Below are 60948 nucleotides of genomic sequence, written 5' to 3' on the forward strand. Positions count from 1 at the left end.
AATTACTGTGGAAAAGAGGCAGGTGATGCCAAGCAGCCCATTGCACTCAATGGCCCTTGTGCAAACAAGGACAGGCTAGCCTACCAACAGGTAAACCAGATGAACAATGGATCAGTGGATCATTAACAGTATTCAATAAAAAGTACAACATTGATGCTTGTGAGAAGAAAGAAGTACTTAAGCACACTGAGTTGCATATCTAAAAATCATTGAGGTGGCACACACTTTCTTTTGTTATCTTACCACCATAAGAAAGAGCATAGTGATAGAGCTTAAAAGAGCCCCTCGTCCCTCTCTTTTCCCTACACATAACTACTGTTAACAATCCAAGGCCAGGCAGTGGTGGTGCATGCCTTTAATCCCAGCACTCGGGAGGCAGAGGCAGGAGGATTTCTGAGTTCAAGGCCAGCCTGGTCTACAGAGCAAGTTCCAGGACTACACAGAGAAACCCTGTCTCAAATTAAAAAAAAAAATCTATAATGTTCCTTTGCTTAAAAGTCAACTTACCACTGAATTACTGTCCAAATATGTTTGGTATACTCACTACATCTACATTTATTAGAGTTTGTGGCCTCAGCTTGAGAAAGATTATGTGCTGAGAAAGATTATGTGCTGAGAGCATTATGCTCGGTTAGTGCTATTTTGAGTCACTCCCAAATCTCTGCACCCTCCAGGATTGCAGTGGCTACACCGAGTGACGGGAGACGTGAACTGTTGCTGCTCTTGCTGCCAGAAGTTACTGTGACCCCCCCCCCCCAACTCAGATTCTGTGAGAGTTCTTGATGACAACACTGAGCCAAACCAGCATGACCCCCTCCTTCATGGACCAGGAACCTTCAGCACACAGAAGTATCTAGCAAAGGACCCCAAAAGTGCAAATGCTAAGGGGAAAGTCTGAGCCACAGTGGGACACTGGACACGGTGCTACCAAGAGGACCTTGGACTGGGCTGAGATATCAGTGTGTGTGTGTGTGTGTGTGTGTGTGTGTGAGAGAGAGAGAGAGAGAGAGAGAGAGAGGGAGAGGGAGAGGGAGAGGGAGAGGGAGAGGGAGAGGGAGAGGGAGAGACCTGAAGGATTAGGGTTAGCAGGCTGAAATGCAGATATCATGTGGAGAGAAACACTCAGAGAGGGGACTCAGCTTTGGAAAGGGCCATGTGGCTGGAGCACGGTGGGCTGAGATGGGGTCAATAGAGCATGGTACATCCCACATGCTCACACCAAGCTCTTTGCTCTCCACAAGGATGTGGAGCATAGGTTTCTGACATCCATAGTATATCTAGCAAGAGACTGCTTTTCCCCCGAGCTCCCAGACATTACAGCTTAAAAGAGCTTGGAACCCTGAGAAAATTCTACTATTGCACTAACCTTGTAACATCAAGCCAGCAGATACTAAGGACAAAGAGTAGGCAAGCCATTATAGCACTGCAAAGTCCCCAGTCTGGAAGTTCCAGCTGTACACTTGAGCCAGACGGAATAAGCTAGCGCGTGGGTAAGCAGCACACTGATGCTTGCTGTACCAGCCTGGCAGCCTGGCTAAAAAGTGACCACTCCTAATGAAGCAGAGAGGAGTAGTGGGGAGGTGAGCGGCGTGGGGGAGCCGGCTTTTCTCACTCCACCCACATTAAATTCATATCCTCTGAAAAAAATCTGGTACTCGGACCTATTCAAGTTTGGAGCTAGAAGAACGTGGCTGAAGGAGATGTAGGTCATGGAACTGCTAGTGCCTTCCCCAGGCGGAGTCCCTGTCATTACTATAGTTATTGCTTCTCCACCCATCCTGAGCTTTTAGAGAGACTTGGCAGGTAAGAGAGGGCACTCGCTAGACAGGTCATAAAAATGTCTGTCTAAATAAATCAGCAGGCATTCCTGAATGCCCACAGACACCACCCCTCCCCCCCCCCCAGGCAAATGCTGCCCTCTTTCCTGGGACATGTGGAAGAACTAGCCTAAGAAGTGACCTTGGCATTTGTTTTGCCCAGATATTAACAACACGTATATGTAACAATATGTACATTATATAACTAAGGTTATATACATATTTGTGTGAGAAAGGAAAAAGAAGTTATCTGCCAAGAATGTTTTGCTCAGCACCCAAAGTGCCCCTGGTATGACCTAGAGAGGTTTCCACAGTGTGACTTTCAATTGGGCAAATATCTAGCTCCTGGAAAATCAACCTACAGCAATCAAAGGCTCGTTCAGAGAGTCTATTGGCACTTCAGTAAAATGGAAAACAAAAAGCTATGAGCATGCGTCCTCTTACCCTTCAGCCATGCAGAGAATCATTAACTTCCGATCTGCAATTTATCTAAAGAAATGTTAGTGTGTATAGTTAAGGGGAAACATAAAGGGGCGAAGAAGAGGTGGAAGAGGAAGAGGAAAAGACAGGAGGAGGAGAAAGACGGGAGGAAGTGACAGCCACCACTTATCATTTGGAAAGCACTAAACCAGCTCGCAGGGCCAACACTCTCGAGCTCGAGGCTCTTGAGCCCGATCCCTGTAGCTTTCCATTCTTGTCTCTGAGGTGCCGGTAGGTGCCAGCATCTGCTGTGCACTCCACTGCCCAACAGCAGCTTTGTTTCCACCAGGATCCGTTCTCTCAGCTAGCATGTCCATACAGTATCAGTAAAATTCCCGCTTCCAGCTAGAGGATCCAGCTCTCCAGACACTTTAGCTCTAAGTCTTCCTCTGGGTCCTGCCACAGCCAAGGTCCAGGCGTGTGACTTAACCTTAGCAACCAGCCCTGACTTCCCAAGACTTTGACTTCTGAACCTAGGAAAACACTGACAGAGAGGCGAAGGTCACGTACTCCAGCCAAGCGTGTTGAAATAGACCTGCCTCTTCCCAGGCTGCTTGCCTCTTCCCAGGCTACCTGCCTCTCCTTGCCAGCAGGCTCTGTTCGGCAGGCTTCTTTAACACCTCAAGACTGAACACAATGGCTTTTTCTGCTTTAGTGCCAGAATTTACATTTTCTTTTCTTGCAGCCAATGTGTAGTTAGTAGATATTCAGTACCTTCAGGGAACACGTCAAATATTTGCAGTTGGTTATCTTGCTATAAATAGAGCAAAATACAGCAACGGTCTATCAATATCCTGGAGAGAGAACCTAGTAGCCTAGAGGGTCTACTAAAGAAGCCAGGATTTGGCTGTCCCTGGCCAAGGCCACTTCACTGTAAGTAACCAAGCTTGACCCATCCTTTACCTGGAGCTGACCTGCTGTATAAGATGTATTCTTTATCATTTTTCCCATGGAGTTTTCATTTTGAAATGAAATGTTTCTATAATGGTCATAGTGAAGATTTGGGAACTGGAGAGATGGCTCAGCAGTTAACAGTCTTGGCTGCTCTTTCAGTGGACCAAGGTTTGAGTCTCAGAATCCACACAGTGGTTCACAACCATCTGGAACTCTAAACCCAGGACATCCAACACCCTCTTCTGGACTTCCAAGGGTATTGCATACAAGTGTTATATAACATAAATATAGCGAGACCAAGCTTGGGAAGGTTTGCTGGACCTGAGTGTGCTTTCCAACTTACCCAGCAGTATGAGCCACATGTACGGAGTTGGCACAGATGACTGAAAACAACCAAGAATGACTGCACTCTGTATGCCCACCCTTCTGAGAACCAAGGAACACACCATATACTTCCAAGAACAGCACGAAGGCCACACATAGTGTCCCATCCCGACAGTCCCAGCACTCCAGGGGTGACCTCAGCTATATAGCAAGCCTAAGCTACAGAAAACCTTGTCTCCAAAATTCCAAAACAGCTGGAGAGATAGCTCAGCAGTTAAGAGCTGTGGCTGCTCTCACAAAGGACCTAAGTTAAGGCTCAGCTCCAATATCAGGTGATTCAGTGTCCTGCAAGTACAGCTCCAGTGGTTCCAGAGCCTTCTTGTGGCCTCTGCTGGCACGCCACGCACACACATACACACACACACATACACACACACACCACACACACACCATAAATAAAAACAAATGTTTCTAAAACAAAGACTGTGAAAGAGACGTCCCTGAGGAGCAGGAGCCAATGAGGAGCTTGGAAAACTAGAAGAAGAATGGAATTTCTTTCTTTATTTTGTGGACATGGAGTTCCAGATTGGGACAGTGGAAAGTTCTAGAACTGGAAATGGTGGTGACTGCCCAACATGATGATTCTATTTACTGCCTTCAAGAGTTCTGTACTGGAATGTATTTCAAATGACAAATGGTGTGTTCCATCTACTTTATCACTTTTTTTTTAAGCTTCCGATGAAATATAGTAGCAGTCAGAGCAGGGGAAAATAGTCATACGTTGCGAAAACATACTGGAAATACTTGGGTGATGTTGACATGAAGACTTGCATTCTCTGGCTCATTCATCTGAGAAATTTTCTAATTAAAAAAATATATATGTATATATCCTGGCAATGATGACACACACCTTTAATCCCGACACTCAGGAGGCAGAGGCTGGTGGATTTTTGTGATTTTTTTGATGCCAGCTTGGTCTACACAGTGAGTTCCAGGACAGTCAGGGCCACACAGAGAAACCCCATCTTGAAAAATAAAAGCAAGCAAAAAAAATTGTAAAAATGATCATAATTACAGTGAGACTCCGACACTTGGCAGCTGCTCTTGGTTTTGAGACAGCTGTCACGCTGGAGCAGATGCCGGCCTGCAGCTTGAAATCCCCCTGCGGCGGTAGCCTCAGGAGTGTGCAGGTCAGGTGTGTCTTGCCGTGCCTGAGTCTCAGAATGATTTTTTTAAAGCCAAAGCTTTAAAGACTGAACTTGACCGCAATGGACCAGTCACGTGACTTAGTATATAGTCATGTAACTGAGTGCTATGGAGATATTTTAAATTACAATGTAGGAAAATATTTAATGATATGGAAGTATCCCTGTATAATGCTAGTGAAAGAGACGTCCCTGAGGAGCAGACCTAAAGTTGACTGAGTGCCGACTTCTTAAGTGTTGAATTTGTTAAGTTTTTATAACCTATATTTATGTAAGGTTACTTTGACAGCAGTAATTCTTGATAAATTGAGACAGACATTTTGTCCAAAAAATGTTTCCTGAACTTATGGATGTTATTACATGACTGCAACCCAAGTTGTTTAAGTACTTTAGGATGCCATTTGTCCAGGTCCAGAACCAAACTCAAAATAGCAAAGTTGTTTTGTGTCTTTATTTTTGTTTTTAGCACAGATCTTCTGTTTCTTTCATTTCTTGAGTTTAAGCTTCCTTCTGACCATTCCTCTTGACTCTCTTCCACTTAAAGGAGGTTAATGAGAAGAGAACAGCTAAGAAGAGGCCATTCATGGTGGTCCCCACACCTTTAATCCCAGCACTTGGGAGGCAGAACAAAAGAATCTCTCTGAGTTCTGAGACAGCCTGGTCTACATAGAGATCCTGTCCCCCCAGAAGTGTTTCTGTTAGTTATGGCCCTGGCACTCCTTTCTGGTTTGGTTGTTTGGTTGGTTTTGTTTAGCATTATAGCATCTTTCCCCTAATCTCCTCACTCTTTTTCATGCTGTGACCTTAACCGGCATCTGCTGTGCACTCCACTTCCTTCCCACTTCCCAACAGCAGCCTCATTTCCACCAGGATCCGTTTTCTCAGCTAGTGTGTCCGTACAGTATGAGTAAAATTTGTTTTGTGGATATGGTGGTGGCATATACCTTTATTCTCAGCACTCAGGAGGCAGAGGCAGGTGATTTCTGTGACTTAGAGGCCAGCCTGGTCTACAAAGCTAGCTCTAAAATAGCCAAGGCTACACAGAGAAACACTGTTTCAAAATAAAACAAGCAAACAAACAAAAATGACCTTGGCGGCATACTTTCTGGTCACTGTTGGGATTTTTGTTTTGTTTGTTTGTTTGCTTGTTTTGTTGTCTTGTTTTTTCATTTTCCATACCTGTAAACTCATTCTGGATTCTCGTTCCTGATACTGTCACTTGAGGGCCATGCTGCTCTCTGGTCCTTCGGTAACACTCACACCTGCAATCAGCTCCTGGGTGCGGTAGAGGAATACTTCTGTAGTCATTGCAGTTTATGTTGATGTCTGTTTTCCTTCCATGACCAACCTGAGCTACCAGAACTCCTGTGTTGCTGAAAGACTCTGTAAGGAGCACTGTTGGTAAGGGTGATATCATTTCCATGTCCTTGCTTCAGAACTTAATCTGCCTAAAAAAGCATTTTGGAAATTCTTCCTTCCTACCTCCCCTTTCATATCATCTTTTCCCCAAGGTAGAGGGGAAAGTTGAAGGCACACTGGAAACCTACTCATCTGTGTCTTTCCCATGTTTGTTTGTTTTTTAAAATGCCCTTGGTACCAGAGGGACAATTTTTTTAAAGATTTATTTATTTATTATATGTAAGTACACTGTAGCTGTCTTCAGACACTCCAGAAAAGGGTGTCAGATCTCCTTACGGATGGTTTTGAGCCACCATGTGGTTGCTGGGATTTGAACTAATGACCTTCAGAAGAGCAGTCAGGTGCTCTTTTTACCCACTGAGCCATCTCCCCAGCCCAGAGGGACAATTTGAATTAATTTTCTGTGATAGTTTAGTACAGTACTTTCTACCCTTCCTATGTCATACACATGTCTGTTGAAAGGTGATACATAGCCCTAGAAACTACCCCATTGAATTCTGCAGATATTATAGAATGAGCTAGTAAGAGTGGTAGCAATCTCCTTTTTTTAAAAAAAAATTGTTTACATTTCATATATTGCCTATGCACACACACATGCATGTGATATGGCACACACGTGGAGGTCAGAGTCATTAGTTTATTCTTTACTTGAAGTCACTGGAATCAAACTCAGGATATCAGTCAGGCTTGCACATCTTGCTGGCCCATGATGCCTGTTGTTGAGGAAAACCCACCGGAAAGCAAATAATGATGTCTTAAGGAAATATAGGGCCTTATGGGCATCTCAGCGCCAGGGTGCTTGCTTAGCTTGTGCGAGGCAGGGAGTACAGAACTGCCAAGAGAAAAAGGAGGAAGAGGAGGAGGGAGAAGAGGAGGAAGAGGAGGAGCAGAAAGGGAAGGAGAGGATATAGAACTAGAAATAAGCTCCCCTGTTCTCTTATTTTGAACATAAACATTTTTCAGTCTCCTTAATATTTTTTCCTAGAATATGTTGTTAGAGATGTAACTTTGAAACACTTAAAATTTTGTTGGTTTGGTTTGGTTTTTGTTGTTGTTTTGAGACATTTTCTCTGTGTAGCTCTATTCTGAAAAAAACACCACTTAAGAAAATTATTTTTATGTAAGTTACATACGTTTAAAAAAATTAGCAGGACAGTGGTAGCAGACACCTTTAATCCCAGTACTCAGGGGGCAGAGACAGGTGGATATGTGAGTTTGAGGCCAGCCTGGTCTACAGAGAGAGATCCAGGACAGCCAGGGCTACACAGAGAAACCCTGTCTCTAAAATAAAATAAAATAAAATAAAATAAAATAAAATGTTAGAAATTCTGGGGAACGTTCCATTTATATTTTTAAAGATCATCAAAAAGGCCAGAGAGGTGTTACAGTGGTTGAGAGCACTTTCTGCTTCTATAGGGGACCTGATTTCAGGTCCTATCAACTACATGAGGTGACTCACAGCAATCGTAACTCCAGCTTCAGGGGGTTGACACTCTTGGCCTCCATGTGCACACATGTGGCACACACACAATTTAAATAGAAAGAATAAATAAATAGAAATAAAGGTATACACTACCAGGTATGGTAGTATATGATATAACTTTAGTCCCAGCACTTGAGAGGCAGAGGTAGGTGGATCTCATGAAGTCAAGGTCAACCTGGACCATGTAAACAATCTCAAACTGGGTGTGAAGGTTCATGAGTTTAGTTCCAGCACAGGAGGCAGAGGCAGGAGTTCCAGGCTAGCTTGGTCTACAGAGTTCCAAGACAGCCAAGGCTACATAAAGGAACCCTATCTGGGGGGTGGTGGGGGCGGAAGATTTGCACTTCCTCATAAAAGATTAAATGGATGAATCTAAAAGCAAAGGAAGCCAGGCGTGGTGGCACACACCTTTAATCCCAGCACTTGGGAGGCAGAGGCAGGTGGATCTCTGAGTTCAAGGTCTACAAAATGAGTTCCAGGACAGCCAGGGCTACACAGGGAAACCCTGTCTCAAAAAACAAACCAACAAAAAAGCAACAGGAGAAAGCACACGGAACGTGCCTGGCACGTAGTCTCTGTTCACCTTGTTAAAATGTCCCCCAGTTCTCAGCCTTCCTTTGCTTATACTGGGTCTCTTTGGAATGTAACTCAGTCTCCTGGACTTAACGGGGATTTATATGTTAATAACCCCAAATACATATCTGCAACACTGCAGACTCCTAGACTCACATCACTGGATATCTCTATCTGTATTCTTAACAGTATTTACCTTCCACAAACATAATTTCTACTCGCTGCTTCTAAGCCTGTCCCATGTTCAGCCTTTTCCTGTTACCTGATGTCAACATCATTTTTCCAACTGTTAAGGTCTCAAAAACGTTGGAATTAATCTGCCATCATCTTTCTCTCACAGTGTTTGACATAGCTGTTCCAGGCCAATCATGGCTATATAGTGAGCTATATAGTGAGCCTCCGCCTCGATGATGATGATGATGGTGGTGGTGGTGGTGGTGGTGGTGGTGGTGATGATGACGATGATAATGGTGGTGGTGGTGCTGATTCATTAAAAATCAAAACAAACAAAAAATTAGAAAAAGTCTAAGTGTGTAATAAGAGGAAACTAAGAAATTATGTTATTCCTAGATTGAATATAATCTTACAAAGTTAAATATAGTTTTTAAGAATTAAACACACCGTTAATGAAAATATTATAAAATAGCAAGAACACTATGAGATCAATTTTGAAAATTTAGAATAGACATGTGAACAGAAGAAGTTGTTGAGAATACTAGCAGCAGTTGGCACATAGGAATCACACACAAGTGACATAATTACAGGCTCAAGAGTCATAGAAGAGACAGGCTACCCGCTTGCTAACCTGCTGAGAGCAGGTAACAAAGGTCACTAGCACAGGATGCAAATAGACTCTCGGAGCTTTCATCTGATGAAAAGGGTCTTACTGGATTCATTGTTAATGAAAATCACTCTCGCACAGCATACTTAGTAAATAGGAAAAAGTCTTCCTGGTGCGTTCAGGAGTGCAGGCCCTTTAGTCTGCAGGATGCGGCGATGAGCTGACTGAGCAAGTCTTCAGGAGTGAATGAAAATGTGTTTCCCAAGAGCCTCTCAGCAGTTCTAACTTGCTTATAAGAGGATTTATCACGGGCGGTAGTGGCGCATGCCTTTAGTATGCCTTTAATTCCAGCACTTGGGAGGCAGAGGCAGGTGGATTTCTGAGTTCGAGGTCAGTCTGGTCCACAAAGTGAGTTCCAGGACAGCCAGGGCTATATAGAGAAACCCTGTCTCGAAAAACCAAAAAAAAAAAAAAAAAAGAGGATTTACAAGAGCAAGCTATAAATGACTCCTCATAGCTGGGTGCTGGTATCCTACATCTTTAATCCCAGCACTTGGGTGGCAGAGGCAGATGGATTTCTGAGTTCAAAGCCAGCCTGGTTGACAGAGCAAGTTCCTGGACAACCAGGGATACCCTGTCTTAATGAATGAATGAATGAATGAATGAATGAATGAATAGTTCATTAGGTTTAGTGCTACATCAATTTTTTTTGTTTGTTTGTTTTTGTTTTTTTAAGACAGGGTTTCTCTGTGTAGCCCTGGCTGTCCTGGAACTCACTTTGTAGACCAGGCTGGCCTCGAACTCAGAAATCAGCCTGCCTCTGCCTCCCAAGTGCTGGGATTAAAGGCGTGTGCCACCACGCCTGGTGCTACATCAATTTTTAATCTCACATTTTTCTCAGACTTTAAGTGTTGAGTTTTAAAAAGTTATTTCTTGGGATTTTATAATTTATCTCTTCTTAGTTACCAAGTAAGACACTCAGATGATGAAAATAAAGTTGTTCACAGCGTTTTAATCCTTCCCAGTTGAGTCTTACGCAAAGAACACACTAGTATGATTAAGAAGTCTGAGGAGGGGGCTGGTGAGATGGCTCAGTGGGTAAGAGCACCCGACTGCTCTTCCGAAGGTCAGAAGTTCAAATCCCAGCAACCACATGGTGGCTCACAACCGTCCGTAATGAGATCTGACTCCCTCTTCTGGTGTGTCTGAAGACAGCTACAGTGTACTTACATATAATAAATAAATAAATCTTAAAAAAAAAAAAAAAAAAAAAAAAGAAGTCTGAGGAGGAGCCAGAATGGGGGCATATGGTTGTAATCCCAGCTACTGTGGATGCTGAGACAAGAGGATGGCACCTGAGAAACATTGGGAGACCCCTACCCCCCAACACCCAAAACAGCGAAGGCAAAGAAATCCCTGTTTCTGTTTTGTTTTAATTTTATCTATTTTTGTTTGTTTGTTTTAGAGTCAGGGTTTTGAGGTTTGCAACAGGGTTTCTCTGTGTAGCCCTGGCTGTCCTAGAACTCACTCTGTAGACCAGGCTGGCCCGGAACTCACAGAGATCAACCTGACTCTGCTTCTCAAATGCTGGAATCAAAAGAGTGCACCACCACCTCTGGCTGACTTTTGCACTTGAAAGCACAAGCATTTTCTGCGGTACCAGCTTATGTTTTCTGAAAAATTACATAAGCAGCAGAATACAAAGTTCCCAAGGAGTGGAATAAACTGCAAAGCTGCTCAGAATCACTTGGGAAACAGCTTGCAGGTCTTGTTTGGGGGTGTTGTTTTGTTTTCATGAATCAGGTGACAAATGTGAACGGTGGAAGGTTCCAGGTGCGAGACCAGACAGCTAGGTTGTGAAGCCTTTGTTCCTGCCATTTAGTTTTGACACGGGCAAGGAGATTAAATGACCGCACACTTGATAACAAGAGCCTGACATTTGCGGGACTTTGGCTGCAAAACTAGAAGTGCACTAGAACACAGCCATGTTGCCTGTTTGTAACATTAAACAGAATTTACTGAAAAGTCTTTAGAACAGATGGACGATCTGCAGGCGTGCCTCTGACAGCTTCAGACTCTCCCGTGTGTACGTGTTTCTGATGCTCTTGTTTTGTCTTTTACGGACTGCTTTGGTGTTGAGTACAAAATAGGGTGGGAGGCAACGGCTTTATTTCTTTCTAAGAACAGAAGAGCAAAGTAAAAATTACCAACCTATGTTTCAGGATTTTCCCAATCCAATTACCTTAGTGCGGAAGAGGCCCCGAGAGTGGACCGTGGGGGGGGGGGGGGGGAGGGGAAGGGAGGTGGAGCTAAGCATTGCAGAGACAGAGAGCATCTCAGAGTAGGAGGAGAACTAAGATGGCTGCAGATGTGTACCGGGGGGGGGGGGGGGGGGGGGTCTTTTCCAGGCTCAAGTAGCTATGATTTCACAAGGTTAGAAATATTGCGATAAAGCTTCTATCATTATCAATTGCCTCTGAAATTATTGTATTGGCATCTCATAAATTGTGATATTATTGATACATAAATCTGATTGGTTAACTAAGCATTAAGAGTCTTGCTTGATTCTACCGGGGTACTGGGTATTATGATATGTGGGCTGACTGCGGGGTGTGAGGTAGTGAGAGGAACTCAGGGGCCCCAGCCAGAGAGATGGCCTGTTGGGTGCCCTGTGGTCCAGCGCAGAGAGTTGGTGGGTTCATTTTTTTTTTTTTTTTTTGAGACAGGGTTTCCCTGTGTAGCCCTGGCTGTCCTGGAACTCACTCTGTAGACCAGGCTGGCCTCGAACTCAGAAATCCGTCTGCCTCTGCCTCCCGAGTGCTGGGATTAAAGGTGTGCGCCACCACACCCGGCTTGGGTTCATTTTTTAATATCTCCCACAACAAACCTAAAAAACAAATATCTAAGATTTAGGAGGGTCAGGCCACCTGGACTACATAGCCATACCTCCTCCCCCAACCTCATCATCTTTAAAAAAAAAAAATCTCACCAGAATTAAATTAGTTCATCTCCAAAGATATGTATATGTGTATCACATTTAAACGTGACTATCAATGACAAACACGTTAAAACAAACACAAATCTGTAATATGTGTATTAAGAGTATGAATAAAAAGAAAACCATTCTATTCTCTCTCTCTCTCTCTCAGACTCAAGCACAGGTACATATGTGCACATGCGCACATACAAGCGTAGATCGTATCTTAAAGTACCTTGACCATCTCTAAGGGCAGTCTTCATTCAGTCTCTGTCTTATTAGGGGCTACTTTAGAGTATTTCTAATTGCACGATATTAAAATGGACACTTGAAACTGGGCATGGTGGTGCACACCTTAATTCTATCACACAGGCAGAGAGGCAGAGGCAGATCTCTTTGAGTTCAAGGCCATCCTGGTCTACATAGGAGTTCAGGATAGCCAGAGCTACAAAGAGACAAAACAAAGAAAAAAACCAAACCAAAACAATGTACCCTGGTTTGTCAACATGTGCACATTCAAACTACACACATTAATTAACTCCATACATGCTGAACAGTCTACAGATAGCAGCTGTGCACTTCCTGAAAATGTAACGGACTCAGCTAAGGAGGAGAGGCCACTAGCTATTGTCACTACCGGAGATGGACTAAAGAGCGGGCCGGTCCCTTTAGCTTTTGGTGGTCAGCCCCTTTCCTCACTCCCCAAGGTCTGCATCTAGTCTGCTGGTCTCTTCCTGGCTGTAGGCCACTCCCATCTGCCACCTGTCTCTCCATTACTTTGTGTCAGATAAATGACACTTGGGAATGGAATGTCCCGCAGGGTGGAGGTTGTCCCAGGCACTTGCCTCAGTTGTTGGGTAGTCTTTTCAGTCCCCAGTGGAGCTGACTAAGGTTTCAGCTGACTCGGGAGCATAGGCAGGGGTGCTACCCTTTCGTGCGCGACTAAGTTCTAGTCACGTGACCTTGGATTCTCTTTCTTACTGCAGCAAGTTGAGCCTTTATCTCCTTTTGCTGACAACCACAAAAACCTCTAACTGCAAGCCTTAGGTTTGTGTTGTAACTGTTGCCAACAAAACAAAATAAGAACCTCTCCATTATCTCTCTCAACACAAAAACAAATGTGGTCCTAATTATAAAAAGCCCTCAGCTGCACCTTTGAGCTTAACATTATCTTTTCACAACTTATTTGTCTACTCACTTATTTGTTTGTGGGGGTGAAGTGTAGTGATGCATGCATTTGGGGGTCAGAGACAACACACGCATGGAGAAGTCAGAGACAAAGTACCAGAGATAATGCACTCCACCGTGAGGCCCAAGTATTGAAATCAAGTCCCCAGGGCTGGCAGCAAGGTCCTTTGTCTACTGAGTCATTTTGCCAGCCCCAAGTGTAGCATTTCACTGAGAAATATAATTGTCGGGTCTTTGCTTATCACCCGCTATCCAGAAGTAATGAATGCTATTGATCCAATGCTACTGATCCGATCTATGATAAGGGTGTCTAACCATAAACTCTAAAATCCTGATCTCCATGGTGAATCCTACTGCTTATCAGGTGTGAGACAGGGCAGTACAGGCCCTCTGGTGGGCACTGAGAAATGTGCAGGGCATTTTCTGTTGTCACAAGGGCAGGATTTGGCATTGGATGGGTAAAGTACAGGGATGACACATACCCTACTGTTTGCGGAACACTTCCATACAAGATGCCAATGGCTTGGGCTGGAGCCCGCCAGGAGGCCAGGAGTGCCAGAAGCAGTCTTGCCTGCTGGGGCATCCCTAGTCTCTTGTCTCAGCTTCATTATTATACAGTGCTGTACCAGGCCTTATCCACTTACTTCTAAAAGCAGGGACCCATAGTTTCATGGGCTTAGACTGAGTCCTGGTGCATCCTTGAATCTGCTCAACAGAGCCTGTCTGTGAGAAAAGCAACAGTAGTGTTGGGACAAAGCAAGTTAGCAGTTCTCAAAATGTGGTCCTTAGATCTCTGAAAGTCCCTAGAAAGTATCTCAGAGGCTCTGATAGGTTAACTGTTGCGATCATAAAAAGAGAAAGAGCTATAAGAACATGCTCTAGCAGGGGTGCCTCAGCAGACCCATGCCAAGGCATCCCTTCCCCATGAGGGACCAGACACACACCGGTATAGTATAGAAGAGAGCTTATTCAGGGCCTGGGGAGGGGAGTTAAGAGAATAGCAGAAGCAGAGAAAGGCAGAAAGGAGAGAGTAGAGAAGTGGGGGGCCCCCCGGCCATGACCACGTAGAGTAAGGAGGAAGGGAATGGAGAGTGGGGGGGGGGGGAGCAAGGGTGCAAGAGGCAAGGGAGAGAAGCAGGAGTAGGAGAGAGAGGAGGCAGCAAGCAGCCCCTTTTATAGGGCTATGCCTACCTGGCTATTGCCAGGTAACGGTGGGGAGGAGCATGCGTGGCTGCTGCCTGGAACTGTGGGGGTGGAGTCCAGACAGAATACTAACATTAACACCATCTTAACTACAAGCCTGGGCATTACTTATTTTCATTGATTCACATCCGCACGGGTGGACAGATGGACAGAGTGATGAGGGGTTAAACGGGCGCATTAGCATGAATCCTGGCTGCAGTGCTCTGTACTCCTCACCAGCACAAGGAGATACTGCTAACCACGCGCTAAAGTTGCTAATTCCGTTCTGTTCACCCCTGAGTGCTCCTTGTTTTAAAATTCTATGTGACAACAAACTACTTCTCCTATATGCAGAATATGAGGCTGATCCTGAGCAAAGGTTTCCAAATCAGTTACTCCTCACACTTGATCGTATTTACTACTTTTAGAGAAGTAGATATGATGTACTGTTAGGACTGGGACCCGGAAATGGGGCGGAAGCGGAGCCGGAACCCAGAGATTTCAGAATCCAGAAACCGCATCAGGCTGCAGATCTAACTTTATTGTTCAATACAAAAGACTTATATGCAACCTCTCAGCCAATATGAGAGCAGTTCTGTGCCGGCTGGTGGTGGCCCACGCCTTTAATCCCAGCATTTGGGAGGCAGAGGCAGAGGTAGGCAGATTTCTGAGTTCGAGGCCAGCTGGTCAACAAAGTGAGTTCCAGGACAGCCAGAGCTATACAGAGAAACCCTGTCTCGAAAAAACAAAACAAAACAAAACAAAACAAACAAACAAACAAAAACCAGAGAGAGAGAGAGAGAGAGAGAGAGAGAGAGAGAGAGAGAGAGAGAGAGAGAGAGCGCACGCGCGCAGAGGGCCAAACCGGGGGATTAACACTTGCTGTGCTGTCGGATTGAATCTAATTTGCTTGAGGTAACTAGGTAGGTAGGTAGGTAGGTAGGTAGGTAGGTAGGTAGGTAGGGAGTGGGGGAGGGGTTGATTGCCTAGGGGGAATTTCCTTGAAGACAGAGGAAGCAGCGATTGCCCTGAGCTCGGGTCCATTGTTCTGTCTCACCAGTTTGTCAGGGCCACTTTAGATCTCCGCTTGTATAGTTGGATCAGGATTCCCAGAGCAGGCGCAGGCCCAGAACAGGCACAGGCCCGGCCATGGCATTGCACTCTCCATTCCACGTTTCCCTCCATAGGTTCACTACCACACCCCCCACAATGTGTTATCAAAGCATCACTGTGTCTTTCCTGTTTACATTTTAGATAATACAGGTCTACTTGTACATTCATACCATTTTAATATCTTACTCAATCAGTATCTGAATACCCATGCAATCACTTGAAGTTAATTTGACTATATATCTGAACACAACATACAAATTTCAGATACCATATATGGTTATTACATACCACAAAGAAGGACAAAGCTTTGCTATTAAATAACATCTCTTATTACCTTTCCGTGAGCTACAAAGAGTCATCTGGAAATTCTTTTAATTAGTTGTTGACAGTTTCATAACGCAGATAATGTGTTTTAATCATACTCATCCGCCACCACTACTTCCCATCCCGCTCCCATGTCCACAGAACCTTTCCTTCTCATCCCGCTCCCATGTCCACGGAACCTTTCTTCCCATCCCACTCCCATGTCCACGGAACCTTTTCTTCCCATCCCGCTCCCATGTCCACGGAATCTTTTCTTCCCATCCCGCTCCCATGTCCACGGAACCTTTCTTCCCATCCCGCTCCCATGTCCACGGAACCTTTTCTTTCCAACTACTTCTACTTGGATGTCTTTTTTTTTTTTTTAATTTTTATATGTAAGTACCTTGTAGCTGTCTTCTTCAGACACTTTTTCTTCCCTCTCCAGCCCCGCTCCCTCCGGGGCCCAAAGATTTATTTATTATATGTAAGTACACTGTAGCTATCTTCAGACACCCCAGAAGAGGGCATCAGATCTCATTACAGATGGTTGTGAGGCACCATGTGGGTGTTGGGATTTGAATTCAGTATCTTCAGAAGAGCAGTCAGTACTTTTTATTGATGAGCCATCTCTCCAGCCTGCCTTTTTTTTTTTTTTTTAATGATACACTGAGTTTGATTAAGATTGCTTTCTGGGGCTGGAGAGATGGCTCAGTGGTTAAGAGCACCGACTGCTCTTCCAAAGGTCCTGAGTTCAAATCCCAGCAACCACATGGTGGCTCACAAACATCCGTAATGAGATGCCCTCTCCTGGTGCGTCTGAAGACAGCTACAGTGTACTTAGATATAATAATAAATAAATATTTAAAAAAAGATTACTCTCTGTAAGCATGGCTGGGGGGCATTTATTAGGACATTAGCAACTTACAAGTGGCTATGCTGAAAAGGTCAGCTCAGGGACTTTGGGAAGGTCATGAAACACTCACCCCTCTGGTAGGGAGAGGCTAATTAGCATTTCTCAGACCACAGGGCTGGGACACATTCCAGAACTGCTCACCTTCAGATAAGGGAAGTCCTTGTCACCTCATTCCCTAAAGACCAATCAGTTTAAAGGGTGCACTGTTCTGCCAATCATGTTGTGCCTAGTTGCTGATGCTCTGTTCTGCCCCTGGAAACTATATAAAAACTCCCCAAACTGGTGCTGAGGGTCATTGCTTCTCCTTCAGGTCTGAGGCGACCCCAGTGCACTGGAACAATAAATTCCTCTTGCTTTTTGCATCTATCCCAGCTCCACGTGGTTCACTCAGGGGGTCCCTGGTAAGCTAAGATGAAAAATAATGTCTTTCCCTCTTCCATCTGGGCTTTTTTTTTTTTTTTGGTTTTCGAGACAGGGTTTCTCTGTATAGCTCTGGCTGTCCTGGAACTCACTTTGTAGACCAGGCTGGCCTCGAATTCAGAAATCCGCCTGCCTCTGCCTCCCGAGTGCTGGGATTAAAGGCGTGCGCCACCACCGCCTGGCCCATCTGGGCTTTCTATCTCTTCCCAATGTCCTTAAACACATTACTTGATTCTGAACTTCATGGGGCCAAGAAAGAGAGTTCTAAAATAGCAATTAAGCATAACAAATTCCTTTTGTTCCTCCTATTTCCTTTAGCAGAGTAGTTGATGAGGTGACTTCTGAAGCTATGTCAAAATCACATATTCCTTAGCCATTGTTTTAGCCGGTGTTCTAGCACTATGAAGAAACACCTTGACCAAGGCAGCTCTTATAAAAGAAAAGCATTAGTTGGGGCTTCTTACAATTTCAGAGGTTCGATCCATTATCCTCATGGAAGGAGCATGGCAAGCAGGCAGGCAGACAAAATGCTGAAGAAGAAGCTGAGAATTCCCTATCTGGATCTGCAGGTAGCAGAAAGAGAGGGAGACGGGGGGGGGGGGGGGGGGGGGGGGGGGGGCCTGGCTTGGGCTTTCTAGGCTTCAAAGGCCTTCCCAAGAGACACACTTCCTCCAAAAAGGCCACACTCCTATTACTGTCAAATAGTGCCATCTCTGTTGACCAAGCATTCAAATATATGAGTCTATGAGGGCCATTCTCATTCAACCAGCACAGTCCTGTTGCTTGAGATGGCACTGAATTGTCTACACATTATTTACCGAGATGAAACCAGTTTCAAATAATCTTTTCTAAATGAAAGAAATATACCATGCCCTTGAACCTTCAAAACTGTGAGCTAAATAAACCTCTCTTCTGTTAGCTACCTCCAGTATTCTGTTATAATAACAAAGGACTGGCTAGTGAACACTTTTATAATTTACCAATAAAAGACAACCAATTAAGAAAAGGCAAAGGGGCTTGGGATGCAGAGAATCTGTTTAGTCTATTAGTATATATTGAGAGTGGGAGAATCTGTTCAGTATATTACTATACATTGAGAGTGGGACTTTTGTGACCAGTTCCTCAGTAACAAAAGGCCATGCAAAGTGATGCAGCCTACAGTCCCATGTGCTCAGCTCCCTGAAGCAGGGGAATAACATGTTCAAGGTCAACCTGACCAACATAGCAACTCTTTGTCTCTTTCTCGCCCTCTTAAACTCGCTAATGTCTGAACAAACCTTTGTCCAATGAAGAAGGTATTCAAGTAACCAGTAAGCCCAGCAGTGATTCTAAGTACCACTGGTCATTAGAGAATTACAAATGAAAAGCACAGTGCAGTGGGGGGGGGGGGGCATGGTGACTCAGCAGATAAAAGGACACCTGTGACCAGAGTTTGATGGTTGGAACCCACCTAGTAGAAAGAGAGACCTGACTCCCGCAAGTTGTCCTCTCTTTTGCTCTGCAAAAGAAAACAAACAAACAAAAACCTTAAGTCGGCCGGGCGTGGTGGCGCACGCCTTTAATCCCAGCACTCCGGAGGCAGAGGCAGGCGGATTTCTGAGTTCGAGGCCAGCCTGGTCTACAAAGTGAGGTCCAGGACAGCCAGGGCTATACAGAGAAACCCTGTCTCGAAAAACCAAAAAAAAAAAAAAAAAAAAAAAAACCTTAAGTCTACAATAAAATAGGACTTTATTCCACAAAAATAGCTATACACAAAATGATAGCCTAATTAAAAGTGTTGGCTGAATGTGCAGAAATCAGAGCCCTTACAATATTGGTGGTTGGAATATAAATTGTATAGCCTTCTTCTTCTTCTTCTTCTTTTTTTTTTTTTTTTTTTTGGTTTTTCAAGACAGGGTTTCTCTGTGGAGCTCTTGGCTGACCTGGAACTCACTCTGTAGACCAGGCTGACCTCGAACTCAGAAATTCACCTTCCTCTGCCTCCCGAGTGCTGGGATTAAAGGCGTGCGCCACCAACGCCCGGCGGTATAGCCTTCTTGAAACCATGTATGAGTACTTCAAAACTTTAAATACAGAATCAACCATGTGACCTAGCACTTGGTCCCTAGGTAAACATCTAAGAGAATTGAAAATGTATGTTCACACAAAACCTCCCATGTGAAAACTCACAACAGCATTATGCACTGCGGTGGCTTGGATGAGCCTGCCCCATAGGCGCAGATATTTGGATGCTTGGTGCCTAGTTGATTAACATTTGGCTAGGATTATGAGGTGTGACTTTCTTGGAGGAGGTTTGGGAGTAGGCTTTAAGATTTCAAAGCACACCAACCAAGTGTTCTCTCTGTGTCTCTCTGTCTCTCCTTGTTGTCTGTTCATCAGGATGGAAAGCTTTTCAGCTGCTGCTATATCACTGGGTCTGTCTGCTTCGTACCTTGTCTATGATCTCACTCTCTGAAACAGTAAGCAAGCTGCCAATAAATACCTTCTCTCATCAGTTGCCTTGGTCATGTTGTCTCTTCATAGGAATACAAGAGTAACTAAGACATTCATCAGTACTCCCAAATTGAAGTGAACCAAATGTCTATCAGTGGATGGATGAATAAGCTCAGTGCAGGACACCTACTCTGTGCAGGGATGACTTTGTGATGAACCATGAAAATAGACTCTGTGTTAAAAAGAAAGTGGTTTTGTTTTGGTTTGGTTTGGTTTGGTTTGGTTTGGTTTTTTTGGCAAGTTGACTGTGGTGGTGCACACCTTTAATCACGACACTCAGGAGGAACTGGCAGGTGAACTTCTGAGTTCCAGGCCAGCCTTGTCCACAAAACTAGATCCAAGACAGCCAGGATTACACAGAGAACCCTCCTCCCTTAACCCCCCCCCCCCAAAGAAAGCAGATTTTCAAAGACAGCAAGTACACAAGAAGTTTGTTTACTTTGGGGACAATGAAAAATTCTGGAATTAAACAATGGCAATAGTTATACAATATAGGGAATATCCTATACAAATATTATTGCAGTTGGAGAGATGGCTCAGTAGTTAAGAACACTGTCTGCTCTTCTGGAGGTCCTGAGGTCAATTCCCAGCAACCACACATGGTGGCTCACAACCATCTGTAATGGAATCCAATGCCCTCTTCTGGTGTATCTGAAGACAGCTAATATGTAATCACATGTATAAAAGTGAATAAATAAAAATTTAAAAAAATATTGAGGCCAGCAAAATGACTTGGTGACAACGTGAGTTCAATCCGTGGCACCCATAGGGTAAAAGGAGAGAAATGACTCCGAAGTTGTTCTCTGATGTCCACATGTGCAACAAGGTATACATGTGCTCTCCAAGGCAAATGTTACAAGTAATAATAAAAAAAATGCTTTAAACCATTGAGATGTATACTTTAAAACTATGGGTTTCCAGACATTGTGGAACACACCTTTAATCCCGGCACTCGGGAGGCAGAGGCAAGTGAACCTCTTGAGTTTGATGCCAGCCTGGTCTATAAAGCTCCAGGACAGAGGAATCCTGTCTTGAAAGACCAAAAAACAAAAACAATCAAACAAACAAACAAATAAAACCTATATCAATACTGAATTTTAAATTTTATGGTTTTTATTAACCTCAAGGTTTTAAGTTTTATAAAGAGGAAAAATGAGGGTATAGATAGGAAATACAATTTCTAGGGAAGAAGATAACATGAAAGCCTATAGAAAATGCAAATCTGGGCTGGCGAGATGGCTCAGTGGTTAAGAGCGCCGACTGCTCTTCCGAAGGTCCCCAGTTCAAATCCCAGCAACCACATGGTGGCTCACAACATTCCGTAATGAAATCTGATGCCCTCTTCTGGAGTGTCTGAGGACAGCTACAGTGTACTTACATATAATAGATAAATAAATCTTAAAAAAAAAGAAAATGCAAATCTATTAATTGGCTGTTTTAAAGATCAAGGGTGTGGATTGTTAGATTAGGTGGTATGACAGTGTATTCCCTGTCAGACTGGCATATCCTAGAACCCCCTGGAAGAAGGCCATGCTGTAGAGGTCACCTTGAAGCCCTTCCGTCAGTGAATGGCACCGTTGCCTGGCTATGATTTTGGATTGTAGAAGAGATAACTGAGCATAGCATGCCATCTTAGCTGGGCTTCTGTTGCTGTGATAAACACCAGGACCAAAAGCAAGATGGGGAGGGAAGGGCTGATTTGTCTTCCAGGTCCACATCCATAGTCTATCAATGAAGCAAAACAGGACAGGAGCCTGGTGGCAGGAACTGAGGCAGAGACCACGCTGTGCTGCTTACTGGCTTGCTCCCTCTGGCTCACTCAGCCTGCTTTCTTATAGGACTCAGGACTACCAGCCCAGGATGGTACCACCCACGATGGGCTGGGTCCTAATTGGCTTTCTATTCCTGCGGTAAAGACCATGATCTAAAGCAACCTGGCAAGGAAAGAATTTGTTTTACTTACATGTCTGGGTTACAGTCCGCCATTGCGGAACCCCAAGGCAGGAACTCAAAGTGGGAACCTGGAGGGAGCAACTGTGGAGGAGGATGCTTAGTGCCTTACTCCCCTTGGCTTGCTCAGCCTGCTTTCTTATATAGGAATGGCACCTCCCACAGTGGGCTGGGCCCTCCCACATCAATCATGATTCAAGAAAATGCCTCAAAGGCATGCCTACAAGCCAATCTGATGGAGGTAGCTTCTCAGCTGAAGTTCCCTCTTGTTACTGCTTAGTTGGCAGCACGATCCTGCCAGAATGGAGCCCCCAAATGAGCCAGACTGAAATCTCATGTAATAGCCAACTTCATTCGAAGCACCATTTCCTGTTTTGACGGTATTCAGGGGGTTAAGCAAGGTCATATGAGATAAGGTTGTATACAGTCACAAGGACAACCCGTGCTTGGAAACATCATCTTCTTCATAATAGTAGGTGATGGGTAGGTAAGCTGAAGTAAGCCCACTCCTAGTCACTACACTTGATGTTGGCACCAAAGGTCCCTCCAAGAACAACCCTTATTATGGAGGAACAGAGGTCACAAGACTTTTGTCTTATTTGCCTGGATTTTTCTCACTAGCTTTCAGAATTTTCTTTGTATAGCTTTATTCATGGATAGTGTTCTGACACCTCTTCCCAGAAAACTAACTAGCACAATATACATTTAGCATCTGCTCAGAGTTGTTCTTTTGTAGCCTCTGAAGCAGAAAATACAGCACTTTCATTAGCAACCACATTCATAGGTAACTTGCAATAAAGATAACCAAGCATCTTGAGTAACTCTCAGTCACATTAAAAATTGCACCTGGCCTGGAGGCCAGCACTCAGGACAACTTTGGTCCCAGCACTCAGGAGGCAGAGGCAGGAGGATCTCTGTGTGTTTGAGGCCAGTCTACTTTATGGAAGTTCTAGGACAGCAAGGGCTACACAGAGAAACTCTGTCTCCAAAAGACAAAACAAAACAAAACAAAACAAAACTGCAGAGCATGTAATAAGGAATTAGAACAAGCCTGAGGGCAGGGCGTGTGGTGGCACACGCCTTTGATCCCAACACTAGAGAGGCAGAGGCAGCCTAATTTCTGAGTTCAAGGCCAGCCTGGTCTACAGAGTGAGCTCTAGGATAGCCAGGGCTACACAGAGAAACTCTGTCTCGGAAAAAACAAACAAACAAACCAAAAACAAAACAACAACAACAAAAAAGAACAAGACTGGGCTGAGTGTTACAGCAAGGAGCAGCTAGCTCATGTCAACTGTCTGCCGTACATAAGAGTTGGAGGAGCAGCCTGCTCACACCAGCTCTTCAGCTCACGTCAGCTGTGTGTAACAGATAATCCAATGATGTAATGCTACAGAGTGACCACCCCTCGTAGGTAATAAAAGCAGAGGCTCACAACAGGCAGGCAGAGACCCCAATGCTGTGACAATGTAGACCATGGTGCTATCTGGCACTCCACCCTGGCTGCATTGAGATAAGAGGATCCAGAGGAAGGTCCCAGCAAGCCACTAACAGATTGCAGGCCTTATGTGAGCCTCTCTGCCACTTGCTTCTGAGTTAAGCACACCATGTATCATTTTCTATTTTGCTTTCTTTTTCTTCTCTCTCTCTCTTTTACTTTCCTTTTTCTTTTTCCTTTCCTTTCCTTTCCTTTCCTTTCCTTTCCTTTCCTTTCCTTTCCTTTCCTTTTCTTTCCTTTTCTTTTCTTCTCTTTTTTTGACATAGGATTTTTCTGTGTAGCCCTGGCTGGCTCTGCAGACCAGGCTGGCCTCAAACTCAGAGACACCCCCCCCCCCAGCTTTTGTCTCCTGAGTGCACCCCATGCTCAGTTCCATTGTGTTTCTTAAGATGACCAGGTATTTGTTCTATTTTGCCAGTTATACTTTTGCAAAAGACCTCATATAGTATCTACAAACTATATTATATATAAAGAAGCACAAATGACCTGTAGCAGACCTATTTTTCTTACCTCTTATCTTAGATCTGGCAGTCCATGGTTATCTGAGTATTTTAGGAGCTACAGGAAGGAAGGTTGTCATTTATCTTTTTACAGTAGTCACTGTCCACAGGTAGATCTTAGAGGTGATAAGAAGATAATCAGACCTGGCTTCTTTAATTTTTTTCTGTCCTTTCTATACTTCCTGCCTAGTCTCTGCTCCATCTCTCTCTTTTAAAAGATGTATTTTTTATTATTTTAATTATGCATATGTCTGTTCACGATGTTAGATCCCCCGATCCCCTGTCTTAGGGTTTTATTGCTATGAAGACACACCATGACTACAGCAACTCTTGCAGAGGAAAACATTTAATTGGGGCTGCATTACAGTTTCGGAGGTTTGTTTCATTATCATCGTTGCAGGATGCATGGCAGATTGCAGACAGACATGGTACTAGAAAAGGAGCTGAGAGTTCTACATCTTGACCCATGAGCCTATGTGCCACATGGGAGACCACAGAAGGAATTAAACATTCTTGCTAGCATGTTTAAAAGACACACAATCCAGGTACTTTATTTACAAGTTTTAAGCCTAGATTGGGCAAGATTGGCGCTATTGACTTGTTTCCCAATATCCCTCGTTACTTGCTGTTTTTCCTGGCCATGTGCTCAAAGTCTGTTTCCTCTCATGGTGGCTTTCTCCGCCCTATGTCTCCTTCTTTCTCTTCTCTCTCTCTACCTTGCAATCCCCAGTCAGGTAGCTGAAAACCTGCCTACCTCTATCTACTGCTCGATGACAGACTTTAGCCTTTGTTTTGTTTTGTTTTATTTTGTTTTGTTTTGTTTTGTTTTTCAAGACAAGGTTTCTCTGTGTAGCCCTGGCTGTCCTGGAACTCACTTTGTAGACCAGGCTGGCCTTGAACTCAGAAATCTGTCTGCCTCTGCCTCCCAAGTGCTGGGATTAAAGGTGTGCGCCACCATGCCCGGCACACTTTGGCCTTTTATTGACCAATTAACTTGGGGAGCAAAGTTATATAGCATCATTTGGTATGCATGAGGTATACATCATTTGGTATCCTCATCCTTGAGGATCTCCTCGTGAGGGGGGGGGGCAGGTATCAGAGGGCTAGTATTTAGCGTTTGAATACATAGTAGTACCAGTCACTACAGGAGACCTCAAAGCCTGTCCCTACAGGGACACATTTCCTCCAACAAGACCACACCTACACCAACAGGGTCACAACTCCTAATAGTGCCACTCCCTATGGGCCAAGCTTTCAAACATATGAGGCTATGATAGGGGTCATAACTATTCAAACCACCACATCCTCAGAGCCAGAGTTACAGGAGTTTGTAAACCATCCGATGTGGATCCTGGAAACTGAGCTTGTCCATTGGAAGAGCAGTACATTCTCTAAACCACTGAGCCATCTCTCCAGCTCTGGACCTTCAACTCTGACTTGATAAAAGTAGAACTGGTGCACTGTGCAGGATGTAATGAGTAAATTCTTCAGTAGAGAAGAATTGACACTGGAATGCTGCCCACAGAAACTTTATTTCTCTATGGTTTGTTCTTTTCCTGCTTCTGTCATGGAGACATGCCCCCTCTGAGAACCATTCATGTACTCTAGCTGCTTCAGGTTCTTGGGTCAAGTCAAGGAACAGAACAGATTAAAAAAAAATCAGGGGCTGGAGAGATAACTCAGTGGTTAAGAGCACCAACTGCTCTTCCAAAGGTCCCAAGTTCAAATCCCAGCAACCACATGTGGCTCACAACCATCCATAATGAGATCTGACTCCCTCTTCTGGAGTGTCTGAAGAAAGCTACAGTGTACTTACATATAATAAATAAACATATATATATATTTTTTTAAAAAAATCAGAACAGAACATAGGAAACTTTGCCCTGTGGAAGAAGAAAGCCTTTCCGTAGGATAAGATAGTTTGCAAAATAAAGCAATTCAGCTGAAGCAGAAATTCACATGGTGATAGAATGACTAATCTAGTTGCTGTGGACAATAGGCAATTTATGGGAAGAGGGGTTGTCTTAGTGAGGGTTTCACTGCTGTGAACAGATGCCATGACCAAGGCAACTCTTATAAGGACAGAATTTAATTGGGGCTGGCTCACAGGTTCAGCGGTTCAGTCCAGGCAGGCATAGTATAGGAAGAGCTAAAAGTTCTACATCTTGTTCCCAGGGCAAACAGGAGAAGACTGACTTCCAGGGAACTAGGATGAGGATCTTAAAGCCCACACCCACAATAACACTCTTCAACAAGGCCACACCCACTCCAACGAAACCACACCTCTTAATAGTGCCATCCCTGGGCTAAGCCTATTCAAACCATCACCAGAGGTTATTTCTGAGTACGGTTTTAGGGAACACAATCCTTTATAGTAAGAAGGCAGGGGTTGCAAGAACCAGAGATAGCTGATCTCATCGAACTGCCAAGCAGAAGAAAGAGAGTTGGATAAGCCTACTAAACCCCAAGGCTGGACTCCAGTGATCCAATTTCTCCCCGGAAACTCTACTATCTTCCCAAATAGCACCACCAGTTCGGGACCAAGTGTTCAAACAAACACCACTCTCTCTCTCTTAGTTTCTTTTCCTGTTGCTGTGATAAAAGACTCCGACAAAAGCAATTTAAGGGAGAAAGAGATTGTAGGGAAGCCAGAGCAGCAGTCGCTGGTCAAATCATTGTCACAGTCAGGAAGCAGAGGGTGCTGGGTATACACTGTTGCTGGGTTTTCTTTCTCCACTAATACAGTCCAGGATGGCAGCCAGGGAAAGGTGTTTACCCACAGTAGGTAAGTTTTTCTACCCCAATTAAAGCAATCAAGATAATCACCCACAGCTATGACCAAAGGTTGGACTCTGGGTGAGTCTAGATTCTGTAACATTGCAAACCAAAGTCTCTGTCAAGGACTGGGCTGTGTCTCTCTACCCAGCCTCAGTCTATCACCTCTAAATTATACAGGATGCAAATAACATTATACATCTTTGGTTAAATGTTTACGGGAGTAATAACATTTTTTAAGGTTTAGATAATTTCTAAATGTTTCTAGATAATGCCAATTAATTACATTAACTATGTATATATAAGTAAAATGCTTTTCTAGATTATTACATTGTATAGTTAGAGCACCCTTATGAATTAAGCCAGGAAGAGAGCTTTATTAGGTCTGTCTGAATGTCTCAAGGGAGGGATGCTAGACTGGAACGAGAAAACCCTTCCCACAAGCCAATTAGTCTTTATGTTCTACTCAGTTCCATTAGGTATAGAGGCCTGCCTCTGTATTTCCATCTCACTAAATACTGTATAGTTAAATCCTACATTGCTTAATACACAAAGCATCAAACAAGGACGATATGAATAGCTAGGAAAATACATAGGCAAAATTAAAGAGCAGGAGAAACACTTTTCATCAAGTGCAAGATATATTAAAATTGTCGTTCTGTACATATTCAAATAATTGTGATTAGTTCCTGTCTTCGAAGACCTTTCTTAGGTACATAGGTATCTGCTTACAAGAGTGGATCAGACAATAAGATACTAGAGAAAGCAAAAAGACACATAAAGGATGGACTTGGGAGAACTGGAGAATTTTAGCTTAATATCCAAAATGGTGTATCCTCCATTTCACATTGTTAACCACTGTATGCACCGCTAATCTCTTCAAAATGGGAACAAAAAATAGCTTTCGCTATAATTTCTATACATTGCTTTAAAAGTTTGGATTTATATCTTAGAGGCCACACTTGACATCAGTCTTCTTTGTTAATGTGCATGTCATCAGGAAATTCAGACTCGGCCGTACCCATCCCACTGTTCAACCTTGAAGCAGTTCTCCGTGATGGCCTTTTCCTTTTTTTTTTAGAGTGTGATCCCAAGTTCCACCTCACTGAGTTTTGTGAGAATACTTAATACTAGGAGAGTACACAGTGATTAATTTAAGGAGCTTTTATTTCGTTTTGCAGTAGTGAGTCTGGTGCGATGAGATTCAGAAGGCCTGGAGCTTCGCACAAGCAGGACTAGAGCAGGGTTTGGAATTCGCAGCCGCACTCTCCAGGAGGCAGAGAGAGGGTGGAAACCTTTGGTTGCAGTCTGCCAAAAAACCCCATTCCAGAAAATGACTTTACAGCCTAGTACTCCAAGACCATAGTGGGCCGCGGGGCGCTCCCTGGTGTGACGTCATCACAGCGCTTCGCCGCAGGATGCGCGCGCAGCCCTGTCCGCCGCTGGGAAGGCGGGGCTTCCTGCTGTGTGCACCCAGTGCCTCTGTGCGTCCAGTTGCTGCGACCGGCCCAGGGAAGCGCGCCGTGGAGACTCTTTTCCCGGACGAGGCCATCCTCCTTCGTGGGCTTCCGAGCGAGACTTATCCATGCCGAACTCGAGGCCCAGGCCCCGCCGGGGCGCCGGGGGTGGCGCAGGTGCGGCCGGCCGGGACCGGCTGGTGGCACGGTCCTTGCAGAGTGCTGAGCACTGTCTAGGTGACCAGGACTTCGGCACTGCTTATGCCCATTACCTTCTGGTGCTCAGCCTGGCGCCAGAGCTAAAAGACGACGTGAAGGTGAGGCCTTATTTTTTTCAGTGGCTAGCAAATCCTGTGATCTGAGCAGGAACAACAGGGTATGGTGTGTGTGTGTGTGTGTGTGTGTGTGTGTAACAGAGACGAGAGACAGGGAGAGACAGAGACACCGAGACATACAGAGACAGAGACGGACTCTCCAAGCATCGAATTACTATAGCCTACAGCCCATCTCAATACAGCCAGGTTTTAGTAACAAAAGTCAAAAGTTGTCACACATCTGTTTCAAAATTTCTGCCTCACTTAAGATTCCAAAGGCCTTTTAAATGGGATAGGACTGGGTAGTTCTTTTTCCCCTCCAGTATCTAATTTAAATTAGCCCTGCCTTGTAGGCGTTGCATTATCTTGTGTAGAAAGAATGCTGTGTATCCTGAGGTTGGATAAAGTGTTCAGTCATAAGGAACTTTTAATATTTGTTGATTCGTCTTACTTGCATCAGTTAACCGGTTGAACTACTGTATTTTTTTTTTTTAATGTTAGAATCTCAATTTCAAAAAGTAACTTAATTGCATATACAGTTTTAAGCTGTGGACAGTCTTGCTTTGTTTAGTCCAGAGTTTCTCAACCTGACACTGGTGACATTTTGCACCAGACAGTCCTGTGTCTTCCTTCCTGTTTCACAGCACGGTTTGTCCTCTGCCCACTAGATGTCAGTAGCATTAGGCTTTTGTAGTCCAAAGAAATTTCAGGACCTGTTGGTTTACTTGGAAATATGCTAGTATGTTGGGTCGTTTGTTCCTCTGTGTAGAAAGTAGTAGAATAGTGTGTGTTCCTCTGTGTAGACAGTAGTAGAATAGTGTGTGTTCCTCTATGCAGACAGCAGTAGAATAGTGTGTGTTCCTCTGTGTAGACAGCAGTAGAATAGTGTGTGTTCCTCTGTGTAGACAGCAGTAGAATAGTGTGTGTTCCTCTATGCAGACAGCAGTAGAATAGTGTGTGTTCCTCTATGCAGACAGCAGTAGAATAGTGTGTGTTCCTCTGTGTAGACAGCAGTAGAATAGTGTGTGTTCCTCTATGCAGACAGCAGTAGAATAGTGTGTGTTCCTCTGTGCAGACAGCTGTAGATAGTGTGTGTTCCTCTGTGTAGACAGCAGTAGAATAGTGTGTGTTCCTCTGTGTAGACAGCAGTAGAATAGTGTGTGTTCCTCTGTGTAGACAGCAGTAGAATAGTGTGTGTTCCTCTGTGTAGAAGACAGCAGTAGAATAGTGTGTGTTCCTCTGTGTAGACAGCAGTAGAATAGTGTGTGTTCCTCTGTGTAGACAGCAGTAGAATAGTGTGTGTTCCTCTGTATAGACAGCAGTAGAATAGTGTGTGTTCCTCTGTGTAGACAGCAGTAGAATAGTGTGTCTGTTTTCTGACAAGGGACTGAGGTGCATATTTTACATATCAAAGTGGATCTGGCCTCCAGGTTCTCCCAGCATCCCTCAGTCTCTATCTGGCATATCCTGCCCCCAACCCTGAACTTTCCAGCCCAGAGGCTGGGCTGCCCCTTCCCCAGAGGCTCTTCCCTATATAACCTAGACATTTTGGTCCCCTCCCCCTTCTCCTCCTTCTCTCTCTGCTCCTAAACCCTTTCTTTCGTTCCTCTTCCCACCATCCCCATGGCAGCTTCCCTGGCCTCCTTCCTTGGGGCCAGTGAACTCGCCCACCTGAGAGCAGCTTCCCAATAAACCTACATTTGATTAATCTAACCTGGTTTGAGTTGGCACATTTCACTGGGAGAGAAATAACTTATCATAGTGGACCAACACAATTCTTTGCACAGTTCTAGCTGCTGCTTCTGAGAACAGACAAGATAAATAGTGTGTGTTGAAAATACATATAAAATTTGGTTGCATGTAGATCATCAGTGGAGTGCTTGTGTTGGTAAAATTTTATTCAGGGGAATACATAAGCTGTACCTGCCCTTCCTCCTAAAATCTCACAGACAGACAGACAGGTCTCTGCAGGAAGCGGTGAGCTCACTGGGCTTACTTACAGAGGACAGATGAGGGGTTATTTACTGGAGTGTGAACGCTCCTACTTCAAAAGGCTGCACTGGAAAGCCTTTACTGAGCAGGGATAACTTTATAGTCAAGAATAGAAGGGGTTACTGGGACAATTGATGCTGGTTAGCTGGAGTGAAGAAATTAGCGGTGGTTAAGAAGAGACTAGTAAAGTGGAAATTTATGGTTTCTTTGGGGACTCAGTTATGTCATGTGATGTTTTGCTGAAGCAGACACAGGAGAGAGGATGTTTTGCTGAAGCAGACTCATGAAAGCTGCGGGGAGATTAGAAAGAATATAAATATGACCACACAGACAGTGTGATGGAAGCTCTTGCATTGGTTCACCTTGCACTGTGCCACTTGTCGTGATTTCGTAAAGAATATCCCACCAAAGACCTTCCCATCATATTCTGGCTGCTTCTTGTTGCTTCTATGGACTGCTGCTGAGCCTATGGACTGCAGAGCCTTATGGTTTCTTCTGAACTGAACTGCTACTGCTGGTTCGTGTTTGGTGTTTGTCAAGTAGACTGGACTGCTAACAATGAAGATTGGAATCGCCTCGAAGAACTATTTTTAAACAGGTGCACACCCCCATTTCCTACTAACCTTTCTTTTCCCCTACCTCTAGTGAGTGGTGTGCTAGAAGGGAGGTGGAAGTGTTAAAGAACCCTTATTAAAGTAGGTTTTGAAAAACCTAAGCCTATAGCATCACTGAGGTGAAGGATTCTGGGAGCTTTTTTCTGAGATCACAAAGAAACTGTGTTCCAGAGATAGACAAAATTGTACCTCGTACTCTAGCTGTAATGTGTAAGAATCACCTAGGTGGTGCTGGTTTTGAAGGTATGAAGGGGTCATGAAGAGCAACTGAGGCTTAAGACTGTGAGAAGCAAAGGAAGGCCATGGCTAAAGGTGTAGCCTCAGTTGCAGTTGACGGCTTAGGACTGAAGAGGTCATGCAAAGAAGCTAGGGCTTAGTACCATGAAGGGAGCCTATAAGAGGCTATTGGTGAAGCCTAGTTGGCAGCAGAAGACACTAGTGTATTGAAGACGCCAGTACCAAGGGATGATCACCAAGAACAACAGCAGCAGTATGGACAGGCATCAACCAGAGCCTACAGTGCTATAGAGGACAGAGCTGGAGAGGTGACCCAAGACCTTTGGAGGAGCCTAAAAGATCATGTGTGGATCCCAGACATTGGAACAAGAAGCTGTAAAGTTGAGTTGCCTTGGAGACCCCAAGATGTTAGAGATGCCAGAGCCATAGGCTATCTGCTGAGGAAATCTGCTAACAGAGAGTGGAACCATCCAAAGAGAAAGGAATTGTGTTGCAGTCAACAAAGCAGAAAGGAGTTGGAGACCTGAAGACGGCTTTGATACCAGACATAGAGTGGCAGAGTTTGGAGTATGCCCAGCTGGTTTTCTCTCTTGTTTTGGTCCAATATTTCTTCAGTATGACATTTTGGAATGGTAATGTATATCCTGTGATATTGGAAGTATGTAATCTGCCTTTTGATTTTATGGGGATTACAGTTAAGAGACTGTGAATCTCAGAAGACACTTTGAACTTTGGCACTTTAAACATTGTTGAGACTGTGATAGACTATGGGGACTTTTTTGAAGTTGTTCTAAATGTATTTTGCATTATGCTATGGCTAGGTATGTTTGAACAAACTTATACGGGCCAGGGAGTGGTACGTGGTGGTTTGAATATGCTTGGCCCACCGAAGTGGCACTATTAGGAGGTAAGGCCTTGTAGGAATAGGTATGGCTTTGTTGGAGGAAGTGAGGCACTGTGGGGGTGGGCTATGAGATCCAGTGCTTGAGCTCTGACCAGTGTGGAAGAGGCCCCTTTTCTGTTTGCCTGTGGAAGAGAGTCCCCTTCTGGTTCCCTTCAAATCAAGATGTAGAACTCTTAACTCTTCTAGTACCATGTCTGCCTGGATGCTGCCTTGCTTTACTCTGTGATGATAATGGACCGAACTTCTGAAACTGTAAGCCAGCCCCAATTAAATGTTTGCCTTTATAAGAGTTACTTTGGTCATGGTGTTTCTTCACAGCAATGGAAACCATAACTAAGATAAACTGTATTAAAGGGTCCCAGCATTAGGAAGGTCTAGACTATCCATGAGTCCATGCAGTTAGGACAGTTGCATATAGCAGGTGGTGGGGAGCAGCAGAGTACTCAGGCGAGGTCTCAGGACCCAGCCTGCCGTTCTGAAAGGGATTTAAACAGTAAGTCCATCTGGTGTGATCTTTTGTAGGTGGCCCAGCTAAGCTCCCCTCTAAGATGTCAGTGGTTTGTCTTGGAGAAGAGGCCTGTACAACAGCTTGCCATAGAATGGCCCTGTGTGTGAGGCTCTGGCTTCTGCCTGCAGCACAGAAAAAAATAAATGTGTAAAAATAAAGCATGTGGCGGGAGAAGTAGCTCGATTAGTAGAATTGTGCCTATCATGTACGAGGTCTAAACCCAGTGTGGCAGTACACACTTGTAATCCCAGCATGTGGAAGGTAGAGGCAGCAGGGTCAGAAGTTCTAGGTTACTCTCAGCTACATACCGAGTTTGAGGTTAGCCTGGATTATATGAGGCCCTATCCTAGTTATGTAGTTATGTATTAAAAACAAACAAACAAACTGGTAATGACCAGCATTCTAGTAGGACTTAGAAACTGGCTTGGTTTTATATGAAACAAAGTTTTGTTTTTTTTTTTTTTTTTTTTTGCAAAAGCCTCATTTGCAGAAATTTGCTTTCCTGATATTCTCTTCGCTACCTATATCCATACTTCAGTCACATTAAACTACTTAAACTTTTGTTTTAAAACCATTTTTTCTTCACTTTATATCCTGATCACTGCCCCATCATGTCTCCCTCCCACAGTCCTTCCCCGCACCCCCTTCCCTTCTCCTCTGAGAATGGATGTTCCTCCTGGATAGCTCTACACCTGGCACATCAAGTTTCTGCAGCACTAGGTGCTTCTCCCACTGAGGCAGACAAGACAGAAAAATTAGGGGAATGGCTGCCACAGAAGGGCAACGGCTTTAGAGATAGCTCCTGCTTCAGTTATTTGGGACCCACAATAAGACCAAACTGCACATCTGCTACATATGTGTGGGGGATCTAGGTCCAGACCATGTATGCCCTTTGGTTGATGGTTCAATCTCTGAGAGTCCCAAGGGAACAGTTTAGTTGATTCTGTTGGTCTTCCTGTGGAGTTCCGATCCCCGTTGGGGCCCTCAATCCTTCCTCCAACTCTTCCCTAAGAGCTCCCAAGCTCCAGCCAGTGTTTCGCTGTGGGTCTCTGCATCTGCTGGGTGGAGCCTCTTAAGAGGACAGCCATGCTAGGCTCCTGTCTGCAAGTATAACAGAGTATCATTAGTAGTGTCAGGGATTGGTGCTTGTCCATGGGTTGGGCTGATTATTGCTTGGCCATTCCATAGTATGTATGAGTATTGCTTAAATCTATGTATGTATGTATGCATGCATGCATGCATGTATCTGTCTGCCTATCTCTCTGTCTGTATATGTTTGTGTATATACATAAAATGTCTCATGTGTGCAGGTCTAAGGCGATCAGAAGAGGGGATTGGATTCCATGGAACTAGAATTATAGCCATTTGTGAGCTGTTAATGTGGGTCTGGGAACTGAACACCAAGAGCAGCAGTACTCTTAACTGCTGGACTGTCTCTGTAGCCCCTTAGTTGTTTTTATTTATTTGCTTATTTTTGCTGTTACCATGAGCCAAACCCAGGACCTTAAGCATCCTAGGAAGTCCTCATTCACGTTTGTTGAACAGTACTTACTAAAGGTTACCAGTTGGAGGCCATCATTCATTTCAGGCTCAGTTCCACTTGCTGGAGTCTTCAGCTAGAGTTGCGTATTCCTCATTCTTTTTTACTAATTTGTACTTTTTTCTTGTTTATAAAGGAAACTTTTCAGTATACACTTTTCAAGTGGGCTGAAGAGCTTCATGCACTGAGCCGAATACAAGACTTACTTGGTTGCTATGAGCAGGCCTTGGAGCTGTTTCCTGATGATGAAGTGATTTGCAACAGTATGGGAGAGCACCTCTTCAGGTTTGTCATGACCTCATGAGTATAGGATTATCTCTATCAGGCCAAAGCAAGGATAAATCATGCATTAACTTACTTGGTTTGGTTTTGAGATAGAGTCTTACCACCAGCTCAGTCCAGTCTGGAACTTGTAGGCTTACATCTTGTTTTAGCCACAGACTACATATATACACCACTATGTTTGTAGATTCAGTAATTTGAATAGGGAATGTTTAATGTAAGTAATTAGCAGGATTGGAGGAATGAGTGATTAGCTAGTCATAAGGAGAGCTCAAAAGGATATAGGAATAGTAAATATGTAATAAATAGTAAAAAGAGCAATTTTAAAATTGGTTTATTCTGTGTGTGCACATGTGGGTACATTTGTATGGATATGTGTGAACATTTGTACACATGTGTAGTTGCCTGTGCCATAGAGTGCATGTGGTGGTCAGAGGACAACTTCTGAGAGTTGGTTCTCTTCTTCCATCAAGTAGGTATTGAAGACTGAACTAAGGTTTTCAGGCTTAGTGGCAAGAACTTTTACCCGCTGAGCCATCTTGTCAGCCCACGGCAGACTTATGATACGTTTTATAAGAGTCACTCCCCTAGCACGGAGGAAGTATTTAAGGAAGAGTTTCCTCACTGGACTCAGATCCAGTCCTTGTCTGAAAAGGCACAGCCGTGGTTCCCAGGATGCCTTGGCAGAAATCTGTTCTTCGGACCATAGTAGAGTTTGTCCTTTCAGGGTTTCTGAGAGAGCCTAGTGGGGAAGTATAAAATTTGGAGCATACTGTTAATGAGATCCCCAGTAGGGTAGAGCTTTAGGTAATTTGCCATCATTGGCTGCTGCTGGTGCCTCCCAGTCCCACTGGGAGTACGGGTACTGGGTAAGCCCCGAGGAATGGAACTAGAAAGCAAAACCTTCCCTCCTGCAGTGTCTCCTGCACCTTGTAGTGATCGGTGGGAAACTCTGATGGCCAGATAAGATTTCACACAGCAGGCAAAATGGATAAGTTTGGTAGTAAGTCAGTAACTGGCTGTCTTAGTTTGATTGAGAAGTAAGACTATCGAAGGGGAAAGGGAACACTGGCGGAGTCACAAGGAACCCAAAAGCAGGCCTCCCAGGGCCTCTCCAAGTCACAGTGGAGTTCCTGCCTCAGCAGTAGGCTTGCAGTCTGGGAAGCTCCATTGAGGCCAACTATACAGGGTTTTTATTGGAGGTTGCATAGAGAATACATACTCAGGTACCACCACCTCCGTGTGGTGTATACCCAAGTCCTAGGCTCCCATAGTAGAAGCCATATCCAGCATAATCACATTGCTTATATAAACAATGAGGCTCGATGAATTACTCGCCAGTCAAAGCAGTGAGAGCCCTCATCAGTCGTTATACCCACATGCCAGTCAGAGGTCGGCCTTGTAAGATGGCTTCTCAGAGCACACCAGCCTGACCTGCCACGGGAACTCTTCGTTTCCAAGCAATCCCAGGAACCACAGTGAAAGCTTAGCGTTGCTTTTGAATTTGAATGTTTTAAAGTAACAGGGAAAGAGCCTGGTTCTGGCAAACTGACAAGTTGCACTTTCACATGTGAGGGATTTAATAGGTGGCTGTCATTTCATATGCTCCTTCTCGTAATTCTCTTCTGCACTGTATCTAAAGTCTACTAGCTGTCAACAATCAAACGAGTAGTCTTGTCTCCTTCTCCCAAGGGCCCCTTACTTGACTTAGAGGACTGTGCAGGGCCAGGGCTCTGGGGACAGGAGTATATGCAGTCTCTAGAGTTTTGACAAAATAAATTAATTGAGCAGTAGTCTTCATTGTTACATACTTGGCTTCATCATGGTGAAGCTTTTTACATCAATACCATGTATTTTCTGCTGTGATAAGCATATAGACAAGATATTTATCTCTACCTTCAAGGTAGCAAAGAAATAGCATATACTGACCTTAAATTCTTTCATTTAAACTAAAGAATGATTGCCTACAGTTTAAAATAGCACTGCTCTTTTGTGAGTTAGTCTCATTGTCTTACCCATGCCCAGAATATGTAGTCTAAGTTTCTTTTTCTTTTTTTTGTAGCATTCACTTTATTTTTTTTATTAGATATTTTCTTTATTTACATTACCTAGTTTCCCCTCTGAAAATCCCTTATCCCTTTCCCACTCCCCCTGCTCACCAACCCACCCACTCCTGCTTCCTGGCCCTGGCATTCCCCTGTCCTGGGACATAGAACCTTCACAGGACCAAGGCTCTCTCCTCCCATTGATAACCAACTAGGCCATCCTCAGCTACATATGCAGCTAGAGCCATGAGTCCCCCCATGTGTTTTCTTTGGTTGGTGGTTTAGTCCCATGGAGCTTTGGAGATACTGGTTAGTTCATATTGTTGTTCTTCCTATGGGGCTACAGACCCCTTCAGCTCCCTGGGTACTTTCTCTGGCTCCTTCATTGGGGACCCTGTGCTCCGTCCAATGGATGACTGTGAGCATCCACTTCTGTATTTGCCAGGGTTTAGAACGGATGATGGCCCAACATTGTTTTTGAAGGCAGGAGTGAGAAGAACGACTTGTTCCTCTGTTGAATGTATGCTCCGTAAATTGCTGATTCACGACAGCTGTGTATAGAGCGCACTTGATCGTAGTAGAAATCCACGTCTAGTCAAGGAGCTATTAGGCCGAACAAAGAGTAGACTGTTTGGAGGCTGCTGGGGTCTGATGGCACATGAGCTACATATTAGTTGTGAGCAACGCAGTCCACCTATGATGAACCGTTGTAGGCTGGGCCAGGGAGATACAGTTTGAGGAAGCACTGTTTGATGACTTGGTGGTATTTCCCCTTGGTTGTTACTTTGTATTTGCTCATATTCAGTTCAGTACAAGTTACTGCCTTAGTGCCCCACTTCTACCCCAGGACACCTGAGATACGCCAGCAGAGTGCCGTCCTCAAAGAAAGCGAGGTTTGCAGAGGTGGAGGACTGCTCTGGCCTTTGGGCTGTGGCAGAGGATTTTCAGGCCGGGTTAGTGCGTGCACAGAGGCACTGTAGTTGGCCACATGGAGTTGAATGTACTCTGTCTTTCCCCCTTTAGAATGGGCTTTCGAGATGAGGCAGCTGGCTATTTTCACAAAGCAGTGAAGCTAAACCCTGATTTCAATGATGCAAAGGAGAACTTTTACCGCGTAGCAAACTGGCTGGTGGAGCGCTGGCACTTCATCATGCTTAATGACACCAGGAGAAACATGGTTTATAATGCAGCAATCCAGAAGGCAGTGTGCCTGGGCTCCAGAACCGTTCTGGATATCGGCACGGGGACTGGAATACTGAGGTTTGTTGTAATTACTATTTTCTATTATATTTACATTAGTATATAAAAATAGCAGTTTTTCTCATAGTATGTTTAGGGTTGTTGATACAACTTTTAGTATTGTACTTTTTATTATGATTTTACTTATCAGAAGTTCAAGTAAGCCAGGCGGTGGTGGAACACGCCTGTAATCCCAGCACTTGGGAGGCAGAGGCAGGCGGATTTCTGAGTTTGAGGCCAGCCTGGTCTACAGAGTGAGTTCCAGGACAGCCAGAGCTATACAGAGAAACCCTGCCTCAAAAAAACAAAACAAAACAAAACAAAACAAAAAAAAACCCAAAAAAAAGTTCAAGTAAACTAAGAAATACTTGGGATTATTGAAAATCTCCATAATGAAAGGATATGTTTTATATTAACATTCTGGTGGAATCTAGAAAGCCTATAAAGCAACTGATTGCCAGTCATGTCTTAATTGTGTGTGTGCTGATCTGGGTGTGGTGGCACACACCTTGGATCCCATCACTCAGAAAGCAGAGGCAGGAGGATCTCTGCGAGTTTGAGACCAGTTTGGTGTACATAATGAGTTCCAGGACAGTCAGTGCTATGTAGAGAGAACCTGTCTCAGAAAACCAAATCCAAAACAAATGAATGGATATTATTATTTATTGAATGATTTGTTTTTAAACAAGTATACTAGCTTTTCTCCTTCTCCTTTTCTTCTCCTCTTCTTCTCTTCCTCCTCTTCTTTCTCTTCCTCCTCGTCCTCCATCATCATTTTGAGACAGAGTTTCCCTGTGTAGCCCTGGAACTTGCTATGTGGACCAGGCTGGTCTGGGGCTCACAGAGATCTATCTGCTTCTGTCTACCAAGTGCTGGGATTAAAGGCTATGCTACTATGCTTGGCCTTATTTGCGCTCGAATGTGTGTGTGAGTGTCCAAGCATGTGTGCCATAGTATGCATATGGAAGTCAGAAGCTAGCTTTCAGTCTTTTCACCTTCCGCTGGGTTTTAGGGATTGAACTTGGGTTGTCAGATTTGCATGTGCAAATGCTTTTACCTGGGTTTTTTTCTTTTGTCTTGTTTTATGAGACAGGGTTTCTCTGTGTAGCCCTGGCTGTCCTGGAACTCACTCTGTAGACCAGGCTGTCCTCAAACTCAGAAATCCACCTGTCTCTGCAGCCCAAGTGCTGGGATTAAAGGCGTGCACCACCACTGCCTGGTGCTTTTACCTGTTGAGCCATTTTGCTAGTCCTACTTTCTTTCTTTCTTTTTTTTTTTTTTTTAAAGATTTATTTATTTTATGTATATGAGTATGCTGTAGCTGTGCAGATGGTTGTGAGCCATCATGTGGTTGCTGGGAATTGAACTCAGGACCTCTGCTTGCTCCAGCTCCGCTCTCTCTGGCCCAAATATTTGTTTATTATTATACATAAGTGCACTGGAGCTGTCTTTAGACACACCAGAAGAGGGATCAGATCTCATTATGGATGGTTGTGAGCCACCATGTGGTTACTGGGATTTGAACTCAGGACCTTCGGAAGAGCAGTCAGTGCTCTTAACCACTGCGCCATCTCTCCAGCCCCCTAGTCCTACTTTCTAAATGCAGAACAAATAATGGTTACATTAAAGAATGGAAGGAAGATCCCATGTTTTAAGCATCTTAATTTTATTAAAGTTGGAAAATGATACAATGTATTTTTCTTCTTTTGTAGCATGTTTGCTAAAAAAGCTGGCGCACAATCAGTATATGCCTGTGAATTATCCAAGACCATGTATGAACTCGCCTGTGATGTAGTGGCTGCAAACAAGATGGAAAATGGGATAAAGCTTCTACATATGAAGTCACTTGATATAGAAATTCCGAAGCACATTCCTGAAAGGTGTGTTTATAAGTCACTAAAAACATTATGATGCATTTCCAGCTTCTTATGTTAACAAAAGTGCTAACAATCCTTGGTTTCTGAAGATATGGGTATCATATATGGGTATCACCTAGTTTAATAAAATACAGTTTTGTTTTGTTTTTTTTTAAATGGTTTTTGGCGACAGGGTTTCTCTGTGTAGCCCTGGCTGTCCTGGAACTCACTTTGTAGACCAGGCTGGCCTCGAACTCAGAAATTCGCCTGCCTCTGCCTCCCCAGTGCTGGGATTAAAGGCGTACGCCACCACGCCTGGCAAAATACAGGTTTTTATAACATGTTTTTAAAAGTACTTCAGAACTCAAGAAAAATTGATAGTGAGAAATGCTCCTTTAGCATGTCACTTTATTGTGTCTTTTTGTTTGTTTTGGTTTTTTTGAGACAGGGTTTCTCTGTGTAGCCCTGTCTGTCCTGGAACTCACTCTGTAGACCAGGCTGGCCTCCAACTCAGACACCTGCCTGCCTCTGCCTCCCAAGTGCTGGGACTAAAAGTGCACACCACCACATGCAGCTAAATCATATGGTTTTGTTCATTAAAGTAGACAGACTTCCTGTAGGTCAGCAGTGCTAGCTAACTGTTTACAGTGTGAGCAGCTCGCCCTCGGTAGACATCATGTTGTCATCACTGGCCTTGACCAGAATGAAAGTTTGAAAGGTCCAGTAGACGAGTGCTTTGCCTGTGACCTTCAAGGGCTGTATGCACTGTCTGAGAAGCCCTGTGTTTGTATCTGCATCTCACTGTGGTCAGGGTCTCTGACATTGAGGCCAGCCTGGTGTATAGCACTACTTCCATGACAGCCAGGGCCACACAGAGAAACCCTGTCTCAACAAAACAAAATAAAAAAACAAGAAAAAGAGAATTAACTTTGAGAAGGAAGGGTCATTGACAGAGTCTGTGGATGTGTTCCCTCCCTGGTTTGTTCTTGCTTTTTAATGCAGTTTCATGTAGCCCAGGCTAGCATCAAACCAACTATGTAGTCAAAGATTACCTTTAGCTTCTGCCTTAGCATCTTGCCTCTATGTGCCATGTTCTGGGATTACAGACATAAACCACCATTCCAGAGTAGGAGAAAAACACATATTGTATTAGAGTTAGAAGCTAAATGTTTAATGTTCAGGCAGGGACCAGGAAAGCTGTGGGTGCCAATTACTCTTAAGGACTTGGGCTGTGAACAAAGTCTGGGAGCGCAACCCTTCTGTGCCTAGAGCAAGAGAAAGGAGCTAAAGAGGAAGAGAGGGACATCTCAGGACTCAGGGGAAGATAATGAAATGAAATGAAATGTATTAGAAAATTTTAAAGATTTTCTATAACATATTTGCCCTTTTCCCTCAGCTTTGACAGCTTTATAGAAATAGCATATCAGTTTACTTACATATATCTTTAAAACATCATTCTATAGAGTGTCCCTAGTTGTAACAGAAACTGTCGATGCAGGTGTATTTGGAGAAGGAATTGTGGAGAGTTTAATTCATGCATGGGAACATTTACTTCTGCAACCAAAGGTAAGCAGCACAAAACCACTTACAATTTGATGAAGAATTCATTTTTTTAAAAGGCATATTGAACCCCTAGAATGTTTGCAAGACATTAAAAATATGTCAGAGTACAACCTGTATACATGGAAAGAAACACAAGAAAAAGCATTTGGAAACAATGTAATACAATGTGTGTTGTATGTACCAGTAAGGTTGCAGATAAGGATTCTACTGAAAGTCCTGTGAATGAGAGCTGATTTGTGGAGGAACTCACTAAAACTCTTGAGTAGAAGAGGGAAGAACTTTGAATCTCACAGCCGTCGCTGCCTGGGATTTTGGCAGATCTCTAGAAAAGAAGGTGGTAATATTAGTTCAGTAATGTTTTAAGTACTCAGTAAACTTGGGCTGCTAGAGAGCACATTGAACCCTGCTCCTGTAGCCCACAAGCTATATGTGTATCACAGCTAGTTTATTATACATTGTATATATTAAGGAAAGTCATCTTTATAGAAGATGACATGTATTTAGTATAGAAAAGAAGTTTATTTTTCTAGTAAATAATGATGACTTTGGTATTTTCTTTTTTTTCTAATGCTAGGAGTTGAACTTGGCACCTTACATATGGCTAGTGCTCTGCTCCTGAGCTATATTTCAAGCCTGATTTTATTCTTTCTCTCTAAAGATTTATTTATTTTTGTTTTATGTATTTAATTTTCCCCTGCATACATGCATACCTGCCATGTGCGTGCGCACTCGCCCGCCTGTAGAATGTCTATGTGCCTGTTGCACATGTGTGCACATGTCAAATGTGTATATGCCTGTTGGATTTGTGTGTGCCTGTCGGATGTTTATATACCTGTTGGATATGTGTGCCTTTTGAATGTGTGTGTATAGCTATTGTGTGTGTGCCTGTCACATGTGTGTGTGCCTGTTGTATGTGTGTGTGCTTGTCCCATATGTATATACCTGTTGCATATGTGTGTCTTTTGAATGTGCGTATATAGCTATTAGATGTTTGTGTGTCTGTCACGTGTATGTGCCTGTTGTCGCATGTGTGCAGTGCTGTGGAAGTCAGAAGGCATGGCATCCTGTAGGTCTAGGTTAGGGAGGATCACGAGCTGCCTGTGGATGCTGGGAATTGACTGCTACAGTAGCCTGTGCTTTTTTCATTTCTCATTTTAGTTTTTCAAGACACGGTTTCTCTATGTAGACCAGGCTGGCCTTGAACTCAGCACTCTGGAGGCAGAGGCAGAAGAATCTCTGAGTGACATAGCTTTATATACCACTCTTCCTCTTTGTACTTGTATTCTAAACATTAAGTTACATATATTTGTATGTATTACACATGTACATGCGAGTGAAATTTTAAAGGAGAAATTTCTTAGACTGTATACACACAAACACATACACACACACACACACACACACACACACACACATAAACTTATTTGTACTTGTAATGTTTTAACTTTTGTTATATTTTTAGACCAAAGAAGAAAATGGAAATTGCGGGAAGTATGGGAAAGTGATACCAGCCGGTGCTGTTATATTTGGGATGGCAGTCGAGTGTGCAGAGATACGAAGGCATCATAGGTGAGTGGGTAGAAGAGCACTCAGGTGGGGGCAGGGCAGAGGCAGGCAGACCTCTTTGTTTGATGCTTAGTTTTACTTATTTGAAGTAGAATTCCAGGATCAGAGCCAGCTTTTTCTTTTTTCTTTTCTTTTTCTTAAATTGAAGGATTCTTTAAAAAAAAAAAAAAAGATTTATTTATTTGTTGTATGTATGTGAGTACACTGTAGCTGTACAGATGGTTGTGAGCCATCATGTGGATGTTGGGAATTGAATTCAGGATATCTGCTCACTCTGGTCCAAAGATGGTGCCCATCTTGTAGAGTATGTGGTGTGGCTCTCACCTCATTGTGTGATGCTCACTCACATCCCTATGTACGTGGTGAAGGACCGAACGAAGTGCTTTGTCTATTCTTGCTTGTCCCCTGCTAGCTTGCCAGAATTCAAAAGCACATTTTTTGAATATGAATAGGAGTCATTTGTTGAATATGCGTTCTGTAAATACATTCCTTTTTAAAAGTTTTAAAATTTATATTTCTGCATGTGTGTTTGTGTGTGTGCCATGTGTATGTGGAGTTTGTGGGACCATAAGAGGGTTTTGCTGGAGTTGTAGGTGTTTATATGACATCCGACACGTGGACCCAGCTGAGCTCAGGGACTCTACGAGAACAGAAAGGGTGCTTAACCTCTAGCCATCTCTTCACAAAATTGTTAATTTTAATGTGGCGTTATCACTTTTTCTTCAAGTGACTATTTATATCTATATTTAAGACACCCGTGGCCATGAGGTTTTATTTCATTATTATGTTTATATTTTCTCAACTATTAGACAATGATATTTGATAATTTACCAATCCTGTCTTACACCTTACCGTTTCTTTCAACTCTTCCTAGGGTTGGTGCTAAGGACATTGCTGGTATACATTTACCAACAAATGTGAAATTTCAGAGCCCAGCCTATACTTCTGTTGATACAGAAGAAACAGTTGAACCCTACACAACTGAAAAGATGAGTGGCATCCCCGGAGGATACCTGCCTTTGACGGAGTGCTTTCAGATTATGAAAGTTGATTTCAATAATCTTCAGGTAAAAACAGCACGTTTGCTTCTTACCTTTGTTGTTGTCTTGTTTGTTTGTTTGTTTGTTTGTTTCCAGTCATGGTTTCTCTGTGTCGCCCCAACTCTTCTGGAACTCACTCTTTAGAGCAGGCTGACCTCCAACTCTTGACATCTTCCTGCCTCTGCCTCTGCCTCCAGAGCACTGTGATCAGAGGTGTGCACCATCACCACTACTGCCTGGCCATGCCTTACTTTTTTAATGTACATGAGGTTTTACTTATAGAAAAATGATTAGCAGCAAATTAAAATTTCCTTTCGAAAGTATTCTTTTTCAGTGTGACGGGGAAGCTCCCTGGAGTTTGTTAGTGTGTGGTGTGCGTTGTACTGTTCTTTTCTTTTCTTTTTTTTTGTTTTTTTTGTTTGTTTGTTTTTTTGAGACAGGGTTTCTCTGTATAGCCCTGGCTGTCCTGGAACTCACTCTGTAGACCAGGCTGGCTCAGAAATCCGCCTGCCTCTGCCTCCTGAGTGCTGGGATTAAAGGCGTGCGCCACCACGCCCGGCTGCTTTGTACTTTTCGAGAGCGTGCACTATGTAAAAATAAAATAATGTGTGAGCTACTCAGATGAAATAAAAGATTTTTGCCAAGGTCTTAATATGAAAACACAGGGACAAACTCTCCAGCCTAGATCTTTGACATCCTATCTTCTCAAGTTAATGATTTCCTTGAAATGAACAATAATCTAAACCTAATAATCTAAATCTAAAAAAAGTTGTTAGGGCAGTGATTTTTCAACCTGTGGGTTGTGACCCCTTGGTTGTTGAATGACCCTTTCAGAGGTCACTAACATCATCAGAAAATACAGATGTTTGCATTATGATTCATAACAGTAGCACAATTACAGTTATGAGGTAGCAGTGAAGGTGATTTTATGGGTAGGAGTCAGCACAGTATGAGAGGGGCTCAGCAGTAGGAAGGCTGAGAACCACTCTGTTAGGGTAATGGCATCCCACTTCACCAAGGCCTGAGGACTCCGGAGACAGAGCACGCTTAGGTCTTTTGTTTTGCAGAGGCTAGGGATTAAACCCAGAACCTGGTACTTGCTCGGCAAGCCTTTCTACCGTGTGTGTGTGTGTGTGTGTGTGTGTGTGTGTGTGTGTGTGTGTGTGTATTGGTGGATGATAAGATGCATAAGGGACCCAAAGAGCCCAAGCACTGCTAATTAAAAGTCTAATGTCTTAAAGAAAGAATACTATTGATGTACACAGGTTCCCGATGCTCCTGTGTGCAGACTGTGAAAGGAGGGTATTTTAGCATGAGATTTTATTTTTTTATTTTATTTCTTTTTAAATTTTTATTGATATTTTCTTCATTTACATTTCAAATGCTATCCCAAAAGTCCCTATATTCTCCCCCTACCCTGCTCCCCTACCCACCCACTCCCACTTCTTGGCCCTGGCATTCCCCTGTACTGGGGCATATAAAGTTTGCAAGACCGATGGGCCTCTCTTTCCAATGATGGCCGGCTAGGCCATCTTCTGATACATATGCAGCTAGAGACAAGAGCTCCGGGGTACTGGTTAGTTCATATTGTTGTTCCACCTATAGGGTTGCAGTTCCCGTCAGCTCCTTGGGTGCTTTCTCTAGCTCCTCCATTGGCGGCCCTGTGTTCCATCCTATAAATGACTGTGGGCATCCACTTCTGTATTTGCCAGGCACTGGCATGGCCTCACAAGAGACATTAGTATGAGATTTTAAAGTGCAGTTGCTTCCCTTTAGCTTGCCTTTTCTTGGGAATGGTCTGCAGGTCTCCTAAGTTTACTTTTGTGGTTGCTGAGCAGCGCTGTTTTTTAAGGCCATTCTTGACCAGACACACTGTTCCAGGAAGGAATGGGAGTACAACTATTACAGACCTGACAGCTGTTCTTTTTCTTTTCTTTTTTTTTTTTCTTTTTTTGTATATGAGTATACTTTGCTCTCTTCTGACACACAGAAGAGGGCATCGGATCCCATTACAGATGGTTGTGAGCCATCATGTGGTTGCTGGGAATTGAACTCAGGACCTCTGGCAGAGCAGTCAGTGCTCTTAACAGTAGAGCCATTTCTCCAGCCCACCGCTGTTTTTTTATTGTTACAGTTTTTATTTGAATTTTTTCTTACACCACACACCTTGTAAAAGGTTTTAGTTTTAAAACTGCCTGCCTGTTCAACACTTCTGAGGAACACAGAGCAGAGTGCTGAAGCCCAGTCCTACCTTTTAAAGCGTCTCCTTTATGCCACTTGTTGAAGGGCCTCGTTCTGGCTTGCTTTTTTTTTAAACAATGTGGTAGGAATTTGGCATTGGGTTTTATTTATTAATTTATCTATTTATTTATTTTTAAAGATTTATTTATTACTACATCTAAGTATACTGTAGCTGTCTTCAGATGCACCAGAAGAGGACGTCAGATTTCATTACAGATGGTTGTGAGCCACCATGTGGTTTCTGGGAATTGAACTCAGGACCTTTGGAAGAGCAGTCAGTGCTCTTAACCACTGAGCCATCTCTCCAGCCCCTTGCTTTTTTTTTTAATGTGTGTGTGTACACATACATACTCTTTCAGAATAAAATGGCTCCGTTGCTTTGCTGCACACTCGTCACCCAGCACAGTCACTGGGGATTTGTCTTTAACTGCAGTGTGTGTGTGTCTGCTACATGTTCAGTAGACGCACAACATTCTGCGATTCCCTGACTGCAGGGCTGTGCAGTTGGGCTGTGGTGTGACATTGAAGGAAACGCACAGTCAGTTTATAAGGCTTCTCATTCTCTTATTTTTTTTTAAAGATTTATTTATTTATTATATGTAAGTTTACTGTAGCTGTCTTCAGATACTCCAGAAGAGAGTGTCAGATCTCATTATGGATGGTTGTGAGCCCTCATGTGGTTGCTGGGATTTGAACTCAGGACTTTTGGAAGAGCAGCCGGTGCCCCTCTCATTCTCTTATTATTCAAAAATTTTTGGCTCCTTACTACTTTCCTGACCTCTTTTTTTCTCATCCTTTTCATGTTTCTTATCAGGAATTAAAAAGTCTTGCAACTAAGAAGCCACACTCTCTTAATGTTCCTGCTATTAAAGAAGGCGTGCTAGATGCTATTATGGTTTGGTTTGTTCTCCAGCTTGATGATGAATACAGCTTGTCCACAAGTCCTAGTGAGGAAACCTGTTGGGAACAGGCTGTTTATCCAGTACAGGCCCTTGAAGGTAAGTATTGTCTCATTAAAAAAAAATTTAGAGACTGGAGAGATGTCTTTAAGACCACTGGCAGCTGTTCTAGAGGACCCGTGATACCTACAGGGTAGCTCAGAACTGTCTACACCGATGGTCCTATGGGATCCAGTGGTTTTTTCTAATATGTAAACAAAGTATCCATTTATATTTCTAAAATGCATAAATAAATAAATAAATAAATCTTTTTAAAAATTCTTTTAAGGGGCTGGAGAGATGGCTCAGCGGTTAAGAGCACTAACTGCTCTTCCAGAGGTCCTGAGTTCAATTCCCAGCAACCACATGATGGCTCACAACTATTTGTAATGTGATCTGATGCCCTCTTCTGGTGTGTCTGAAGAGAGCAATGGTGTACTCATATACATAAAGTAAATAAATCTTTAAAAAACAACAACAGCAACAAATTCTTTTAAACAAAACCTTTCCCCACCAAACCAATCAAACAGACAAAATTTGTTACTTTAATCAAGTAACTGTCAGTGACCAAAAAGAAAAGTATAATTACTTTTGAGATGAAGTTTTCAGCAAAAGAAGTGTTACTTAAATATTTCAGAATTATAAATTTATTTGTTCAAAAGTAAATTTGAATAATGAACATGTAGTTTAGGACAGGGATTACAGCCAGCTGTGGTATTGTATGATGTTAATCACAGCATGTCAGGGCGTCAGGAAACAGGTAAATATCTGCGAGTTCAAGGTCAGCCTGGTCTGTATAGCAAGGTCTGGGCTTTATTGAGACCCAGTTTCAAAAAATGATAAGAGGGATTAAATCATTACTCTGTAAAGTGGGAGAAAGGAGGTGAGAGTCTCTGGAGGGGGCACTGAGAGTGCCTGTGATAGAGATGAGTTGTCTATGTGTATGAAGTTACCAAAAGAGTAAATAAAAGATACTCTGTTAAAAAAACAAAAACAAAAACCAAAAAAAATACTGTGTACAGTGTCACATAACTTTAATCCCAGCTCTTTGGAAGCAGTTTGGGGCCAGCCAGTGTTACATAGTGACACCCTGTCTCTAAGTAAGTAAAGACTTAGGAATTACCCTACTTCATGCCCTTCAGCTATAACTCTTATTAACTATTGAAGTTTCAAATGGTAGTTATCAGTAGGTGAAAGAATGCTGCTTTAAAAACAATGAATTTGCTTGTTGTCCTTGCTCAGAAACCATGCTAATATTCTAAGTATTGTTCTAACTTTAGCATAAGTGCTTCTGAAGTGAATACTGCCTCATCTTGTTTTCAACACAAAGGGTAATAAAAGTATTGAGCACAGGAGCACTTAACCCATAGATGACATTTGTACAGCCCATGGGTAGTGGGGCTGGAGAGATGGCTCAGTGGATAAAAAGATGCTTGCTGCCAGTCCTAATGACTTGAGTTTGATTTCTGGAACCCACATGGTGGAAGGAGAGAACTGACCCCCCCCCCCCAAGTTGTCCTCTGACCTCCACACATGCTAGGGCATGTGCATATCCTCCCCGCCCCGACCCCCCCCCCCCCAGTAAATAAAGAAATTAAAATGTATACAGCCCTAGAAGTACAAAATCTTGCCGTTTTAAGAGAATCTGAGATCCATGAACTTCTCTGGGGAAAGTCTGTTGTATTAAAAATATTTTCTGTCTAGGAAGAAAGTTTAAAGCAGTTTGTTGGGTTTCAGTGTTCTTAGCAGTTAAGTAATGGAAAAGCTCTAACCATTTAAAACAGAAAGGAAATGCATTTTTGTGTAGTCTCTTGATCAAGGATCTGATTGACCAAGGCCAGGAAACTGTAGAATCTGTAGTTTGAGGATTTGTATTCAGGTCTTCGTTCTCTTAGTGAATGACTTTGCTGGCTGGCCTTGCTGTTAAGTTCTCAGAGCTTTTATTGGGTCATATCTGAAAAAAATGACGATGTTGTCTACCCTAGACTGTTGTAGGAATGATAAAATATATAAATAAAAAGCTCTCAGCAGTTACATTTTTAAAATCTGTGTGTTTTTAGTTTCATTTTCTTAAATATCTCTTGAAGAATTCTCAAGCAAAGACCATTTTAAATGCTTAACACAAAATAACAACTTTGGTTTTTGGTTTTTGTTTTTTCAATTAAAAATACCTGTGTGTGTCTGTTTGTGTGATGTGTGAAATATTTCTTAGGGGAACACACATCCCATGGCATGCATGTGGTCAAAGGACAGCTGTTTCCCTCTACTTTACTTGGTCTCTAGGGATTGAACACAGGGAGTTAAGGTTATAAGTCAAAATTTATGGGCTCAATCAGTCTTTCTGTCTCAGCTTCCCAGTCCCACCATACCTAATAGATTGTATTTTCATTTGCAACTGATAGGAAGAAAGGTGGTCACACATGGGTGGTGTAGAAATGGATCATGTGTGAAGATTCACCGAGGAGCACAGAATCGTCCTCACTGCAGGACTTAGTCTTCCTTAAACTGTGATGTTCCCAAACATGCAAATTTCCATATGCATAGGAGTATTGGATACAATCATGTTGTGCTTTTGTTCTTTTGGAAATTACCTTTAAAAAAAAAAGAGTGTCTATTCAAGCTAAAATGAGGCTTTATTAAATTAAATTACATTGATTCCATCTGTCTTTGCCTCTAGACATGCCTCCTTTATCCCCAGGTCTTCCTCAGTTTGTCAGCACATCTCCTGATTGCAGTGAAAACAGTATAAACCTGGGCATGGTAATACATGTCTGTAATCCCAACACTTAGGATGTAGAGGGAGGAGAACCAGGAGTTTCAGGCCAGCTTCAGCCACATGGCAAGTTCAAGGTACAGCCACCTGCAGCAAGAGATGCCAACACCATGGCATAACTTCCAAGAACAGCAGCAGCCGTGTATTGTCCTGGTCTCAGTTTAAGCTGATAAAGGGTCATTTGTGATGGGTAGTTTTATGTCAGCTTGGCATAAGCTAAAGTCATCTAAGAGGAGGAAACCTCAATGAAGAAAATGTCTTTATAAGATGGAACTGTAGGTAAGCCTGTAGAATATTTTCATCGTAATTGACGGGGAGGGCCCAGCCCATTGTGGGTGGTGCCCTCTCTTGGGGTGGTGGTGCTATATGAAAGTCGGGTGAGCTGGGTGGTGGTCATGTACACCCTTAATCCTAGCACTCAGGAGGCAGAAGCAGGAGTACCTATGTGAGTTTGAAACCAGCCTGGTCTACAGAGCAAGTTCCAGGTTAGCCAGGGCTACACAAAGAACCTGTCTCCAGAAAGAAAGAAAGGAAGAAAGATACAGAGAGAGGGAGGGAGGGAGGGAAGAAAGAGAGAAAGAAAAAAAGAAAACAGAAAAGAAGGGTTGAGGAAGCCATAAGTAGCACTCTCTAGGGCCTCTGCTTCAGCTCCTGCTTCAGGTTTTTGCCCTGACTTCCTTTAATGATGGGCCAGATAAACTCTTTCCTTTCCTTTCCTTTCCTTTCCTTTCCTTTCTTTTCCTTTCCTTTCCTTTCCTTTCCTTTCCTTTCCTTTCCTTTCCTTTCCTTTCCTTTCCTCCCCAGTGCACTTTTGATCCCAGTGTTTATTACAGTAATGGAAATCCTAAGACAACCAGTTTTACATATGTACCTGTGTATATGTATATATATGTATATATATATATTTTTTCTCTCATTTCCTTTCTTACAAATGAAGACTACTGCATACAGCCTGGTGACCGAGTGACAATGGAGGCATCTTGTCACGATTGTTACCTAAGAATCCAGGGGATCAGTATCTTGCATTTGGAACATGAAATGGAAGTTATGAAAGGTTTTACCAAGAGTAAAGACTTGCTTTCTCTAGGAAATGAAGCTGAACTCTGTAGTGCTCTGGCTAACCTTCAGACCAGTAGACCAGAAGCCCTGGAGCAGACTTGTATGTTAGAGCCCACAGAGATTGCTTTGCTTAATAACATTCCGTATCATGAAGGCTTTAAGACAGCGATGAGGAAGGTGTTGTCTTCACTGGCCCCAGAGCTGCTGTGGCAGCCCATGGATACTCACTGTCAGTACATGGAGATGAACTCTGGGAGTGGACAGAGTGATGCTGCACCAAGCACCGCTGACCCTTTCTATGTGCTCGATGTGTCTGAAGGCTTCTCTCTTTTGCCTATACTTGCCGGAACACTTGGTCATGTTAAACCCTACAGTTCAGTGGAGAAAGACCAGCATTGTATCGCTTTGGACCTCATAGCTGAAGCCAACCACTTCCCTAAGGAAACACTTGAGTTTTGGCTGCGACATATAGAGGATGAAGCTGCTGTGTTGCAAAGGCCCAAATCAGACAAATTGTGGAGCATAATTATACTAGATGTCATTGAGCCATCTGGGCTTATCCAGCAGGAGCTGATGGAAAAGGCTGCAATATCCAGGTAAGTAAAGACCAGAAGTGTGAGGGGGAGCTTGGGTTAAAGTTTCTCTTAGCTTCTCTTAGGTTTGTTATTGGTCTCTTTTCCCCCCTTCCTTTTCTTTCTTTCTTATTATTATTTTTTTCTTTTTAAAATTCTGTGGTCATCTCTGGTGAGATGGCTCAGCAGTTAAGAGCACTGACTGCTCTTCCAAAGGTCCTGAGTTTAAATCCCAGCAACCACATAGTGGCTCACCATAATGAGATCTGTTGCCCTCACCTGGGGTGTCTGAAGACAGCTACAGTGTACTTACATATAATAAATAAATCTAAAAAAAAATTCTGTGGGCAAAGAGGGTGAGACGAATGTTTTACTGTAACTATTCCATGACATCAGGTTTTGTTCTGTGAGGGAGGCCCTCTAGGCAGATTTGGGGTAGAGGCTGGTGGTGGCCAGGTTAGACTGTGGTTGACAATTTAGACCTTTCCTGAAACGGAGTTACTCACAATAACTAAGTGAGTCTTCACAGCAGCTCTGAATGGAAGGTTCACGAGCTTTCCAGAGTGGGTGAACAGTATAGCGAAGGGAGAGTAATGAGCCTCCTGACTGTGGGGGCTCCGAGGGCCCCACTCCACTAAAGAGTTGATTCTTCCTCTAAGCCACCTTTGGTACAGTACTCTGATGATAGCTCTACAGGGATTTACCCCCCACACCAACCAGTTAATTCTCTAGGCACGAGCTGCTGTTCTTTAATACAAGTCAGTTCTGGCCCTGCTGTCTGGAGGTAGAGGTAGAACCTGTAGGAGAGTCACCAGCTTTAAAAACCTAAGCCACCAGATAGAGATTGAAGGGTCCCTCAGTGCATAGAACCCTCTTCAGATTTGGTTGGATTTGTTAGAGCAGCTCACAGGACTTAGGGAAATGCTTGTCTTAGGTTAACCTGTTTGTTATAGAGGATGCTGATGAGGAGCCAGAAGAACTGCATAGAGCAAGCGCATGGAAGGGTGCAGAGTGTCCATGGTCTTTCCGGACATTCTGTCCAGGGTGCACACACTGAGTGCACACAAGCTCTAACTCCATCCCTGGGCTCTCCGCGGGGCTCGTTATGTGTATGGCATCACTGGGTGTTCTTGATAGCTCAGTCTGGCGCTGAGGCTAGGCAGGGGAAGACAGAAAGGCCCAGCTCGCTGTCATTCCTTATTCTTTCCGGAGAACAAACCTGAGAGTCTAGGAGTCCCTAGATCCTGAGATGGTCTCAGTATAACAGAAGATACTCTTAACGTTCTTTTGATTGTAAGAAGACTCCTATGTTTAGGACCTTTGTGCTAAAAACAAACAACGGGACAACAGAAAACCAAGATCAAACACAGTGTTAGTATAAATCATTGCCTGATGCATGTCTTGTTTGGCCATTTCTCAATGACTTTGTTTGTCTTTAAATTCCTTTTTAAAGATTTACTTAAGTATGCTTTGCCTGCATGTATGTATTTGCATCAGATACTTACCTCAAAGAGGGAGTTATTTGAATTCCACATGTGTATTAGTGGTTGCAGTACACCAGACCTCAGGGGGTTAGGATTGGCATCTGAAGAGGGGCAGTCACATGGGCCTGAGCCCTTTACTGGCGTGATACAGGTCGATAGTGCTCGAATTGACTGGAATCATAAGCGTCTCTGCTGATGTTGGAGAATGAATATGTATATATGAATGAGTGCTTATCTGCATATACACCTGTGTACCAGAAGAGGGCATCAGATCCCATTATAGATGGTCGCAAACCACCATATGGTTTTTGGGAATTGGACTCAGAACCTCTGGAAGAACAGCCAGTGCTCTTAACTGCTGAACCATCTCTCCAGCCCCTGATTAATTTTGAATAAATCTTAATTTAAAATTAATTAATTAATTTTGGAGAAATGTTCTTCCCATTTTGGTGTGAAACGTTTTAATAAACAAGGGAAAGCACTTGTTTGGGTAAAAGTCAAAAAGTTTATGGGATGGGGATGTGGTTCAGTGGTGGCGAGCTAGCCCTGGTTTCCCAGTACTACAAAGGGAAACCTCGTATGACGTAAGTGCCTGGTAAGTGATCCATTTAATAACAGTAAAATAACAAGTTAAGGTGCACTGTTGCCATTCTTGGAACTATTCTTGAGCTTCAAATTTTGGAAAGTTAAAGTGAATTGACAGAAAATTAACAAGTAAATAGGCTAATTTCATAATAGCTCACTAGCTAATAGTAATGATTTTGTTGCAAGTTGTGTCACTTTATTAAGGGATAAGTAATTTCACTAATTGAGATTGGCTCCTGACTTTCCCCTGAACTCAAACAAGTTGTTAGGAACAGCATAGGATGAGCAAGTCACAGACACCTCTTAAATGTACGAGGATCAGCCTGGTAGGCTACGTCATGAGTGTGAATCAGGCTAGTTCCTCTTTACTCACTGTAAGCACACGACCGTGTAAGTGAGTCCTATGGACATGGACAACTTAAAACTAGATGCCGAGGAGCTAGAGAAAGTACCCAAGGAGCTAAAGGGATCTGTAACCCTATAGGTGGAACAACAATATGAACTAGCCAGTACCCCGGAGCTCTTGACTCTAGCTGCATATGTATCAAAAGATGGCCTAGTCGGCCATCACTGCAAAGAGAGGCCCATTGGACTTGCAAACTTTATATGCCCCAGTACAGGGGAACGCCAGGGCCAAAAAGGGGGAGTGGGTGGGTAGAAGAGTAGGGGGGTGGGTATGGGGGACTTTTGGGATAGTATTGGGAAATGTAAATGAGGAAAGTACCTAATTAAAAAAAAAAAGAATAACCTGTGAATTAAACTTTGAAAGATTTACCTGTTAATAAATATCTTCATTCAAAAAAAAAAAAAAAAAAAAAAAAAAAAACTAGATGCCACCCTGACTTAGTGCGTGTCTTGTTCTTGCTGTTCTGTTTCTAATAAGTGTTGAGTGGTCTTCCTTGCTTACTTCTCACTAAACACACAGCTTGCTGATTAGGCTGGTCTAGTTCTCGAACTTGCCAGTAAGAATAAGGATCACCTGGGTGGTATGGATCTAAGCTCTGGTCCTCCCATTTGGCCTGCTGCTGCCTTACCCACTGAATTGTCTCCCCAGCCTCTGAGGCTTAATGATCTATTTAGGGAAGCCATGTAGCAAACATTTAAACATCTATGCGTATTATTTTTAGATATGTACAAACTGGTAGGTGGCTAAGGTAACACAGTGTGCACCTCTCTGTAGTCCCTGCTCTGGAAGTTCATGTAGGAGATCCCCAATTCTCAGTACAAGTAAGGCCTGCGGTCTGGTAAGGGATAGTTTCACTTGGTCTTACAGACCTTACTCTGTCTTCTATCTCTGCGTCCTTTTATGGCTCAGTATGAAAAACAGTATTCCATGATAGTTTTAGTGCCCGCCCTCATGTGGAAACCATTCTGTCAAGGCATGGCCTCCAAGTCCTTGCTACAGAAGTGCTTGGTCCCCATGTGCAGGGAGTGCCGGCTTCCCAGCAGGCACTTGTCTTCTGCTCATAATTCTCTGTCCAGGTACAGCCCACTTGAGGTACTTTTTATAGCCATAGCAGTACTGTTAATATGTTCCTGTGGCACCACAGGGAGAGTGAGGGGAGCGGAAGTGTGGCTGCATTGCAGTAAGTGCACTTTCGTGAGAGAGCTTTCTGTTAACTTTGGTCTTCCTTTCCTTGCTAGACTATTTGTTTACATATATATTTGCATTTGGAGGATTGAATTCTTTATAGAAAGTGAATCATTTCAGATGTTCAGAAAAGTTACAGAATTGTTCAGGGAACTTACCACATACTTTATACTCTCGTGCACTAAGCCATTCCTAGTGATGATGCTGTGAGACCTTCTTCTTCCCAGTCAGACTTTGGCCTTGCCTGAAGTGTTTGAGACCAGCAATGTTGCAGCCAGTTGCATACACATAGTGATCGGGTGTAGAAGATCTTAAGTCTACACATGTTATTTATTCGTGTTTCATATACACCTTATATTCAGTCTTAAAGCAACCTTACAGTATTTTTAGTGTACTTGTTTTTATGGAAACCTATTCATGAAGTCATATATAGAATTTCCCACATACTTTATTGTATGAGTTTTCAAAAAGTGCTGGATTTTGGAGCATTTTGATTTCCATGTGAGGATGATTCCCCATTAATAATTGTGACCTGTTATTAAGAATTTACCAGGCTGGAGAGATGGCTCAGCAGTTAAGAGCACTGACTGCTCTTCTGAAGGTCCTGAGTTCAAATCCTAGCAAACACATGGTGCTCACAAACATCCGTAATGAGGTCTGACACCCTCTTCTGGGGTGTCTGCAGACAGCTACAGTGTACTTACATATAATAAATAAATAAATCTTAAAAAAAAAACACCAAAGAACTTTCCATTCATAAAAAGAATTATTATTATTATTATTATTATTTACCTTAGTCTGTCTCCTGAGTTAACAGTCCAAATATGACTTCTTGGGCAATTATTTCTAGTGGTTTAAATTCTGAGCTACTAGCCACTAGTGACAAGGTCCACCAAACTACATACCATCTATACTTAATTAATTTACAATGCTTGCTTATATCTAAGGCTTTTAAAAGTATTTACCCCTTTTCAGATGTTTATTGCAGTCTGGAGGCAAGATCTTCCCACAGTATGTGCTGATGTTTGGGATGCTTGTGGAGTCCCAGACGCTGGTAGAAGAGAGTGCGGTTCAAGGGACAGAACATACTCTTGGGCTAAACATAGCACCTTTTATTAACCAGTTTCAGGTAAGTGTCTAGAGAACTGTGCAGCCAGGATGTCAGTATCTCCCGGGGTCTTTGTCTCTTCTTTTGAGTTTTTACCTAGTTAGCAGGTTTAGTTGGATAAGAAGGGCTGTCAGTTTCCTGGAGCAAAGGAACTGGTCAGGGAGGAAATCAACCTGAGGGTTAGGATAACCAAGGGCTTCTGTTGTGAATACGGACGAAAGTTAATAGAGTTTGCTCTGCATCGCTGTCATAGAATAAAAGAACAACAAGAGGTTTTAGGCATGCAGTAAACAGTTGTACTTTTGTAACAAAGAAGCATCCAGAAGACTGTATCCGAAGCTTGAATTTCTGTATTGAAGCTTCAGATCGGCTACTGATTGGCATGGGCAGCTGGAGTCCAGGTCTGGGCCACCTGTCTGCATAGCAGGGGTGGGTGGGGCTCAAGAGGGAAGGTTAGTACCAGTTTAAGAAACAAGGAGTCGCTGGGATTTAGAAAGAGAGTGACACCCACACAGATGCACATGTGTGTGCATAAGGTGTGTCTAGATAGAGTGCCCAGGGAAGCCACGTGGGGTTCAAGATGGATGAAGTGGGATGTTGAGTACAAAGTCAGAGAAATGATGTCTAAAGGCTCCAACTAGTCAGCTCTTGAGGATGCCCGAAGTCTTCCTTGACTACTTAAGGAATAAATTATTTAACTACTCTTTTTGGGGGTTGGGGGTGTGGCTAACCAAGGTTTTAGAGTTAGTTTAATATCTCTCTCTTGTGATCTTCACAAGGTAGAGATGTTTAAGCTGTTTCTGTGCATGGTCCCAAACTGCCACCCATCTTTCTATTGTAATGTTTTAAAAGGATTATTTTCTTACTTTAGTGTGTGAGTGTTTGTTTGTATGCATGTGTATCTTGTGAGTGCATTGCTCATGTAGTCTAGAGGAGATAAGATCTGGAACTAGAATTACAGATGGTTGTGAGCCACCCTGGCATCTATCTGCCAGAGCGGTAACCACTCTTAACTGCTAGGACATCTCTCCAATCCCTATCTTTCTATTTTATTCCCACTTGATCCCGACTCCAGCAGCTCTTAATTCTGTCAGGGTCTACAAGATGCTGGTCCTGTTGCCCTTTCACAGTGTCTCCCTCTCATGACCACTGTGCCCTTGTGGTCTGTGTGGTTTTCATCTAATGTAACTGGGATAATGCACTCCATCCCTCAGTGTTCTTGAACGAGCATGCCTGGGTTAAGCCCCACCCACTGTGTTTCTACAGAACATACATAACACCATACAGTTGGCCCGTTTATCATGGTCACTTGACCACTTATGTAAAGACAGTCCTTAACCTTCCTTAGCAGTTTTGTACTTTAGAGTCTATTTACCCCATTGCCTTAGTATTGTCTCCTCTCTTAGGATGATTGACCACTAGAAAACTGTGTCGATCAATGAAACAGAATCAGAGGTTGTTAAAAGAATATAATACACTAACAACTATTCCTCTCCTTCAGGATCAGGGCTTAGACAGGGACTACAGACTCCTCAGCCAACTCCTCAGCTGTTCCTTGGCAGAAAGAGGGCAAGACCTCTAACTCCAGCATTAACACTATATAGTCAGATACCTCCTTGCCCTTAACACCTAGGATGCCATTTCTGATTCCAGAGATGGAATTAAATGACTCCACACCCTAGATAGATAGCTGCCCAGTATGAGAATCTCTGACATGGTGTGGGACATGCCCCATGGGGTAAATCAGGATCCTTAGGCAGCATCACAGGGGGCTGGGCGTGGAATGATGTAACAACCTGCGTTGAAAAGTCTCTTTGGTGACTGTTAGGAATAAAACATTTGTGAGGCCAGTCAGAGACATCCATAACAGTCAATGAGACTTAGACTGGCTTAGACTGGCTTAGACTGGCTTAGACTGGCTTAGACCGGCTTAGACTGGACCTGGGGCCAAGTGAGCTTCTGCATAGATTTTAAAGGTGGGAGTTTTATAGATTGGATGTAGAATATGAGAAAGGACCAGGAAGGCTAGTTACCATTTTTTAATGTAGGGAAACAGTGGAGTGGTAAGCTGTATTGTGTATATAAGAGGTGTCAGAGGGGGTCATTGAGCAGCTGGATAAGGAGGATTCAAAGAAAACTAGGCTAAGCATGTAAAGTTGGCAGTCAGTATCATGGATGTCATTAAAACCATAGAGTGGACGGCACACTAGCGGTGTGCAAAGAAAGGCTTGAGAACTGAATATAGAGAGCTTGCAAGGTGCTAAGCTTTAGTGTAATAGCAGCAGGGGAGGCTAGGAGGTTAAGCTGAGAAAAGTGGAGACAGGCAGTACGATGCAGGAGAGCTGTGAGCATCTCAGTCCCAGGCAGGGAGAAGTGGGAATGAGGGTCTCAGGGCCTGGCCTAAGAGAACAGGAGTCCACGGCACAGTCCAGGGAAGATTGGAGTGCCTGGGAGAGGTTGGTGAATCCGGCCACTCATGAAGACTGAGCTCAGCCTCTCCCAGAAAGGAAAGCACCCTCTGAGCAGCACCATCTTCTTAGTTCATACAAGGAACAGGCTTCAGAATCCTGGGCCTGGCTACAAACTGCCATGGGTGAGCCCTGAGCAGCTTCCCCAGCGACTTGAATTTGTAGGCAAGATTTTGAAAGAACCACAGCTTTGTAGAGAAGAGATCATTTTTCTGAGTGAATCTGTTCAGATGAAATTTTGTTTGTTTGTGACAAGATCTCATTGGTTAGACTTGGCTATTCTGGAACTCACTGTTAGACCAAGCTGGCCTCTCACAGAGCTATCTTGGCCTCTGACTCTGGTATTTAGGGCATGAGCCACCATGCCTGGCTGAATTTGGTGTCTCTGATCAAATACAGTAAATACTAAATGTTACATTGTTTGCTTGTTAGTATACATGTTCTAGGTATAAATGTTTTTGGAATGGTTTGGCCACTTGAAAGTGTAGTGTGTTTCCTTCCAAGAAAAAAGCCTGTAAGTAACAAAGCACACCAAGGTGCTGAACCTGCCTACAAACCTAGCTTTTCATGCCTTAGGACTGATGCGCAAAATACCGAGGCATAGGAAGCATTGTCAGAGGAGCTGATGGAGTGCAGAGGAAGTGCTGACTGCGAAATGATCTAAGTGAAAGTGGGCTCTCTTTTTAGGTGCCTATCCGGGTATGTCTGGATTTATCTTCTTTGCCATGTGTCCCTTTAAGCCAACCAGTGGAGCTGTTGAGGTTGGATCTGATGACTCCATATTTGAACACTTCCAATAAAGAAGTAAAGGTAAGGACAGCTACAAATGATCACTCTTGTCATTTCAAGACATTTACCTTAAACGGAAGGTACTATCTTTATTTACACGGGCTATCATTTCCTTTGAAGAGTTAAATCTTATTCTAAACAACATGCAAACATAGACTAGATAAATATTAGTGTTTAAAATTAGTTACAATTAAATTAGAATGAGGAGTTAAATATATATTTAGTTTCTGTATTCATATTGATTAGAAAGGAAAAAAAAAAGACCTAACTTTCCTTGATGGAATGTTCAAAATTTACTTTCGACAGGTCCGTGTGTGCAGGTCTGGTCGAGTGACCGCTGTTCCATTTTGGTTTCATCTGTGCCTGGATGACGAGGTGAGGCTGGACACCTCAGGTGAAGCCTCCCACTGGAAACAAGCTGCAGTTGTTCTGGATAATCCCATCCAAGTACAAGCGGGAGAGGAGCTTGTGCTCAGCGTTGAGCATCACAAAAGCAACGTCAGCATCGCAGTGAAGCCGTGAGATTGTCATCGAACAATGAATGTGTGAAAATCCCTGGAGTCATCAAAAATGTTTAAGGGTTGCAATAATAAAGCCCATGTTAAAAGTCTTAAAGTGTATGTAACATTATTTTTAAAATGTAGACTTTGCTTTCTAGACAAGGAGCTATCTTTTGTTTCTTTAGATTGGGAAGCCATTGTGCTGGGATTTTGTTGAGACTTTGTAGTGATTTACAAGGTGTCTGCCTCGTGGTCATCTCAGTTAAGCCAATGGTTAAGGTTTCCAGGTCTCGGCTTATAACGGGGCAATGTGTAAAAGTCTGCAGCAGCGGCTCTGAACCAGAGCCTGCTTCTGTTAGGTACTGGGAGTATTAACGAATGAAGGGCGTAGGGAGAAGTGTCCTCAGGAGGCAATGTTTCCTTCTCTACTTTGGCAAAAAGAAAGTTAAACATCAGTGGCAAACAAAAGCTTAAAAATGCCAAAGCAGAATTTGTGTAAGTTCAAATTTTGATTTGAATGCCCTGTTGCAAAGCTTTGTACCCATTTTTTAAAAATTAATTTATTTTATGTCTATGAGTACACTGTAGCTATCTTCAGACATGCCAGAAGAGGGCATCAGATCCCATTACAGATGGTTGTGAACCACCATGTGGTTGCTGGGAATTGAACTCAGGATCTCTAGAAGAGCAGCCTATGCTCTAAACCACTGAGCCATCTCCCCAGTCCAGGAGCCTATTTTCAATTGTTGATATTATTTTCTGAGTGATCTAGCACATTTCAGAAAGTCCTTGCCCTTGTGTGCATCTCTGTCCCTGTCTTCCTCTCTGTCTCTGTCCCTATCTCCTCTCTCTTCTCCTCTCCTCGCCTTTCTTCCTGGGTTCCGTCCTCCCTACATTTATTTATGGACAGGGCCTTATGTATCCCAGGCTGGTCTCAAATTAGTATCTGAGGATAATCTTTAATTTCTGAATCTCCTATCTATTTCCTCAATGCTGACATTACATTTTATGTGTAAACTGCTGGGGACCAACCTCCGAGCTTTGGACATGCTAGTCAAACATTTTGGTAAGCTGTGTCCCCATGCCTTGTTTATCTACTCAGAATCAACTCAGCTTCACTCAATCTTTTCTGTTTCATTCATGTCTGCCTCCATCTTAATAATCTCGTTTCAACCACTGTTTTGGGTCTGACTTGTTCTTAGTTCTCCAAGACTCTAAGGTGAGACGTCACTTATTTGAGAACCTCTGTTTGGTTTGTTTGTTTTTACTGTGGGCATGTTTGCCTACAACTTTCCTCTTGGGAATGCTTTTGCCAGGCCTCATAGGTGTCCGTATGGTCTGTTTGCCTTTTGCTTTGAGTCTTGAGTTTGTATTGCCTTCTTGATCTCTTCACTGACT

The 60948-nt window shown here is 43.3% G+C and overlaps 1 protein-coding gene across 3 annotated transcripts; it reads left to right on the forward strand.

Moving 5' to 3' along the window:
* The first annotated feature begins 27710 nt into the window (after positions 1-27710).
* Prmt9 (protein arginine methyltransferase 9) lies at positions 27711-59661 on the forward strand. 3 transcript variants are annotated; one of them, NM_001081240.3, is made up of 12 exons: positions 27720-28059; positions 33988-34136; positions 37202-37438; positions 39130-39297; positions 40737-40839; positions 42299-42405; positions 43277-43469; positions 46498-46681; positions 50332-51049; positions 55661-55814; positions 58949-59071; positions 59357-59661. In NM_001081240.3, exons 1-12 carry the CDS (start codon positions 27871-27873, stop codon positions 59570-59572), a joined length of 2541 nt encoding a protein of 846 aa, NP_001074709.1. In that variant the 5' UTR covers positions 27720-27870; the 3' UTR covers positions 59573-59661. The 3 variants fall into 3 exon arrangements, with proteins under 3 accessions (XP_030099076.1, NP_001074709.1, NP_001350394.1); NM_001363465.1 differs by having other exon boundaries at positions 40772-40839; XM_030243216.1 differs by lacking the exon at positions 40737-40839 and having other exon boundaries at positions 27711-28059; positions 59357-59659.
* The last annotated feature ends 1287 nt before the right edge of the window (positions 59662-60948 follow it).

Source organism: Mus musculus, chromosome 8, assembly GCF_000001635.26.
Source record: "Mus musculus strain C57BL/6J chromosome 8, GRCm38.p6 C57BL/6J".
NCBI lineage: Eukaryota > Metazoa > Chordata > Mammalia > Rodentia > Muridae > Mus > Mus musculus.

Bases quoted from the DNA above. Each gene is read 5' to 3' on its own strand.
- Prmt9 (NM_001081240.3), top strand. From the start codon at position 27,871: ATGCCGAACTCGAGGCCCAGGCCCCGCCGGGGCGCCGGGGGTGGCGCA. The intron at 43,470-46,497 runs GTAAAAACAGCA...GTTTCTTATCAG, and splicing joins TTGATTTCAATAATCTTCAG to GAATTAAAAAGTCTTGCAAC. The intron at 51,050-55,660 runs GTAAGTAAAGAC...ACCCCTTTTCAG, and splicing joins GAAAAGGCTGCAATATCCAG to ATGTTTATTGCAGTCTGGAG.